At 36.7% G+C, this 72089-nt stretch overlaps 1 protein-coding gene and 2 long non-coding RNA genes across 8 annotated transcripts; 1 reads left to right on the top strand and 2 right to left on the bottom strand.

Moving 5' to 3' along the window:
* Positions 1 to 31497: 31497 nt before the first annotated feature.
* Positions 31498 to 36113, bottom strand: LOC107774314 (transcription factor bHLH35). Of its 2 annotated transcripts, none has more exons than XM_016593812.2 (5): positions 35912 to 36113; positions 35618 to 35780; positions 34975 to 35232; positions 34661 to 34831; positions 31498 to 31779 (listed from the first exon to the last, which is right to left on the bottom strand). In XM_016593812.2, exons 1-5 carry the CDS (start codon positions 35983 to 35985, stop codon positions 31690 to 31692), a joined length of 756 nt encoding a protein of 251 aa, XP_016449298.1. In that variant the 5' UTR covers positions 35986 to 36113; the 3' UTR covers positions 31498 to 31689. The 2 variants fall into 2 exon arrangements, with proteins under 2 accessions (XP_016449298.1, XP_016449299.1); XM_016593813.2 differs by having other exon boundaries at positions 35618 to 35777; positions 35912 to 36111.
* A 143-nt stretch (positions 36114 to 36256) lies between these two features.
* Positions 36257 to 42615, top strand: LOC107774315 (uncharacterized). Of its 4 annotated transcripts, none has more exons than XR_012702041.1 (4): positions 36257 to 36993; positions 37286 to 38735; positions 41582 to 41703; positions 42147 to 42615. It is a non-coding gene; the product is annotated as an uncharacterized LOC107774315 (long non-coding RNA). The 4 variants fall into 4 exon arrangements; XR_012702040.1 differs by having other exon boundaries at positions 38546 to 38735; XR_001645471.2 differs by lacking the exon at positions 36257 to 36993 and having other exon boundaries at positions 37000 to 37491; positions 38546 to 38735.
* A 9387-nt stretch (positions 42616 to 52002) lies between these two features.
* LOC142172899 (uncharacterized) lies at positions 52003 to 54021 on the bottom strand. Of its 2 annotated transcripts, none has more exons than XR_012702042.1 (3): positions 53882 to 54021; positions 53323 to 53703; positions 52003 to 53275 (listed from the first exon to the last, which is right to left on the bottom strand). It is a non-coding gene; the product is annotated as an uncharacterized LOC142172899 (long non-coding RNA). The 2 variants fall into 2 exon arrangements; XR_012702043.1 differs by lacking the exon at positions 53882 to 54021 and having other exon boundaries at positions 53323 to 53400; positions 53533 to 53672.
* Between the last annotated feature and the right edge of the window lie 18068 nt (positions 54022 to 72089).

Consider the following 72089-nt stretch of genomic DNA (forward strand, 5'->3'; position numbering starts at 1 on the left):
AGATTAGGGAAATGATAGTACTGATTGGTGTGGCTTGATGAGGGTATACATTTCAGAAAGGGTGATGTGTTTGAGTTATGGATACTTCATTAGCATTGCGGCACTCTCTTGTTGGATCAACTGCTGATATTTAAGTTTGATTGGTAGCACAGAATAATTATAAGAGTACCCCTCGTAGGATGATTGGGTATTAGAAGGGTGTTATATATTCGGACGGTGGAGTTGGGATCGGATATGGTGATTCATGTGCTATATGAATTTGGAGACTGGGAGTTCTCATAAATAGGTTATGTTGTGGTTGTGGGTCGTGTGTATCCGCCTTGTGTAGTGACTATCGAGGTTTGGAGACCCGAGTGGATCCTTTGTTGCTTAGTATGTTAGATTTTGATGTGATATTGGGTATGGACTGGTTGTCTCTGTGTCATGTTATTCTAGATTGTTGCGCTAAGACGGCGATGTTGGCTATGCCGGGGATGCCACTAATTGAGTGGCGAGGTTCGACGGATTATGTTCCCAGTAGAGTGATTTCATTTTTGAAGACCCAGCGGATGGTTGGGAAGGGTTGTCTTCTTATTTGGCCTTTGTGAGGGATTTTCCGGATGTGTTCCTGTGGTCGGGCATACTACCGGACAGGGTTATTGATTTCGGTATTGATTTGGTGTCGGGCATCATATCATATGGCACCAGAGGAGTCAAAGGAGTTGGAGGAGCAGCTTCAGGAACTCCTTGACAAGGGGTTCATCGGTAGGTCAATATGGATGTGTGTTTTGCATCGAGTCGGCTTTGTTGACTCTGAGTTGCTATTGTTGAGGGATGTGTTGGTTCGATTGTTATTGAGCTTATTAGTGTTCTGGGTTGATCTATAAGTTATTTTCCATATTGCGAGGCATTATGAGTTGTTGGTCATAGGCACATATGGTGCGGTTCTATTAGGGTCTCATAGTGGGATTCGAGCAGGAATAGTATTGGGTATTGCTCGGTGGATGGCGTATCGGTTGTGTCCTTTCGGGTTTGTGTGGTTTTATGTCATTTGCTTCGCCTTGGTTATGATGATCTGTTTTCGGTACTAGACATCAAATTGCGCGTGGTTGTTGATTTTGAGCATAATGACTTGAGGTGTTTCATGTGGACTAGTGTTTGGATAGGGTCGCGCATTGTAGTGAAGTTATGGGGAGGTATTATCCTTCAGGTTAGATTCGTGTGTTCTGGTTCTACGATGTGTGATGGGTTCTCAGCATTGTGTGGTGGTGGTACTGGTGAGCTTGCAGTACAGCTCTCTCATTTGAGTCATTTTTCCCCATGATTTGAGTACATTAGGACTGTTGCTTATTGGTGCGCGGGTCGTACGGGTTGTGGATTTAGAATGTATTGATGTGTTATGTCACTAGAGCAGTCGTGTTGGATGAGATGAGGACATTGGGATCTTGAATGAATACTATCGGATTCGATTTCAGCATGTTGGAAGGATAATATCGGGATTCGGCTTAGAAATTTACTTCAGTCCTTGCAGAAGGATAGGGAACTCCATGACTGGTTAATCCGAAGAATGGTTACAATTTCTGCATGTTTCATTCATCATTGGCAGTATATGAATGTGTTGGAGTGAAGCTTTAATTCATGAGAGGTTTATTACCGGTATTGGGTTATATGAGCAGTTGTTGTGACTAGAAGTTATCGCTATGAGCATTTGAGTTGTGTGGTACATCAGGTGATTTCATCTTGAGTTGTAGATATGGTTTGCTACAGCTTGTTCGGACATATCCGGCGTTTAAATGAGAGATTCTGATCTTATAGATAATTTCGGAAGTGGAAATTTGGGTTCTAAGGTTTATAGGTTAGGTTGGATTGTGAAATTTCAGTTACATGTGCTATCGAACCTATATGAGATAGGGTGGCGTGGGATCACCCTTGGGTATGTTCATGGTAAGGTTATACAGCGATTTGATGGTATTCGGAACAACTCTGGGCACGTTCGAGGACGAACGTATGTTTAAGTGGGGGAGGATGTAACGACCCGATCGGTCGTTTTGAGCATTTGCATTTCGCTCGCCAATTCTCGGGAATGACTAGCCCCATATGATGTATTATGACTTACGTAAATCATCGATTTTGGTTTTCAGGATAATCGGAATATATTTGGAAGAATAATTCTCAATTTGAAAGGTTTGACCAAGTTTTGACTTTTTAGTATTCGATCTCGGATTTGAATTTTTATGATTTGGTTAGCTCCGTTAGGTATTTTGGACTTAAGAGCATGTCCGAAATGTATTTTGGAGGTCCGTAGTAGATTTATGCTTGAATTGGCAAAATTGGAAATTTGGCATTTTTCCGGTCGGCAGTGGAATTTTGATATCGGGGTCGGAATGGAATTCCGGAAATTGGAGTAGGTTCGTTGTGTTATTTGTGACATGTGTAAAATTTCAGGTCATTCGGAGTTGATTTGATAGGTTTCGGCGCCGTTTGTGGAATTTGAAAGTTTATAAGCTCTTAGGCTTGAATCTGGGGTTGATTCGGTGTTTTGGTATTTCTTTTTTGAGTGATTCGAAGGCTCAACTAAGTTTGAATGATGTTATGGGATGTGTTGGCATGTTTGGTTGAGGTCTCGAGGGCCTCGGGTGTGTTTCGGATGCTCAACAGGTCATTTTTTGGACTTAAGAGGTTGCTCGTTTGTTGGTGTTCTATAGCTGGTGTGTTCTTCATCGCGATAGCGGGAGGAGGTTCGCGATCGCGTAGGGCAAATGGGAGGCCAGCTAGGTTTGTTGTTCGCGATCACAGAGAATGGGACACGATCGCGTAGGTCAAGCAGCCTGTTCAACGCGAATGCATGGGCCAGGCCGCGTTCGCGTAGAAGAAATAAGGCGGCAAAGGAAAGCTGGCGTTACCCTTCGCGTTCGCGTGGTGTCAATCGCGATCGAGTAAGTCAGCGGGACTATTGTATCGCATTTGCATGTGGTGTAACATGGTCGCGTAGAGTAAAATGTTGAGGCATCAAAGTTGTTCTTCACGATCGCGATGGTGTTTCTGCGATCGGGATTAAGGAAATGTCTGGGCAGAATGTTTAAGTTCAAAAACGAGGGTTTTGGTCCATAATCTCAAAATTCATTAGAGAGCTCGGGAGAAGGTGATTTTGGAAGGGAATTTCAGAGGAATGATTGGGGTAAGTGTCCTTCACTCAAATTTGGTTAAATCCCATGATTATGTCTTGATTTTTATCATTTAATTTGGGAATTTGGGGTGAAAATTGGGGGAAAATGGAAGAAAATTTGGAGAGTTGAATTGGGGATTTGAGGTCCGATTTTGATGTTCTTGGTATGTATGGACTCGTGGGAGGATAAGGATTCTAGTGATGTGATTTTTATCGAAATCCGAGACGTGGGCCCGGGGTTGGGTTTGGCCAATTTCGGGATTTTTGAGTTAGTTTGATTATTTTTGCTTGGGATTTGTTCCTTTAGTGCGTATTAATGGTATGATACTAATTTTGGTTCGATTTGGAGAAATTGGAGGCCGATTCGAGGGGTAAAAGCATCGCGGGCTAGAGTTTGGACCGGATTGAGGTAAGTAATGATTGTAAATATTGTCCTGAGGGTATGAAACCCGGATTTCACCTCGTTGTGCCACTTTGAGGTGACGCACATGCTAGATAACGAGCGTGGGGTCGTGCACCATTGGGGGTTGTGACTTGGTTCGTCCCGTACGACTATTATGTTGTGTATTTGATTGAAAACTATTTGATACTATTTTATTTTGGAAAGTATTTCTATGCTTTGGGCTGGATGCCATATTTGGGACTTGTGCCAACTATTTGGACCCTTAGAGGCCTTCTTTACTGAAATTCCTCACTGTTTTGATTTAATAACTGTACTCAGTCATGCTATGTTTTACAGATTTCACACCTCAGTCTTATTTACTCTGTTTGATACTTTAAATGATATTTACTGTAGCCCGAGTGGCTTGAGAGGTTTCTGACTGAGCAAGGCAGAGGGCCTACGTTGTGAGGATATCATAGGATCGGGCTGCGCACCGCAGCATGTCGTACTGATTTGTAATATATGAGAGGTCGAGGGCCTGATTTATTATGCCAAGAGGTGGCTTGTTATGTGAGGTCAAGGGCCTGATTGATTATGCCACGAGATGGCTTGTTATAGCGCTTGGGATGTAAGAGCCCCTCCGGAGTCTGAACACCCCCCATTGAGCGCGGGTATCCAATGTGAGTGATGTGATGAAGCCCGAGGGGATTTTGTTGATTCATATTGTTGCTCGAGGGGCTGTTCTTGATCCATGTTTTGCTCGAGGGCATTTCTTGATTCATGTTATGCCCGAGGGGCTGATTATGAGTGATTGTGAGATAGCCCGGGGAGCTGGTTCTATTGATATTATGTCTGAGGGGCAGTTTATGGTACATGTTTTGCCCGAGGGGCTGTTTACATTTTCTATCCTGTTATTACTATTTTTATCACTCGTTTGAAACTGTTGAAAGATGTTTTAAAAGGAAAGGTTTTACTGAAACTGAATTGTTTTACGAGAAAAATGGTTTTTGCTAAGTTTTGAGCAATGTGTTGTATTTATTGTAATGTTATGACATGAAATTATGTGTTTTATTACTGCTCAGTTTTCATTTACTTTTATTACTTACTAAGTTGGCGTACTCACATTACTCCCTGCACCTTGTGTGGAGATCCAGGAGTTGCGGGTCGCGATAGTGAGCATTGATTTGTCCATTCAGCAGGATTTCGGAGTTGACAAGGTAGCTGTATGGCATTCGCAGCCCTGTTCTTCACCCTCATATCTTCCATAGAGTTATTTAGTATGGTCTTCCAGTCTTGTTTAGGCTTTATTGTATTGAGATAGAGTTGTAGTTGCTCGTGGCTTGTGACACCCCAATGTCGGGCTTGTGTAATTATTCTGCACTGGTTATTTAGACTTATATTAAGAGATTTCTTGTTTATTAATGGCTTAAAATGACTTCTTATGATCTTCTGGTTGGTTTTGGATTTGTGTCGGTTGGCCTAGTTTCACGATAGGCGCAATCACGACCAGGTCAGTTTTAGGGTCGTGACAGAACATCAGTGGTCATTCTGCACATGTTTATTATGATCAAGTTACCTTTCATAAATATGTTATAGTCATGACTACTGCATTTGAGTGTTGACTTTTTATAAGTTGAATGCAACTCCACTATGACTAGCTATTGACCCTAGTTTGTACGAGTGAGTTAAGTTTGCTTAATATGGTGTTTCCCTGTTGTTAAACCCTACAAGATACTGACAAATCTGATTTTGTAATGATTGAGACTCATCCTATCTTTTGAGGTTATAAATTTGGTGAAATCTATATATGTGTGGATGAATGAAAGTTTGGCATGGATCTTTGTTAATCCTTCATGACTTCATACTTTTGAGCACTGTTTTGAAAACTGCACTCAGTTCTCTTTTTCCTGTTAATCTGAATTGAAATTGGTCTTGGAGAAACCTCTTGTTGTTACTGATTGAGTATAATAACTTGCCTAAGTCATTTTTTTGAATCTTTACTAAAGGTTTCAAAAGGTTCCAAGTAGTATTGCTAATCTATGTGTGTGTTAATGACAAGGTCTGATGTTAAATTAAAATGGGATCAATCTATTGAGGTAATAGCATATGTATCCCAATGTTGTTGCAGCTCTAAACTATGTGCTATTTATCTATCTATGAGATGTTTGATTCTAATTGTTTGGTTATTTAGAAAAAGCAGTATGATGTTTCTGCCTATGTGTGTATTTGAAATTTGACAGATATGTAGCTTCATATCTGTTTAGTATTTTAATCAATTACCTAGAGCTGGAAGTATTGTTATTAGAAATGGGAAACGTTCTTGTGTTATTCATGTCATTATGTTATAAAGAGGGTATGCTTATGTGGTAGGGAATGTTAGAGTAACTGATTTACATTGAAAGAGCCTCATTGACACATAAATTTAAAGGAAAGAATGAGTTGTTAATGGTTAGGGGTATTTGGGAGTTGTGATGACCCAAAAGCTCATCACTTGTTTTAAAAATAAATTCTGTATTCTGAGGCCTTAAAACGTCTTTCGGTCTCACCTCGATTTGTGTGCATAGTCCGGGTGCGTATCTGAAAAATCTTTATATGAAAATGATAAATTTTGCTCTTAAAATAAATTTAAGTTGACTTCGGTTAATACTTTGGGTAAACGGACCCGGACCGGTGATTTGACGGTCCCGGAGGGTCCGTAGGAAAATATGGGACTTGGGTGTATGCCCGGAATTGAATTCCGAAGTCCCAAGCCCGAGAAATGAATTTTTAAAGAAAATTCTTTTCTGGAATATATATGAGTTTTTGGAAATGAAAAATGTTTGAAATTTGATGGTATCGGGCCCGTATTTTGGTTCCGGATCCTGGTACAGGTCTTATATGTGATTTAAGTCGAGCTTGTAAAATTTGGTAGGAAACGGAAGTCATATGACGTGATTCGGAACCTTAGTTGTAAAATTTGAAACTTTGAAAGTTCTTAAGATTTTCTTTGATTTTGATGCTAAATTCATAGTTGTTGAGCTTATTTTGGTGATTTGATTGCAAGATCAAGTCCGTATGATATTTTTGGGTTAGTGTGCATGTTTGGTTGGGAGCCTCGAGGGCTCGAGTGAGTTTTGGATAGGCCACAGAGTGAAATTTGGAATTAGGAAGTTGCAGGTTTTTAGCTGGTATGTTACAGGTCTGCATTTGCGAAGCCTGGCTTGCAAATGCGAACGTTTATCGCAAATGCGAAGAAGACCTGGTCTGCTTTGGGCTCGCAAATGCGACGTAGTCATTGCAAAAACGAAGGGCCCATCGCATTTGTGAAGTGGCCTGGAATCCTTCAGTGTCGCAAATGCGACAATCCCATCGCAAAAACGAGTTCACAATTGCGAACATTAATTGCAAATGTGATGATAGCAGTCTTCGGAAGGGTTCGCAATTGCAACATCTGCAACCTGCAAATTCATAACTTAGCCGAAAATCTTTCATTTTTTCAAACCCTTTCAAAACCAAAACACTTTTGGGCGATTTTGCAAAGACAATTACTCTTCTAAATAGATTGTAAGTCATTTCTAACTCATTTTCATTAATCTTTAGCATCTTTTCATATGATTTAAACTCAAAATCAAGGGTTTTCATGGGAAAAGTTGGGTGTTTTGGGTAGAACCTATTTTTTTAAAAATTTTGGGGATTTGGACCTCGATTTGAGGTCCGATTTCAAAACAAATTATATATTTGGGTTCGTGGGGGAATGGGTAATCGGGTTTTGGTTCGAACCTCGGGTTTTGACTATGTGGGCCTGGGGGCGATTTTGGACTTTTTGGAAAAATTTTAGAAAACCTATTTTCATGCATTGGAATTGATTCATTTAGCATTTATTGATATAGTTAAGTAACTTGTGGCTAGATACGAGCGAATTGATGGTGGAATCAAGAGGTAAAGCGATAGTTGAGACTTGAATTGTGTTCGTGGCATCGAGGTAAGTGTTTGGTCTAACCTTAGCTTGAGGGATTAGGAGTTGTGTCCTATTTGCTATGTGTTATTTATTGAGTGCGATGTATAGGCATGGTGACGAGTATCTATACGTTGGTATCAAGAATGCCCGTGAGTCTTATACTATGATTAATGTGACTCTGTTTGTATTGTTCATACCTTATGTGATGATTTCTATTGTTGAGCAAAGCTTGTGGAAGTAATAGTGGTATTTGAATATTGAAGAGCGTTGGCTCAAGTTGTATAATGAATTGTGGAAGTATAATTGGAAATTGAACCTTATAAAGCATTGGCTCAAGTTGGGAAGTGAGTTGTGAAGTAAATATGAAAAAGAGAAGAGGATTATTATATTGTCTCCCTTGTCGGGATGTTGTTGCTTTTAATGCTATCTCCCTTGCCGGGATATTGATACTTTTGATATTGTTCCCTTGCTGGAATTTGATTATTGAACTATTATTCCCTTACCGGGATTTTATTGTGATTTTTTTATTTATTTCTTTGCCCTTATTGATTGTGATTGTTGTTTAGGTGAGAGAGTGTTACAGCACGAAGGATGATTCCGTGTATGATTTTGTGAGAAAGAGTGTAAAAGCACGAAGGGTGATGTCATGCCGAACGATGTACAATTTCGTGCCGATTATATTGATTTTATGGTGAGGACGAGAGTAAAAGCACGAAGGGTGATGCCGTGCAGATTATATTGATTCTTATGGCGTGGACGAGAGTAAAATCACAAAGGGTGATGTTGTGCACTTGTTTGATTTCTGATTCTTGTTGTTAATTGAGTGATGGTGTTCCTTATATTTACCTACTATCCTTCTGTTACCATTTGATGTTTTCCCACAACATGTATCCCCCTCTCATCCTTAACTGTACATTCCTGTTTTTATTTTCCATTGTATATGATTTAACTGCATAGGTTATTTGGTAGTCTGGTCCTAGCCTCGTCACTACTTCGCCGAGGTTAGGCTAGGCACCTACCAGCACACGAGGTCGGTTGTGCTGATACTACACTCTGCATTGTGTGCAGATCTCGGTACTAGAGCATACAGACCGTAGCTTTGGGTTGCTGCCTTCAGTCCATTCGGAGATCCAAGGTAGTCCTGCAGGCGTCAACAGGCCTTGGCGTCTCCTTCTATCCTTGCTTCCTATTTCACTTACATATTTCAAAAATGGTGTTGTATTTATTTTTTGGATCTTGTTTGTAGTATTCCTAGACCATCTGTGAAGTTGTGACACTAGTTCTGGGTAGTCTTTGTTTAAGAAATTGTATTGGAAATATTTAAATGGTTTTAATTGTTTTTTCCGCTTGTTTAAATTCCGCTGTTTATAAACTGTTGGTTCATAATTGTTAAAGGATTAAAAATGGGAAAAAATAAATTGTTCAAACGCTTGGCTTGCCTAGCTTTCACTAGTAGGCACTATTACAACTCACGAGGGTGGGAAATTCGGGTCGTGATAGGAGTAGATTTTAACTCTAGGTTGGGCTGCTCTCCCCGGCACAAGCATTGCCCTGGGCCTTGAGACCCTTGGGAACTTTAAAGTGTTAGGGAATTCAAAGGGGGCATGGATCTTGAGTGGAATTCACTCCTTAGCCCTTAAATTATTGACACATGTTATTCTCTTTGGGTTTGGTGTTTAATGACTACGAATGGTGTTCAATGTGGATCATTTACTAGAAATAACCTCCACATTAGTATGACTTTCTTAGTATTTAAATACCATCAATAATCTTTCCTTTATTCTTTGCTTGCAAATTTCATGTATGGGTATGTATATAGTACTATTTTTCTTATGACTTTTTCTCTTCTTTTGAACATGTACAAAAGAACTCAGGCCAAATTCAGTGTTGCTATATTCTGGAGTTCAGAGTTAGTTGTCATCCCTGTTACTGCTAGGCCTTCCTCTTTGAGGCCCAAATACTAGAATCCTTTCTTTCCCTTTACTCTTTCATTTATTGATTTCGTTGTTCTATAGTTTCACTATATCGTTATTCTTTATTGTGTTCCAGTTATTTTATCTCATATATATATGACAAGTATATATTGGATTGAACGCTTTATTTTATCTTGTAATTCATGAAACAACTTAAGCAAGTTTTAAAGAACCTACGAATAAAAGAAGCCTTAATTAGCAATTAATTCTACATCCACTAGCACGAGCTATTATTAATTCATTGTGCCTTGCTAACTCTTTCTTAATGATTTTGAAGCCCAACGGCTTAACAAAAGGAAGCAGTTCCCCTTTCAAAGAATGAAAAACTAGAACTGAGTCGCATGCTTAATTTTTTGAAAAGGAAATCAACTCTTTTCGAAAATAACAAGGTGATGCTGCCCAAACAAAGGTTTTCAAACAATCTTCTCAAGTTTGATATTTTAGAACCAAGTATATCCTAGCCTTTCTCTCGTAGTCTCTCACTAGAGTAATATGAACTTCTATGCTTTAGGAAATAAAGTGTTTTAACTTAGCTTCTCTTTTACACATTTTCATACCAACATCTTATCTTCCAAAGCTCTTTTAATAATATATGTACTAACATTATTTTATAAGATTCTTCTATAAACCCATACCTCTTTAAACTATACTTTTCCCTCATAGGTATTATAGCATAATGTATGGTAAGCTATACTCTTTAAACAATAGTTAAGCATAGTACAAACAATTAGTCATAAATGTAGTCTCAGTCTTATTGAGTTACCTCAGGTATATTTTAAGGGGTGCCTAACACCTTTTCCTTAGAATAATGATCACGCCCAACTATTCCTACTAAAAGACAAAGCGGTCGTTGAAAATATAATCCAATTTTAAGTCCGGAGTCGAATCCTCGGGGAACTAACCTATCTATTACAAGTCTTGGAAATGCTATTATCAACTCAAACAATTTCCAGATGCAAGATTGTTATCAATAAAGATCGGGTTTTTTTGATTAACTACTTCAAATGATAGTAAAAATAACAATATGCTAATCAAAGATAATTCAATGGTAAAAAGGTCTAGGGTATTGATTTCCCCAATTGCTAGTTTAAGTCTTAACTCTTTTGCTATAATCTAGCCGTAATACTTTATGAGGATTAAGAGCTATGGGTTATCGCAATTATCTCTCGATCAATTACGATAATTTACTAGAGCATTCTCTCGAACTACTCTAGCTGATAATTTGTGCAGCTCTGAATTATTCCACTAAAGTTTCGTTATCTCTAACCCCCCTTTTAAATTCAAGTAATGAATCTCTTTAATTACCCAAAAGTGGTGTTGTTCAACAACAGTCTAACCCAGTATTCTTTCTCAAGCAACACAAGGTAATTAGACACGATTAATCAAGGGCTCATTCAATTAATCACCATACAAAATGTAGTTGAACAATCATATAATAAATCCGGCTCGATTATAACAAAGTTGAGTCAAAACTTCATCCAACAATTGGTTTCATCAACCCTAGATCAAATGTTTAGCTACTCATAACAAAGCAAGAGAAAACTACTAAATTGTTCATAATGTGTAATTGCAATAATAAAGAGAAGATAGAAAAACTCTAATGTTTGGTTGATCTTCTCACACTCGTTCTTGCCTCCAAAGTAGTCTAAAAACAAGCTTGACACTTTCTTGGGCGAGCTTTTTGAGTTTATAAGGGTTTGAAATAAGTTTTCCCCGAGTTACACTTTGGTCCCCAAAATTTCTGGCAACTGCACAGTTCACTGCGGCCGCGGCAGACCGCAGTGCGACCGCGGTGAGAGACAAACATTCTGCCTCATGTTTGTGGCCTATCGCCGTCCAACCGCGGTCCACCGCGGTCATGGTGGATTCAAACTCAGTCCACTTTTTTATTCTTTCCGCTCGGGTGCTTCTTGATTAGATGTTTTCTTCACATTATTGACTCCAAAACACTCCATAGCTCTTCCTATCTTGGATTAGTCCCTGCGAAGCAAAAGAACACCAATTAGAGCATTTTGTTATCATTTAGCCCATAAAACTCAATAAAGCATGGTATAATTAGTGTGTAAATATCGTCTATGTAGCCTATTATCAACACCCCACACTTAACTCATTGCTAGTCCTCGAGCAATCCACCACACTCTATCAGAATTCCTTCCCTAAGCTTTTTCCCTTAACGTATCACACCAAGAAAAATTCACCAAAGTTTCCCCTAGTAGTGAATAACCTTTGCTTCAAAGTCAAATCTCACGTGTCGTGTAATATTTGTACTTACTCAAACCACTCTATACAGAAGTCAAGATTTGCCTCTCCTTCGTGAATCACATGCCCTTATATCACAGAAGAGAGTAGTTCCACAATTAATATTATTACGAACAATTAGGAACTCAGATGGACAAAATTCGCTCACTCTCCAAAAGAACATTCACATGCCACAAAGATGCACCATAGGCTTGCCCGTAGTGTACTACTCTACTAATCGAGTCTATTCAGTCTAAGATCAATTAGGACTTCACTTGGTTGTAATGTAGGCTAAGGGATGGGTATGATATATTTGGATATAGTGACTAACCTCTCTAAGCACTTTTAATACAAACACATTAACCTTCCAAATCACATTTATGTCAACCAGACGTTCCACCACTTTTTATTTATAACATCACATTACTTTAGGTGCATTTGTATCAAGCTACCATTTATCAACTACTACATTTATTTTTATTTTTTATGTGGCGCTTCTTCTTTTACTCTTCCAAAATCTGCACCTTTCCTCTATTTTATTGGTTCCACTCAAAAACCAAACCACCACCCCACACTTTAACTTTTGCATATGTCAAGGTCATTCAAGTTCTCATAGGAAGTAAAAGGGGTTCAAATAGATGGCTATTCAAACAATTGGGTAAGGTTCGCAATGTGGTTGCCAAAGGAACAGACTTATAGGCTCAATGGGGTTAACTACGATGTATTACATTTAGATGGGGATACTTTATATAACTGGCTTAACAAAGAAATGCCTATATCACTTCTAAGACTGAATGAAGCAACAATTTCGTTTTTCAAACACACATGGCAAGTTCTAGGCATCAAATGTAAAGCATAGAATACAGTACAGCTCACACACACATGGCACATGACTCACTCCAGATTGGTTTATCAAGACATTCTCTTTTGAGTGTTCAAGTCAGTTACAAACATACAAATTTAAGGCACTTTAGCAAGAGTCAACCACGAAGACTAGGCGTTACACTCTAGTGTCGATTGTGTTCAGGTGTATTAATGCCAAGGGTTTCTCTTTCTATTTCAGCTCGTAGCCCATCAATACTAACTAAAAACTAAAAACAAAAACAAAAACTACCTACACCTGGTTCAAGCTAAACCCTTGGGAAAGAACCGTGACCCAAAGAAAAATCAAGGGGGAGTTACTAAACTACCTAAAAATAAAAATAAAAATCTTTTTGGTATTTTCTCTAGACTAACTTTCCTCAAGAAACTGTCTCAAATATCTATCATCAGGAAGAGTCCTTATATTTTTTTATTTTTTTTCGACTAATGTCCCTCAAGAGACCTGTCGAAAGGTGTCCGTCTTCGGGCCAAGTCGAAGTTAACTAACATGACCCTACAATACCAACCAATCAAAAAGCAAGCAACACCATACAAAGTTACATAGTCTATTTACAACAACAGCTATTCCCCACCCCACACTTAAAAGTTTGGCATGTCCCCATGTAAACAAATATAAAGTAGAGTAAGGTAAAGGGACTTCCCTGAAAATCAATCCTGATCATAGACGGTGCCAGAATCGAGGTGACATGCTCATCCTAGCGCTTGAAGCCATCCCATAATCTTTTTCTCTGACTTTGCCTGTTGAGTGGTCAGAGTGTCAACTCTGGCGCCCAGGTCCATGACAGAAGTGCGGAGACCAGCCATTTCTTGTTCCAGGGATGTCAAGCGGGTACTTTGGTGGGGCTATGATGGGCCCGCCTCATCAACTCTTGTAGGTGGTGGGACAGCAGCTTCCTCAACATCATCATCAGATTCATCATCATCCTCAACCATCACCACCGGCTCTCTTCCAATTCCGATTTTGGTTGCCCGAAACGGGGCTTTCAATGGCAATTTCCCATCAACTCTAAGGTTTTCAGGGACTCTAGCAGCATGGAACAGCTTGGTGACCAGAGAAGGGAAGTAAAAACCTTTGAGTATCTCAGGTGAGCGAATGAACATCTCATCATGGAGGAGTCGGGCGACATCAAAATCCTGGTGGGTCATAAGACTATAGATAGTGGCTGCCCGTGGCCCATTGACATCAATCGTGTTGCTGGAGGGTAGCAAGCGGCTATTGATAATTGTAAGCCAGCACTTTACCTCCCAATTAAGAGACTGTGAGTTCAATGTTATCATACGCTTTATCCATATAAACTCCCTGTCAGGCACACATATGACATCAAGAATTGGAGCCCAATTGACCCTCGGGCAATGATAAGTAATATAAGCATCCATCTCCCCCGTGAATACTGGTAGCCGGTACATCCGGCGGATGGCCTCGAGGGACGCATTTACCCGAGTATTGCGTACTATGACAACCCCATTCTCATGTTCCAGGCAGTTAGCATAAAATTCCCTTACCATCTGTACATTTGCCTCCTCCGATTCCTCAAAGAAGATGTCCAGCTGACACCTCCTCAACTCAGCAAAGATATTCGGGCATTCCACTTGTAAAGCTGCTCGGTCAATATGCACCTCCGGTAACAATTTCTTAGATGCTTTTGCATTGTACCTGTCCTCCGCCAGTTTGGAGAAAAACCTAGTACGGTCAAACTGTGTTGCACTAGCTTGACCCCTAGCTCTCGAGGAACTGCCCGGTCCACTAGCGGAGGACCCTGTGTTGCGTCTCTTCCTAGATGGATGCATTTTACCTGTCAAACAGAGAATCGCCTATCAGTGAGGGTGTGAGTTGTGTGAACCATGGGTGGCTACTCAGACTTCACCACAACCATGGTCGCATTAGCCCTTAGAACTCCATTGGGGCAATTACACAAACACCTTGTGGGCAAGACACTTTCCTAACACATATAGCCCACATGGATACATCAATTTTTCCCCCAAATCACAATTTGCACTTCATCAATCCACCCACAACCCTAGTCTTACATACACAAGCACATACATCTCTACAATTTTGTGCACACACTTCTCTACAACATTGTGCATATAACCCATGAAAAAAAACTAAAAAGGAAAATCACAAGAAAAAAAATCTAGGGAAAATACTACACACTGAAAACATTAAACTACCAACGAACTAAAACTAAAATACAAGAGAAGAGAGAGAGAAGCATGCCATATTTGGGATGAGTAGAGAGTGAGAGCAATGGGGGTTGGGGGAGATGGGAGTAAATGGGAGAGAAGAGAAGAAGAAGAAGAAGAGAGAGAGAGAGGAGGAGAACGTTTGGTTAGGGTTAGGGAGAGAGAGGAATTGCGAAAGTGAGGGGGTGGGCGGGGGTTAAAAAAATTAGAAAATAAAAGAATACGAAAAAGAAAAAAAATACTTACTTGGGTGACAACGAACTGTCGCGGTCAACCGTGGACCACGGTGGGTTAAAGGCCTCAAGACAGAATGTTCTTGTTTCACCGCGGTCCCGCCGCGGTCGCGGTGGGTTGAGCAAATTCGAGGCAGAATACTCGTCTATCACCGCGGTCGCGGTGCGAGGAAATTCATTTTTTTTTAAAAGGTTACATAAGAAAACAAAAACAACAACATTCGTGAGTTGCCTCCCACGTAGCTCCTGATTTAACGTTCACGGCACGACGCAGGCTCGGATCATCACTCCTCATTCGCGTACTGGGCTCTTCCAACGTTATTATCTCTCTATCCCCTTTCTCTTCTGTCATTCCAAGGTAATGTTTCAACCTTTGCCCATTCACTGTAAACTTATTCATCCCATCTTCTTATTCAATCTCAACAGCTCCACTTGAGAACATTTTTACCACTCTGAAGGTTCCTGACCATCGGGACTTCAACTTACCCGGAAACGACCTCAATCTTGAGTTGTATAACAACACTAGCTCTCTGAATTTGAAGTTTCGGTCCACAATGTGCTTATCATGCATTAGTTTCATCCTTTCTTTGTATAATCTAGCACTATCGAATGCCTGGAACATGAATTCCTCTAGCTCATGTAACCCAGTGACTCTGTTGGTGCCTGTTGTCTCCATGTCCAAGTTCAACTGCCGCAATGCCCAAAGTGCTTTATGCTCGAGCTCTACCGGAAGGTGGCATGCCTTTCCAAACACCAACTTGTATGGTGACATACTAATTGGAGTTTTGAAGGTCGTGCGGTATGCCCACAATGCATCATCTAACTTCTCAGCCCAATCGGTCCTTGTTGCATTCACTGTTTTTGTAAAGACACTTTTAATTTCCCTGTTGGACACTTCAACTTGCCCGCTCAACTGTGGGTGGTACGGGGTGGTCACTTTATGACGAACTCCATACTTTTCCAACAGTCGTACGAATGCTCTATTGCAGAAATGGGTTCCGCCATCACTGATTATAGCTCTCGGGGTGCCAAAATGTGTGAAGATGTTCTTCTTTAGAAAGCCTGTTACCCCTTTTGCATCATTGGTTGGGAGAGCCACTGCTTCGACCCACTTGGAGACATAGTCAACTGCTACTAATATGTACTTATTACCATATGAGCTGACAAATGGCCCCATGAAGTCGATCCCCCACATGTCAAAAACCTCCACCTCTTGAATTGTGGTCATTGGCATCTCGTGTCGGCGAGATATATTGCTTGTCCTTTGGCATTCATCGCAACTTTTGACCCAAGTATGGGAATCCTTGAACAGAGTTGGCCAATACAAACCCGACTCCAACACCTTAGTTGTTGTCCGAATTCCTCCAAAGTGTCCACCATATGGTGAAGCATGGCAAGCCTGCAAAACAGAGTGTTGATCTTTCTCAGGGATACACCTCCGGATCATGGTATCTACACATATTTTAAACAGTAGAGGTTCATCCCAATAATAAGACCGACAATCACAAAAGAACTTTTTCTTTTGAATTGAGGAGAGTTCATAAGGTACAATACCACTTGCTAAATAATTAGCAATATTAGCATACCACGGTGCCTCCTCCATTGTCATTGCTAGTAATTGTTCATCCGGGAATGTCTCTGTTACATCCTCAACCTCTACCTTCTTTTTATCTCCTTCCAACCTTGAGAGGTGTTCAGCTACTTGGTTCTTTGTCCCTTTTCTGTCATGGATCTCCAGATCGAATTCTTGTAGCAATAGAACCCAGCGAATCAAGCATGGCTTTGACTCCTTCTTTTCTATCAGGTACCTAATTGTTGCATGGTCAGTGTAAACAATAACTTTTGAGCCAATCAAGTATGACCTGAAGTTGTCGAATGCAAAAATGACAGTCGACATTTCCTTTTCCGCCATGGTGTAATTGAGTTGTGCACCGCTTAGCTTTCTGCTTGCATAGTAAATCGGGTGCATCAGTTTATCCTTTCGCTGCCCCAAGACTGCTCCTATAGCATAGTCATTTGCGTCGCACATGAGCTCGAACGGTTGCTTCCAGTTGGGTGCAACAATGATGGGTGCAGTCACCAATCTCTTCTTCAGCTCCTCAAATGCCAACCTGCAATCATTAGAAAACACAAAGGGCTGATCCTTTTCGAGGAGTTTGCATAAAGGGTTAGCAATCTTAGAGAAATCTTTTGTGAATTGCCTGTAGAACCCGGCGTGCCCAAGGAAACTTCTCGCTACCTTGACTGAAGTAGGCGGTGACAACTTCTCAATCACGTCAACCTTAGCATGGTCAACCTCGATTCCCTTACTGGACACTCGATGCCCCAAGACTATCCCTTCTTGCACCATAAAATGACATTTTTCCCAGTTCAACACTAAATTTGTCTCCACACATCTTCTGAGCACTCTTCCTAAGTTGTGAAGACAGTCCTCGAATGAATCTCCCACCACGGAGAAATCATCCATAAATACCTCCATAATGTCCTCAACTATGTCCATAAAATGGCTAACATACACCGTTGAAATGTCGCTGGTGCATTACAAAGCCCAAAAGGCATTCTCCGAAAGGCGAAGATGCCATACGCACAGGTAAATGATGTTTTCTCTCTGTCTTCGGGGGCTATTGAGATCTAATTGAACCCCGAATATCCATCCAAGAAATAGAAGTAAGATTACCCAGCCAACCTGTCCAACATTTGGTCAATGAATGGCAAGGGAAAATGGTCTTTTCGGGTGGCTGTGTTCAATTTCCGGTGATCCATGCAAATCCTCCATCCCGTGACTGTACGAGTCGAGATCAACTCGTTATTCTCATTTTGTACGACCGTCATTCCTCCCTTTTTCGGCACACACTGAACAAGGCTGACCCAATTGCTATCAGAGATGGGGAAGATGATACCCACATCTAACCATTTGATCACTTCCTTCTTCACCTCCTCTTTTATATTTGGGTTCAGCCTTCGTTGATGTTCTCTAGAAAGTTTGTGCCCTTCTTCCAAGAGAATCTTGTGCATACAAAAAGCTAGGATGATACCTTTTATGTCCACCATGGTCCAACCAATGGTATTCTTACATTCCTGTAGCACCTGTAGGCGTTTATCTACCTGCACATCTAGCAAATCGGATGATATAATAACAGGTAAAGTAGAATCAGGCCCTAAGAAAACGTACCTCAGGTGAGCTGGGAGCGGTTTCAGCTCCAGTTTGGGTGGTTCCTCTACTGATAGTTTTGTTGGTGGTGTAGCCCTCTTTTCTAACTCAAGGGACTCAAACTGAGGTTCCCTCTTCCAGAATCCTTGGCCTTCGAGTGCTATGACCCTTTCGGCCAACCCTTCACCATCCATCTCCTCTAAATTTGTCAAGCAAACCCCCAATGGATCTTTAGCAGTCAGGATCTCATCATCTTCATGCAGTATCACATCCACTGCCTCCATTAAGGATAAATTAGCATATTCACTGGGTCTCCTCATGGATTGTTGAACGTTGAATATAACTTCTTCATCGTTCAACCTCATTTTAATTCCCTAGTTTCACAATCGATCAATGCTCTCCCAGTGGCTAGGAATGGCCTCCCTAAAATGATGGGTATCTCCTAATCTACCTGGCAATCCAGAATAACAAAGTCTGCAGGGAATACAAACTTTCCCACTTGTACCAACACATCATCAAGAATCCCTGTCGGCCTTTTCACCGTGCGGTCAGCCAATTGCAAAAGCATCAAAGTCGGTCTAGATCTGCCAATGCCCATTTTGGAATATATGGCCAGAGGCATCAAGTTTATGCTAACTCCTAAGTCACATAATGCCTTTGCAAAGGTATAACTCCCAATAGTGCACGGAATAGTGAAGCTACCTGGGTCAGACATCTTTTGGGCCATAGGTCTTGTCACTACTGCACTGCAGGTCTGTGTGAGAGTTACTATGGATAGGTCCTGAAAGTCAAATTTTCATGACATTAGGTCCTTCAACATCTTTGCATAGCCTGGCATCTTTCTCAAAGCATCCATCAGAGGAATATTCAATTGAATTTGATGAAGTATCTCCATGAATTTCCTGTATTGATCTTCCTTCTTTTGTTTTGCCAGTCTCTGAGGGAATGATGCAGGTATCACCCTTTGTGCACTGCCTTTTGGCTTCTCTCTGTTGGGGTTCTGCGGCACAAGAGGTACCACTTGTTCTGCAGCTTGTCCACTCTCATTAGCTTTACCCTTATCATCCTAAACCTGTTTAACCGCCACTTCAGTAACTTCTGCTGATTCATCTACCTCCAATGTAACTGGAGTGGCTGGCGTAGTCTCTTTGCTCGATTGTGCAACTTCTTGCTCCATGTCTAAATCCCTCCCATTCCGGAGACTTACTGCCATCAGCTGATTCGGGTTTTGCTCCTTGGGGTTAATGTTCGTGTCTGCTAGCAATGTTTCCTAGGGGCGGTTGTTTAAGGCCATGGACAGCTGCCCCAATTGAGTTTCAATGTTCTTTATCGCTGAGTCATGCACTGCCAATTTTTCCTGCATCTTACCATTTGTTCCAATGAGTTGTTGAAGCATACCCCTGACCTCTACCATGTTGTTATCTTGTTGCTGAGGAGGTGGATGATATGCCAACTATTGCTGGTTCTACTGTGGATAGCCATGTTGTCTCTGATATGGCACCATTTGGCCTTGAGGCTGCATCCCTCCAGGTTGTGGCATGTTTGGTCTGTTTGTGTGCTGGTCTCCACTGCTGTCCTCCTTGTCTCTGACCCCCAAAGTTGTTGACATAATTCATATCCTCTCTTAACCCTTGGTTGTCATCTTCTCCACTCCATGAACACACATAAGACTAATTAATGCAGGGTGTACATAGTCCTCCATTTGTTGTGTCAATAATATGCACTTGCTTTGTACCTATCTCATCAATCTTCTTTGTCAACATACTCATCTGAGTCATGAGTGTGGCTATGTTCTCTGCCTGCAAATTATTTAGGTCAAGAGGAACTGAATGCACTATTGATGCCAGTGTTGTACCTCTCGTCATCCACCCTGAATTCTAGGACATCTTGTCAAGAAGGATTTTGCACTCGGTGAATGTCTTACTCAAAAATGCACCCCCAGCTGAAGCATCTACGTTGGCTTTAGATTGTCTGCTAACCCCATGTAGAATCTCTGGCCGAGCATCTGGTCTAGAATACTATGGTGGGGACACTTCACTAGCATCCCTTTGAATCTTTCCCAGGTTTCCTGTAAGGTCTCAGTAGGCTGCTGCTTGTACTGCAATATCTCATCAATCTATCTTCCAGTCTTGTTGGGTGGGTAAAACTTATTCAGGAACTGCTTGACTAATTCCTCCTAGGTGATAATGGAATTTAATGGGAGCGAATTCAGCCAAGTCTGAGCTTCCCCAGTCACAGAGAACGGGAAGAGTAACAACTTGATTGCTTCTGGGGTCACATTTGGCTGCCTTTGGGTTACACAAATCGACCAAAAAAATTTCAAGTGTTGCTGAGGGTCTTCAATGTGTGACCTGGAGAACAATCCCTTATTCTGCAGAAGATGCAGCATGTTGTTGGTGATCTGGAATGTCTCCGCTTGTATTGGGGGCACAGCAATGGCAGTGGCCAGGTTGTCAGCTGTTGGTTGTGCCCAATCATAGAGTGCAGCTTCTGGAACAAGAGGTGCCACTACTCTGATGTTTGGGTCAGTTGGCTCATCCCTAATGTTTCCGTTGATGTTATTTACGTTACCTATGTCAATTTCAAGTTGGTGTATTTGTTGTGATTATTTGTTCTTCTTGTTGGCATGGTTCAATGCCCTGAATGTTTTCTCGGGGTATGAGAGTCCTTCAAATAGTTCGCCAGTCCTCGAAGAATTTCTAGGCATACACCTGAATCCCACAAAAGTTCAAACTTGAGAATTTCAATGAAAAAAATTGTTTAACACCTTCGAAAATTGATCTAAACTAATAATTCTAGCACTAATTCTAAGTTGTAATAAATAACACCGTTAATTCATCGGCAACGGCACCAAAATTTGATCACCCCCAACTATTCCTACTAAAAGACAAAGCGGTCGTTGCAAATATAATCCAGTTTTAAGTCCGGAGTCGAATCCTCAGGGAACTAACTTATCTATTACAACTCTTAGAAATGCTATTATGAACTCAAACAATTTCCAGATGCAAGATTTTTATCAATAAAGATCGGGTTTTTTTGTTTAACTACTTCAAATGATAGTAAAAATAACAATATGCTAAATCAAAGATAATTTAATGGTAAAAAGGTCTAAGGTATTGATTTCCCCAATTGCTAGTTTAAGTCTTAAATCTTTTGCTATAATCTCGCTGTAATACTTTATGAGGATTAAGAGCTATGGGTTATCGCAATTATCTCTCGATCAATTACGATAATTTACTAGAGCATTCTCTCGAACTACTCTAGCTGATAATTTGTGCAGCTCTGAATTATCCCACCAAAGTTTCATTATCTCTAACCCCACTATTAAGTTCAAGTAATGAATCTCTTCAATTACCCAAAAGTGGTGTTGTTCAACAGCAGTCTAACCTAGTATTCTTTCTCAAGCAGCACAAGGTAATTAGACACGATTAATCAAGAGCTCATTGAATTAATCACCATACAAAATGTAGTGGAACAATCATATAATAAATCCGGCTCGATTATAACAAAGTTGAGTCAAAACTTCATCTAACAATTAGTTTCATCAACCCTAGATCAAATGTTTAGCTACTCATAACAAAGCAAGAGAAAACTACTAAATTGTTCATAATGTGTAATTGCAATAATAAAGAGAAGATAGAAAAACTCTAATGTTTGGTTGATCTTCTCATACTCGTTCTTGCCTCCAAAGTAGTCTAAAAACAAGCTTGTCACTTTATTGGGCAAGCTTTTTGAGTTTATAAGGGTTTGGAATAAGTTTTTCCCGAGTTACACTTTGGTCCCCAAAATTTCTGGCAACTGCACAGTTCACTGCATCCGCGACGCGACCGCGGTGAGAGACAAACATTCTGCCTCGCGTCTGTGGCCTGCCGCAGTCCACCGCGGTCGCGGTGGATTCAAACCCAGCCCACTTTTTGCTTATTTCCGCTCGGGTGCTTCTTAATTGGACGTTGTCTACATATTATTGATTCCAAAACACTCCATAGCTCTTCCTAACTTGGATTAGTCCCTGCGAAGCAAAAGAACACCAATTAGAGCATTTTGTTATCATTTAGCCTATAAAACACAATAAAGCATGGTATAATTAGGGTTAAATATCGTCTATGTAGCATATTATCAAAGAACAAGTAGTCTTACCGGTTAGTAGACTAATAAAGAATATGACCTTTAGTAATTATATAGCTACCCTAGTATACCTTTAAATATTAGGTGGAAACTCTTTTTCGTCAACAACAGAAAAACCACAAGTTGAATCTTATTTGACTAGTGCAAAATAGGGCGCAACAACATGGCGACTTTGCTGGGGACTTCACACTTAGATTTTGAACTTAGCAGACTTACACTGAATTTGGCACTTGGATTTGTTTATACATTATTTTAACTATATTTAAATCTGTCATTACATGCTTACCCACTTTATTTGCTTTTTATACTTGCTTATTATCATGCTTATTATTGTTACACCCTTATCTATTATCGTTTTACATATATTGTCATCATATTTCCTATCGAGTCTTAGCCACACTATCACACACAATGGAATGCAAGGGTTTTCTTTTACACTCCTATGAACCTTCTTTTCAAAACTCTTTAGTTTCAAAGAATGGCTTTGTCAGGTTAACTGACATAACTTCTCGCAGTCTTCGGTCCAAATCAAAAATAGGAAACTCTCTACTCTAGAGAAAATAGGTCATATTGCATAAACATTAGGTGAGTCGATCCTTGGCATCGACACATAATTAGGAAAACCACCCTAAGGTCAACAGGTCATGCACCCAATGACATAATTTCTATGGAAAGACAAATAAACCTTACGAGATACCTAAAGATCCGAAGAAAACACTTACCAAAACCTTTCTCTACTTACTTCGGGAATGGAAATCAACCAAAATATCCCCGAGATCAATATGGTGATGGGAGAGCCACAAGTTGAAGCAGTGGTGGAAGAACATCCTCCGAGAACACAGAGATGAGGTTCGGACACACCTGAGGGCACTGACTGCTTTTCTAAACATCCGAGCAGACATGGTGCTCCCTTGCCTACTGATAGAGTTCTAGGACCCGGTTAAGGTGGTGTTCAAGTTTGCGGATTGTGAGTTAGTACCGACAATGGAAGAAGTTACTAGCTTCACAAAGCTTCCATTCATAGGGAGGAAACCAATACTACTAGTCACTATGCCCGGCTACAGGTTCCCGAATGCTTTGGATTTGGCTAAAAAATGAGGTCTGAGAAATATCGAGGACGAATGGGTGAGCCTAGATCAGTTGTTCGATAGGTTCGGACATCATGAAAGTTATGAGTGGTATTCGGGGGAATTTCAGTGGATCAAGCAATGTGGGAGAGTCTCAGGTCCATCACATTCTCATTAACACTGTTAAGATTATTGATCTTCCCGTAGAGAAGAGGTCAGATCAACATCAACTTGCTACCCATGGTTCTAGCGACCTTCCGTGGTAACCTCCAAGCTACTTCGATACTGATGGTGTTGGCTGAGATTCTAATGGCATTGTCTGCATTTGCATGGGGGCATGATTTCTTTAAAGGTTGTTACTTGCTATTTCAGATCTATGCAACAAAATATTCTTCTAGCGAGAAGCCACCATTGACTACTTTGTGGGCGTCAGCAACATGATCCGCAGCCACAACAAGAGGTTGAGACATTGTCTCCCCACATGGACAAAGGGAGTGGAGAGAGATGCTGACTAATCTAAGTGGAGAATGGGTCAATTTAAAGATGTCATGGTTAGGTGGGAGGGCAATCTTAAGGACTTCTCAAAAAATACTTCATTGAGTTGATATGACTTGAAAGAATTCAATCATACTCACCCTTGCGGGTTCTCAGACATTTCGGGATGATTCAGGATGTGCCTCTATGGATGAGGACAACTCTATACGAGGACGAGTACAACAGACAGATTGCAATCCCAAGGATAAGAAGGCTACATGAAGAGTGGGACGATCTAGTCACAATACCAATGGGTCAAAACTCGTGGTGTGCTCCGGAATATTATGTATGGATCAACGGGGAAGAAAAGCTGGCCTAACCAAGCAGAGAGGGTATAGCCTGGCTAGAGGATGCAATAGATGCTTTGCAAATCTACCATGAGATTCTGCCACATTACCTTGTGACTACATCGATGCGCCATAGGATTCATCGATCACATGTTGCCACTTGCTGAAGATGATGACCGGATAGTGGAGTGCATCCATATAGAATATAAGACAGAGCCGAAGGGATATCTAGGAGAGGAGTAAGAGTTCAACGATGATGAAGAGGAGTTTGAAAAAGATCTGGAGGAAGAGCCAGAAGAAGAAGAAGAAGAGATGGGGAATGATTCCGGGGATTGTTACTAGAAGTTGGTTGATTTCCCCTTATTTCCCAGCTTGTATCCTTATCCCCAGTTTTCTTATTTTCCTAAAAGGCGAGTTGTTTAAGTCAATGAATTTCTACGAATATCAAAAATAGTGATGTAACTTTTATTCCCACTTATCTCAATCCAAACATTATAAATGAAATCAAAACTTGCTTTCGATCTAAACGTGTCAAGTCTAATTATTTGTTAGGGTTTCACCAAATATTTTTAACAAGAGGGATTCGATTTCATACGGGGCCAAGTCATTTTCCTTTACAGTTGTAGTGTAAATTGCGATATGCACTTGTGGATAAAAATTTCCATCATATTTTGAGATATCGAGAATCTTGAATTTCTTGGAATTAATTCCGGGTCCACACTCTGTTTGAACGGCAATTGTGTATACTTCTTTGAAATCGATCCTTTCAACATTGGTGGTGCTCCCGGAATCTGATCAATCCAAACATGGAATTTAGCATTTTGATCCATTCATTCATTTCTCTCATGAATCCCATAAGTTCGATTTGAAGGATCATTGGTGTTGTTGTTGTTTCCGGATCCACTACCTGCACCACTTGCCTCATTTTCATTAAAACCAAACTCCTCCCTTGAAGTGACGCTTCCAGTTTTCTGTGTTATTTGATTTGCGGGCACAAGGAGAGGGACTCGAATTCCTCCATTGGAGTTATTGGAAGCAGACGAAAGCACATGCTTCAACTGCGGCATTACCCGGTCTTATCATCTCATAATTTTTCTTTGTTGCACTCTCAAAACTTTGACCGTCTCAACAACACGTTCATCGTCCATATTCTCGAAGATTTTGTTCTTTGAGAACTAGAGTTATTTCATCTCCTTCGTTATGAGTTTTACTATTTGAATCATCACGTTGTAACACATCTTCATGTTCGTTCTTTCTTCAAACATTAAAAGTGTTGTTCACATTGTTTGCTATCATAGCTGATTTTATTTTTACTAAAAAACATCAAAATGTGTTAGTGATAGATGAATGGATAAAAGTAATAATACAATTGTCTATTCCCCATGGTGGGCGCCAAATTATTTACCCGTAAAACAGCACAATTGAATTTGTAATGTGATTTATAGACACATGAATTTGTTATATTTGATCCAAGAATATAAAATAATTAAGAACAGAGATAAATTGATTAAAATAACTTGAAGAAAATACAAGGTTGACTATGGGCTCAGCTTCGCAGTAACAATAATAAGAGAAATATCAAGAACAAAAAGAGAGAAAGTTGTTTAATAGAATAAGAGTAGATTTTGGCTTTTGTGTGCAGATAATTTTTTATATTCTACAATGAATACAAATTCTCCTATTTATACCTCAATTCAAGGAGATAAGATCCCTAAATCAAGATCTTCTTTTATATGAATGAAATCCCTTTTGATGGCTGCATAACGGTTGAACATTAATACAGAGATTCTTTGTAATGGCTACTCATTGAATTTTGTCTTTTCCAATCGATGTTTCGCTCCCGATTCCAGTGCCTTTGGAACTTATCTAGCACCAGTCACATATTTGTAACCGGTGCCAACTATTTTTTGACTCATATCTTACTTGTCTTTACTTCCACGTATCAACTCGTCGAACATCCATATATTATTTATCAATTTTACCCATCTCTGATTCTCTCCCTTCTCTTTTAATTAAATACTAGCTGCAGGAGGCCGTCCTAAGCCCGAGCCCAAACTCAAGATATTTTTCTTCGAATTAATAATTTTATTTTAATTAAATAAGTTAATTTGTATCATATTTTTTACTGCATAAATAATTTAATATAGTGGCACGTCAATCAAGTCTTGTTGATAGGTCTTCATAATTATTAAAGTTTCTTAGTCACATAATTGAATAATTTTGTTAAAGAAAAAAATTATTCATGAGGAAGTAAGTTTGGCTGGAGAATTAACAAATACCAAAGGGACAAAAGTGATTCAATATTCTATAAACTAATATGATTTAATATGTTCAAAATAATTATAAAATGGAAAAAATCAAAAATTGAAAAATATTTGTCATTTTTATAAATTTGTGAGCATATAATTTCTTTAGTTATAGATTTCTTTTTGTATTTTATTACTTGTTCACTCAAAATTTCATGTGGCACGGGTCATGTAGTTAAATGTGGGGATTTAAAATTAGTTTTAGATGAAATTCAAAAACAAAAACCTAAATTTATCTAAGTGAACCTTAAGGATCAATTTAGTTCCATACTTTACGCTTAAAAAATTAATTCTAAGTTACCAACCAAGAAATTTTAAGGAGATTCAATTTTGGCTGATAACGCCACCTTTATTTTTAATGTTATAATATGGCACTGTAAATAATTTATACTTTTAGTATTTGTAATGCATCATAGATATTTCAAAGGCAATGGATATAATTGTTCATAAAAAAATTCAATTCAATTCAATGAGCTGAGAAAAAAAACTAATTAAATGAGAATCATGCTTGGTTCAACAGGAATAATATATCACCTCTTAAAATTAGCAAAAATTAGGATAGTTTTACATTTTAACTCCTCCTTTTCTTATTCTTCATCCCCCAATGTAATTGACAAATTTTAAAAAATATAAAGGTTATTACTTTTTTTCTTTCATAAATACTAGTTTATTAATTCTTGAAAGTGTATTTTATGCACCCTAGGTTAAAAACAGTAAGAAAGGTTATAAAAAATGACTTGCGCATGCAAAGGAAGAAAGTTCAACCAAAACCATAATCAACATAAGCTTTTGAAGACAACTCTTATTCATTAAAAGATCTTAAGTGATTTTCAAATATTTTATACTAATTATATTTCAATTAAACCCATAAAATAGTAGGTTTTAATTTTCTTTGAAGTAAAAAAAAAGGTGTATCGAGAAATTAGTAGTAGTTGAGATAATTACTTAAAAACACGTAAAATGACAATCTCAAATAGTAAATAAAATTTTAAATAAGTATATTTCCAATATAGAAAAGCAAAATCTGTTTTTGTCCTTTAAAATCTTAACTTTCAATGTTAATGAAATTATTTACTTCAAACTCACGTTATGCTTATTATGAACTCATTTAGGATTTTAATAATATATTTTAATTCATCCGTATTAATAAAAGACCAATATTTTTATCTTTTAGAATCCTCTAAATAATACCAGTAAACATTCTTTAGTTTAGAGTCTTTATGTAAATTGACCTAATATTAGTCTTATAAGTATATTAATAAAAAATAATTCAAGTACATTAATAAACAAAATATTTAAAACTACCCGAAAATAATTCTGACATGTCTTTATTAGTACATATATGAGTTGTAGAGAGAGAAGAATATGGTTAGGAACATATAACATGGGACATGTCTAAATGTATAGCAAGACCTAACAAATTGTGACTTGGAGAAATTAAAAATTTGGCACACTTTGCCTAAATTTACTGAAATGTATAAGGTCAAATAATTAAAAAGTAACCTAATGGCAAAAAAAGATCCATAGGAAGTTTCATTTACCAATTTCAAAGGCCCGGGAGCGGTCTTAAGAAAAGAGCAATTTATGCAAAATATCCATTGAGCTTAAACTAATACCCTCCTTTATCCATTTGAAAATTATTTACAATATATACCTATCCAAATGAAATTAATTATCTCTACCTACCCACAATCATCCTAACTTTTTTTACCCATTTGACTTAGCTTAGCTTGATTTCGCTTGGTTTTGTTTGACTTGGTTTGAATTGACTTGATTAGGTTTGCTTGGCTTGGCTTGGTTTGAATTGGATTGGCTTGAATTAGCTTGATCTATAGCAGCTTGAATTGACTTCATTTGGCTAGGTATTAAAAAATGGGGAAGGGGCAAAGTAATGGATAGGAATGGATAAATGTTTTCCACCCCATGGGTATTTGCTAAACTTTTCAGAGTGATTGACAAAAATGAGATATGCAGGGAAAAGACAACTACATCAGCCACATGTAGCAGTTTCACAACATTGAAAACTGAAAAAATAAGGTAGGACAGTTTTTAAGAAGTAAACCATAAAACAAAAAGTAAATTTGACTTTAAAAAATAAGGTTAGGACCTAAAAGTAATTAATTGAAAAGTTTACATTTTATTGAAAACTTTTGTGAGGACTACAAAGTTCTCCCTTATTATATATAGTAAATGTTTATGGATGTTTTCGGGTTTCACAACCTGAGTTGTCAATAGGTTAGGTATGCAATCCCAACGATTAATGAGTTCATTATGAGGAGTCAGTTATTTGGTGAGTTATCAGTAGAGAGGTGTACATGGATCGGGTTGATTCGGTTTTGTCGGATTTTTCGGGTTTTCGGGATTTTTTTATTACATTTGTATTATTTCAATCTTACTTTATTAAAATTATAGATAAAGCTTTGATAAGTGAATATATGTTTAGTAAATATGAAAAAAATTGACAAACATATGACGTATTAAAATATTCTAATGGGAGAAATTTTTTAGTAACACATGATAGTTATTTTCTTAGTCGTCTAACAATAATTTTTCGTTAACTTACACTTTCAAGGTTAATACATGAGAGGATCCCAAATATTTCTATATTTTCTAAAGAAAAATCACTATAAAGTCTTAAAAATATAAATAAAATTTATATATTTATATGTCGGTTTGGTTCGAATTTCTTTTACTCAATACCAAACCAAGTCAAACCAAACCTAGTCGGGGTTTTTAATCAATTTGGTTTGATTTTTCGGTTTGGTGCGATTTTCCGGTTCGGTTTGAACACCCCGAGTTATCAGTATCATTTTCTTTGGTTTCTTCACTTCTATTAAATGTTTTGACCCTTCCATTTTATTATAAGGAGTATTTAATTAATAACATGCGCACGAAGAGGCAATAAAAGCTATGAATGAATAAGACAAAGAAGTGAAGGATTCTACGTCATCTATAGTCATCAACTGATTATTAGCATCTTTAGCAAAAATTATGGGGATGTTCTCATTTAATTGGAACATGTGAAAAATGAGTCGTATTTCATGTTTGAATACAAATGTTGCCCTAACTTATAACATAAATATAATTGGAACAAAGGTCTACTAATAGTAATACATCGGACAAATACGCCAACTATTGATAGGATTGATAAACAATTTGGACACACTTTTGGAAGCATGCCGTTGATATATCAATAGGGACTTTACGTTTCATGTTTCATGATTACCATCTTTCCTTCTCACCTCTGCAATTTGTAGTGTGAATTTCGGATATTGATCTTCTATGAGATCTTCAATTTCTTATATTCACATTTTCAAGGTGCATGTATCCTTTATATCATTAGCTAACCACAGGGGCGGATCTATCATGTAAAATATGGTTCACGTGAAATCGTGGTCCTCGGGTTAAAGTATGGATATGATGTACATAATTTGGAAAATATATATATATATATATATATATACTTGATGCAACTCATGGTCAAAAGAGACTAAGAGGTGCATTGGTTTTGGTCTCTTATTTTCAATAGCCTAAAGTCAGGGGATCAAACCCCCTACCAACCTTTTGGTTTAATTTTTTTTAAAAAAGTAATAGTGAACCCATCCTTCGCAAATCCTGGATCCGCCTCTGGCTAACCATTGGATCAAAGGAGAGAGAACTAACGAATAGCCCTTGATAGCTACCTCAAAATTGAATCTAAACCTTTAAATAGTTTGAATGAATCATTCTTTCTCAGATTAGATAAATGTACTACGGTTTTTAATCGTCATTGATATATGGATGGGTAATAATTTATCTAATCCTAAAAAATAAATTTTATTTATCCCCTTTTCCTTCTTCCAACAACAAAAATGCTTTCATCTCAAATGATCATATAGCTTTTCTTTTCTACAGGAACAATAAGAATTATTCCCTCCATTACAATTTGTTTGAATATTTTCAGAGTACGAGATGCTAATTGATTAATTTTCACCGTGACAAAGATTCTTTAAGTTTTTTAAAAAAATTACATATTTATAGGCTACATAAAAAGTACTTTAAGTCACCATAGCTAACAATTCAAATATTTAAAAACTATCTGCTAAAAATTAACATGGTCAAATAGAACCTTATATGACTCCCAAAATAGTAAACAATTCATTCTTTTTGAAACCGGGGATTATATATTTCAGATTCTTAAAGTTTATTTGGTAACGTGGAAGCTAAAACTTCAGTAATTACGGAGAAAGGGTACAAGCAGTAAAAATGCAAGATAGATATATAGTAAATGAGAGGGAATAGAAGGGAATGAATGTTGAACCGATTTTATTAACAATAATCGTTTATAATTAAGCTTCATAAAACAAGCTGAACTTTGTGATGTTGTTAGAAGTTGTAATAGTGTATCCCCTTTAAGTTTTGAAGATGATCCGATGTCCTATGCTGGAGAAGCGGGGCCTCTTTTATACCAGATTGGGTCCCGACACGGTTCATTAATAGGGTTGAAAATGATCACTGATTTGTGAGAAGTTGTCACAACCTCGGCGTCCGATCCGTTAAGGGACACGGATCTGTAATGTTTGTACTTGAATTAAGTTCGAAGCAGATTATATAAAAAGCCAAGGTAGACAAGGGCGCGGCGGAGCTAGAGTTTAGGTTAGGCCTTCGACTGAACTCAATAGTCTTGGTCCAAACTCTGCATTTGTCTTAAGAAATTAATTAAATAATATATAAGTATCAATTATTAATTTAAAACCTCAATAGCTTAAAAGAAATAAAATCCTGAATACATAATTTTTAAATTTTGGCTCCAGGATAGTTACGTTGTAGGCAACATGTGCCTGATTAAAGGTACGAATGCGGGTTTGCTGGGTTGCCGGCCTTGGGACCTTTATGGTGCCCACAAGATATACATGCTGTCTATCTCAGGGGACCAAATTAAAATTTTCCCCTACAATGTATGGTCTTGTTTCTTCAGTTCTACCCACTAATATAGTCTTGTTTCCTAACTTGATTGCACCATGAGGCATGCATCAAATTTAGGAAACTTATATAAATTTAGACAGGATCAGACTAAGGACGAGAAAGGTAAAACTTTCATTGACTGGGATTTCTTGTGAAAAACACCAACTACAAACTATATAAACAGTCAAACAAAGCTGCAGGCCAAGATGTAAGGAGAAGGAGGAGGAGGTAGAACCGTAGAAATAACGAGAGAAAAAAAAAACAACTCCTTTGGAAATAAATCCTCATTATCATTGTTGTTCTAAGTGCTCACAGGGCTATCTGGATCATTTAGAGTAGCTATAGCAGTTTCAATCCTCATCTTCAAAAGTTCCTTCTCTTCCTCATCAGCCTGGAAAAGACAAATCAATGTTAACTAATAGTATACATTATTGAACTTTTAAGAAATGATCATTAATTAGTTACAACATTCAAAACATCAGCAATCCATCTAACTATAAAAGGATGGTTAATTATATTGTCAAACAGCTTAATCTTGTCAGAAGTTTATTGGAAGGTCTATGGAATGTAACTCAAGGTAAAAGACTACCTTGAGTTAAAATACCATACCTTGTAACGTTAAAGTTTCAAGAATGTATATGCGACGGTTAGCACGAGGGGGCTTGTTGACAAGTTTTCATTCTTAAACTTGCAAAACTATAGTAATTTCACCCTTATCATAAAAATTTTGGTATTTAACGCTAGACGCATTAAAATAATAAATGAATGATTATGGTTAATAATTGCTGCAGTGAATCAACACGTGAATGATTTTTTACAACTTTTTGGCGAGTGACATATACGGACAAGCAGCATTTCAAAGAAAACATAATTTTTTTGGTTTAGTTGACGCCTTTTTCGTTAACAACCCTTTTCTTGGTTCTATTTTCCTGTTTCTTCTGTTCCAAATTATTACTTATTATTTTTTTCTTGTCTCAATGGGAAAAGACGAAACCATTTTCCAATGAAGAGTAAATAAACTTTCCCTTCAAAATTAAACATAGTGGAATTCGAAGAGAAGCTTGTATTATGTCCTCTCAAATACCGGGGAGGGGGGTGGTTGAAAATTATATGATTAGACTTCAAATTAAAGATCGAGTGCTAAGTAAATGATTAGGATGTAAGAATTGAAAAGGAAATGGAAATTTATATACGTTAACATCACTGATCGAAGACCTTTTCCAATTTCTTTCTCCAATAATTTGAACGATTGACGTTAAATAAATATGATTATTTCATTTTCATTCTGCAATTTAGAAAGACTTTTGATATATCGCACGTTCTTTACTGTGCGCATAATACCCTTTTAGTGGTAAAATATATTTCTTTCCGTATTCAAACGTGCCTTAACTTCTTTATATGCATGCAAAAGACTAAATTGAGTCGATACCTAGAAAATTGCGTAAGATAGTAATTCCAAGGTCAATTCTTTTTTTAATTCCACCAAATTCATTGCTAATGGAAATTCAGTTACTTTATTTCTATTTCCATTATATATATGACCTAGAAAAGAGAGTAAACCTAACTCGAAGTCAGGTGTTTTTTTTTTTTTCGGGTGTGTGTGTTTTGGAGAATAAAGAAAAGAAAATCTCGACTAACACCGAAAAACTGCAAAAAGAATTCAAAATTCCGGAGAAAATTTATTAAGGAAAATGTATGGGATTAACTAAAAACCCCTCAAATCTGGTTAATCTCCTTGAAGATCCGGTATATAGTAAAGATACTTCTAGAGGATAGTCTGTATTTTACTGCTAATCATTGACAATAAAATAATACCCCCTAATAATATGCTGCACTCCGCATAATCAAACTTTATTTATTCAAGTGGGCCATAGAAAGATTATTTCCTTAGTAGGGCCCTTATTTATCATTTGGTCCCACATCCTTGACAAAAATATTGGACCATGTATTAGTTTGTCAAAATATTGGACCATGTATTAGTTTTGGGCCTAACAATAAATAGAAAACACTTTTATAAGTTTACTTGGAAAACTGATCCACAAGTTGTCTCAACCATACAATTAAATAATTCATAAAATTAATTAAAAGAAAGTAACACAATTTAAATATTTAAGTGCTTCCATTTTTTAATTCCTTATATAAAGGGATAATTCATTATTTTATATTGTGTATGACCTGTTGATGCCTGTCCTGACTTCAGGAAATAAAGATTTGTGCTAGACATGGTGCACTTGCACCATAAGAGCTTGATATCCACGCTCTACAGATTATTTTGCCTTTTGTAATTGCACAAAACCCCCTTTTATTTAAAGAATTTCATGAGATGTGTATTTGTTTTTCTTTTCTTTTCCAGTTTTCCCGATTAAAAAAGAATTGCAATTACATAACCACCCTGTGAACTAGTTCTCTTTTTGAAGAGACTATACTAGTACTAATAATAGAAAAGATTTATATATTATTAGATTATTTTAAAAAAAAATTATATCGAGTGTGAGTAGATAACTTGCAAAAAATGCAAGTTAGGTACAATTAATTATCAATAATGCATATAAGTTAAATTTTTTTTAAATCAACAAAACATTATTTACTACTTCCTCTGTTCCAAAAAGTATGATACATTTTGGGTTTTAAGACTCGAACGAGTTGTTTTTTACTGTGATTTTTTCATGTCTTTTGAATATTTTGGATTGTTAAAAAAATTTAACAAATTTACAAATTTATTTTAAAAAATTTAAAAATTTATGTCCGAATGTGCAGTCAACATTTAAAACTTTAAATATTAAAATTTAAATTGTGTCATTCTTTTTTGGACGGCGAATATCACTCTAAGTATCAATTCTAAACTTGCGTAACATTAGTTTTTTCGGGCAGATAAGAGGATCTATACTTGATGATTGCCCTCTACCTACTGTATTATAGTTTTAAAGAAAATGAAAATTCATATAAACTTGTATTTATTTTCTTTATTCAACCCTTTATTACGTTGTTTAAACAAAACTTGGACATAGTCCAATTGAGGCTTAATTTACTTGACATGGATGCACGTGTAAGCCTTAAATGCTTGAAGAAATTAAATTTTGTAACCATAAAAATTTTGGGGGTTATTAGTGGAATTATCTCAATTCTAAAAAGCAAAAGTTCAGACAAGGGAATAAATAAAAAAAGAAAGTTAGACAAAGAATACACAGAAGAGAAGGGAAAAACAATGGAAAAGAAAAGAAACAAAAAAGAGAATAAAAACAGAGAAAACAAGGCCATAAAAAGATTCTTACCTCAATGAAAGCTGTCTTGAGAAGCCTCCCAGAGAAAGCAGTGATATTTGCACTAATGATTTTGATATTCAAAGATTCAAAGATCTCACAAACTTTTACCATTGTGTCTGTTCTTTTGCTGCAAGTGAGGCTCACCACCACTGTTTTTTCTCCCATTGAAGATACCCTCAACTAATAAAAATTAAATTAATAAGTAACTTCTTGTTTTTTTCCTCCTTTCTTTTAGGAGGATGGGGATCACTATAATGTGAATGAATGAAAAGTCTGTTTTGTCATCTGTTTGACTTTATTTTCTTGGAGTATTAATTAATTACCTCAAGAACTTCAACAGGAGAAGAGGATGGTGATGATCTTGTAGTTGATCCAGAAGAATCATAACCATACTGCTGCTCAAGTGTTCTTGATCTTTTAGGCTTTGCATCAAAGCTCCCATCTTGATCAAATTCAACACTCGTATTCTTCTTTGACCTTCCAGATTCAAGCTCTGATATCTCTGCTTGAATTCTCCTTTCTTGATCATGCAATTCTTGAATGTAATCAATTGCATCTTTGATTATTGAGGCTTTATCCATCTGAAAACTCACAATAATATACTAAATCGAGAGAAAGACAGTATTTTTTTTCTTGTTTTACCCTTATCATTAATTGATCATTTTCAAAATTATTTCTCAAGACCTTTTGAAATGCTATCATTAATGGCGATTATTTGTTAAGGGACGTGAAAAGTTCAAAGTTTGACAAGTAAAATTGAACGTAGTGAGTAATACATTGTCAGCAATAAAGGTTGAGGGTGTGGAAGTGGGGTGGGGTATTCAATGGTAATAAAAGTAGTATTAATGTATTATGTAATTTCTATTGGGGAAAATAAGAGGGAAAGAGCAATAATGAAACTAGGCAAAACAATTTTTTCCCCTTTTCTTTTATTCACCATAAGTGATTCAAAATATAATTGGTCACCTTGCTAATGTTTGGGACCACAGCTCTAAGTGCAAATAACCTCTCATTTAGCTTCTTCCTCCTATTCCTTTCTGACACAATGTTTTTGGATGCCAACGATGATTGTGCCCCGTCCGGCGAGCTTGAATCATAGTATGCCGAGATTGCCTCATCGAAGTAGCTGCTGCATTAATTCAATCAATCACTTATGCAAATTTCAAATCATTTCTTGGTGCTCCAAAAGAAAAATATAAGTGAAAAAGAATCTGAACACTCAATCCAGAAGAAATATAATAAAAATGAAAGTTTATGTACCTATCGAGTTCTTCGTTTTGTAAGAACATGTTTGTTTCCCAATAATTCTTATACTCATCACCGATGTTCTCCATCTTCTTGGGGAGAGAGAGGGGGTGGAGTGAGAAGGAAGCAGAAGGAGGAGACACGTTATGCTTTAAATCTTTTGTGGGTAAAGGGGATGTAAGCTTTAAAAAAAAGGGACAGAGTTGAGAAGAGGGGGCGTAGGTATATATAGATGAGAAAAATAGCACGTGCGCTTATTTTTTTCTTCTCTAAATATATTTCTGGTTTTATTTTGATGCTTCGTGGAAAGCTCTAATTTATCCCTGCCGTCCACAATCCTATTCTTTTCTTTTCTACTTATTTAGAAGCGCGAGTTGAGGAGCTCTTCGTCGTCCTGCTTCGGGGTTATTTTCGGAAATGTTCCCTCTAAGTGGCTTAAAGCTGTTCTCGTGTACATCCTATTTCTTCAACACCTAAGCGCCAGGACGGTCTTCAATTTCTCATCTCACCCTGTGCTCTCTCTCTTTCTCTCCTCTCTGCCTCTCTTTAGATTCTTTTCGTATGGATCTCTCTGTTTCCCTTTGTTTTCTCACTAAGATTGGAATTAAAGCTGCGTATTGTGGGCTGTTGATTTTGTTCCTGTGTTTTTTTTTATATTCCAAGAGTTCTGGTCGAATTGTACCCCCAAGTTGCTTCCACTATAACTCTTCACACCACTGGAGAAGATGACCATTTGTAATAGGATATTTGCCGCGTCTATGATCAGGTGTTGAGGTGTACTTTCTTTTGTCAAACACGTGGTGTGCAATTCTTCAATCTTCCCTTGTGTCTGTGTTGGTAGATCTCTGTCGTTCCCTTTTAGGTTTGGAATTAAAGCTATGTAATTTGGGTTGAGCTCATTCTCATAGGGTTGGAGTCAGTGCTGGATATGTATCTTCAAAGAGCGACGAGTGTAAAACGTGGCTGCCAACGCTGTTGGACTCACTGTTTGCACAGTTCAATTTTCTTTTTACGGCTGCTGGGTGATTCATTTTCTTCCTCCTGTTGTTCTCCGTGTTGGCGCTGCTGAAACGTAAAATTACGAATTCTGCTGAGAGGTGAGACTTGCTTTTGCTAAAATTTCATGTTCCTTGTTGTGGGCTACTCTGCTGACAAGTTCGACTTAGTTCTTTTAGTTAGCTTTCTCTTTCATCTTGATAAATCTTATGGCTCTACTTGGATTATGAACTGACATATAACGAACTACATATATGAGTTAAGTTTTTAGTTAAAGCGGACATAGGATTAATGGCAATTCGATACTATAAATGATTCCAGGATGAGGTGCCTCTTTTTGGTTTTAATATTTAAAAAGTGATAACCAACTGCTTGGCATATTTTACTTCGTAGTTTGATTTGGATTAAGGTTTGGGAAGTTGGATAAGGAAAGAGAACTGGCTTATGCTGAATCTGCGATCCTGCAAGCAATTGCAAACAGAACACTTTGGCCTTTTTTTAAGAAAGGAGAAGCATTGACCTTTTTGTCCACAATATTGATCTTTTGTACTTCTAAGTCCTATGCGGAGAGATTTTTAGTTCCATCTGAAGGAGTGAAGGTAAAAATTTTGCAATAATTATTTGTTTGAACTATCTTTCTCCCTATTGGAAATGATTGTATCCTCTATATCTCCAAACCATAAACTGCAAAATAAGAATCGCAGGCTTGACTTGCTTCTTTAGCATATTGTTCAATTTGTCTTTTCAGCGAACATAAGGTCTGCGGCAAATGTGATATCTCAAGAATCTTACGTAGAATTTTTTTTATAGCACATACACAATTGCCAGGTTCTTATCTGACAGATCCAGAATTGCATATGACATTGCACAGAGAAGGCAGTTTAAAAATACAGAAATGGATGAAAATCTTCTAACTCATATTACAGTCAATGAGACTGCAATTCATTTGTGCTAAAAACTATGACATGGATTTTTGAAAATGATTGTAAACAATGTAAGCACACATCAAGTCTACTCGATAATGGTGCAGTTGTCGAGACTTTTTGACTAAAGAATACATGTGCTTCAATAAAGTAATAAAGTCCGAGAATTCCCAGGATATTTTGTTTTTATTTTGCTGAGCATTAGCTTTTAACAACTAATGGGATGTAGGAAAATTGTTGTAACCCAACAAGTTAATGAACCCACTTGGTGTCAGCCATTCATCTTCACGTGCTAATATGGCCATCCGGATTTAAAACCTTCTATGACAGACTTTTTCAAAAAAAGAAATAGGTAAAGTGAACATATACGAAAAGGTCCTAAGAGGGTTGCCGCAATGGGCTGTAGAGTCAAATACTTGGCAACTATAGCTGCAGGACAATGCCAAAATTGCTATGTGTAATGTGTTTAACGACCTTGATTTGGCCAACAGATTCCTAAGACCTTGTAGATCCATTAGCTAATATATTGATTTACATCACCTATCACCATATATGTGACCTCTTCTTTCCGTAGTATATGCACATTTTAAGCTCTCTATGATGGTTATTTAATTGTAAGAATGCATATGGGCTTGTGAATGTGTGACTGATTTCATGTTTCCAAAGATCTCATCTTTATTTCAAGATTAACTTGGGGCAAATCTTCTTCTAACCCATGCCCAAAATATAGTTATATGGTTTGGAATGCATGATTATGCTCTCTGCAACTGTGACAACCCCATGAAGTTGGAATAGCATGCCATGAAAGCAATCAAGACCTTAATCAGTGTCAGTTGATTAACGGAAGCGTCTCTTAGGAAATGTTTGACAGCATAGTTGGAGAAGTTGTTGAAGAAATTGAAGTACCTACAGATACCCTTGTAAGTGATGATTTGTGTTCCTTATACAGTTTCTTCCCAGTGTAATCCCCACTAGTGGGATTACACTGGGCCGTTGTTGTTGTTGTTGTTGTTGTTGTTATACAGATACACCACAAAATTCGGAGGAGAAAATTCTCATGTTTGATATGTTTGCCTTATGTGAGTGTTTACATTGTGAGTCCAGTTAATATCACTTCCATCCCTTTTTGATAGAAATGGAAAGATATGGTGATGAATCTGGTTTACATAAAGTACTTATTTTCATCATTTGTCGGCGCTATTGTGCCAAATAAGTTTTCTGACATTATATAGAGATTTCTCTTTTCCTGAAGTTACATCATATGTAATGAAAATTATGTAGGAAGTAATTATATTTGACAGTAAGTAAGCTACATCAAGAGTAAGAAAATTGTTTTGAGCACAAATGTAGTACCTAAAAGTTCCTTTGGCAACTTGCTTCAGAAATAAATAGAAGACTGCAATCACAAATATCAACTCAAATTGCCCTCGGGACGTTGGTTCAGTGCTAAGGATACAACGTCGGGCTCTATTCCGAACAATAGGTTAGCTACAAAACCACAATCTGGATGAATTTGCACAAAAGACCAAACGTCCAGCAATAAAAGGAAAAAAAATAATAAGGTTTCCATTTTTTTTGTTCTTTCTAGATAATAGCAAAATTCAAGAAAGTATATAATTTTGAACTGCCCCAAATTTTTAGCTAACACTTCCATGGCTAAACAAGCAAATCACAATGTCGCATAAATGGAAGATCTCAACCACTGGACATAACATTAATTTCAGAAATTTGGTAACTAACTGTAATATTCTATGATTTATCTGTATGAAAAGTGAGAACATTGAAGTACACACTTTTTTCACTATAAACTCACTAATTTGAAGTAATTCCACCTATTTCTTATCTGCTCTAAACTCATAACTCCTTATCCCGTTGTGATTTAGAATATCTTAATCTGCTAAACCAATCCCCTCCCCCCCCCCCTCCAAATCCCCCATGGAGTCTTAACATATGTGGTCACCTTTAGTGGGTCGTATCCATTAAATGTGCAGTTATTTTCGAGAAATACAGTCCAATTTAAATTTTGTACCACGTGTCAGAACTTCTGCTAATAAGAAGCAAAACTCAGATAGCCTAACTTGGGTGTTACTCAATTTCACAACTGCCTTGGTGACCTTGGTACTTCCCTACAATATGAATTGGACATGATTAAAGAGGACAACATTAAAGGCATATATGACACTCTTGAGGAGTGTGCTTTATTGGCAAACCAACTGGAGGAAATAGAATATTTGTGATTTACAAATATGAAGTATCTTATTTTTCCAATTTATCACATTTGCAGTGTATATAGTAAGTTCATTCTTCGATCTTGGTGTGACTTCTTTGAACTCCCTTTAGACAAGCTACTCGAAATCAAACTTACACCATATCTCTCTCAATTGGAAAATATTCTGTATTCTAAGACTACTGCAGGGGTCGATAGCTCAATTTCTTGGTCGGACTAACTTTGGTAGGAAAATCACTTATTCTTGTTCATGTTTTAACTCTGCCTTTCTTACTTCAATATATTCTTAGCTTCTGCAAGAATGTGACTCATCATGCGTATCATTTGATTCAGTTAGTTTGCAATATCTAATGTAAATATGTTGGATTCTGCATTCAAGTTTGGTAATTTCAACCCCTCCTTGATAAAAAATAAATTTCATCTCATTTCTTCCGGCTTTTTATGTGATTTGTCTTTTCAAAGAAATAACTCTGACGGGATGAGGAGCTGTGTTAATTGATTACCCATGAATCATAGGAACTTAACCAAAGTTGTCCCGAGACAAGGTCAATATTTTACTAAGAATAGGTTATTAGAAATGAATGAAGAGTGACTAACCAGTACTTCTTTGGATCCAATAGATGATACAAGAAAAGAAGAGCAGAATAAGAAAGCAAAAGGATGTTGCTACTTTCTACGGCAAGTCCGGTCTTTAAAACACAAGTTGGCCATTTAGCATGCCAATGGTTTGAATATTTTAGACATGAGTTAGAGTAAGCAAAAAACAGTATAAACTGAAGCTTGTTTGATATTTAAAAGGTTTTTTCTTCTACTCCATATATTCCCATTCTTAATAGCATGCTTCGTGTTTATTGATTTTAAAATAGTTCAAAGACAACATAGCACCTTTGTTGATCGGTTTCTGGGATTTAATTTCGCTACATCTAAATTGCTTTCTAGCCGCCAATGAAAGCATCTGTATTCTGAAAGGAAAAAGAAAAGAAAAGAAAGTATCGATATTTTGTACAATTTATTCATTTACTTCAATTGAAAACAGCGTTGGCGTACTGTGTATTGCAATTTAAAGACTTTATCTAGGTTTTCAGTAAGTTTTTCCTGTGACACAGTAATTTAAAAGTGCACATATTTATTATGGTGTTGCTAACTTCATTATACTAAAACATTTTGGAGTTGGTTCACTTGAAGATGTGGTTTGTTACCTCTTTAAAGTCTTCACGATAAACTCTTTTTTAGGTTGTTTCAGTATATAAACCTAGGAGTTAAAGAGGCAATGCTAAATGCAAATTGATTTGGTCTTTTAAGAAGATTGCCTGAATGGTAAAGTAAACAACATTTGGGGCGTCATTTCTTGAAAGCTCATTTCGTACATAATGACTTTTTTTAATTGTGTCATGACTTTATAAATCTTTGCTTCCATGACTTTATAAAATCTCTGCTTCCAGTGTGATGTGTAAAACCTTGATTTACTAAGTATGTAACATAACATAATGATTCTATGTCATGACATCTCAAAATTCCTACTGGAACGGATCTTTGCAGGTAACACCTAGAATTAGTTGAGGTGCGCATAAGCTGGTCCGGACATCATGATTATTAAGAAATGGAATAATTCATCAGAGATACTTAATTGGGGCTGCTGGATAACGGAGAAGTATGAAGCAGTGAGTGATACAGATACTCCTATGGGCTTTTCTTCTCTTCAGATAGTTTTATGTCCATAATTTAGGAATTTTGAGAAGACTACTAAATTGATGAGGTCAATCGGCAGCTTCATCTCTCAAATGAGCTCTTCACTCATCTGCAGACTGTTTATTAGTAAAACATCATCTGCAATTTATTTAGTATTAAAATAGGTCAATAAGTCTGGAATAGTTCAATCCGGTAAAGAAATTCTAACAAATTAATACCACAGATTTTAAGTGCAACCAGGTGACGCAGTTGCCTTGGCCATCTCTGATTTACTAAAGTCCATGAGCCATATTTAAAGTATCCGGTTCATGCTATTATAAATAGGTGTGTTCCTAGCTTATTTATGTGTGGAGATTTCTAACAAAATATTTTCCTTCAGTATCTAAGATATTTTTATTTTCTTTGGTGGTTGCAGCATAATGAACGAGCTTGCTGACAAATTCAACACTGCATATGACAGGCATAGCAGGAGGGGTGGACAAGCTACTTTTGTTTGAAAATTTATATATTGACAATTTGCTCTTATGGAATCTCCTATGTAGCAGTAGCTACATGTTTTGCTGAGTTTAGGGATCACATAGGAACCAAAGTAGTGTGTTTGCTTCTTTTCTCTCTTTAGTCTTAGTTGCCCATACATTATAACCTTAATTCTTGTTGCACCATTATATACGTGTGTGAAAGTGGTAGAGGATTTTGGCTTCAGAAGCTTTTACTCAGCATGCTTGGGCCTGTTGTTGCCCGGTAGCTGTAGTGTTATGCATGTACTAATTTAATTTGAGATTCTGGGCATATGTTCTTCCTTTCCCGCAACCCAACCCTTTTAATACCAAGATAATCTTCATCGTACTTTCTTGGTGAATGTTAGTCTTTCCTCCCTTCAAAATTACTTTCAAGTTTGCAATTTTCTTTCCCCGTTGAAATGAATTTCAGTTTAATTTATACAAAATATTATCATAAAGTTGCCCTATCTTATGGAGTTATGGAGTATGAGTTCTTAAAATCGTTCACTTTAAGTGCAAAAGTACACTATTCTAATCTTGTTAATCAATCCAATTCTTTTGTGGCCGGTGATGACAGAAAGAACCCATTTGCTTTTCTGTTGAAGATGAAACTCATGTTTTCATATGACAGACTGCAAATAAGCTAACGCATTTCTCTTGAGAGTGGAGAAAAGAATTGCAATTTAAAAGGTTTATACAACAGAGAAAGATAAAGCAAGACAATCAGAACATTATAACTCAGGCTGCAAATAAGGCTAAAATAAGCATAACCAAGTCTATCTCGCCTTGTAGGCTATCCAACGTGCATCGCAGTGAAGCTATATTTTAGACAAACTAAAGTACAAAGCAGAGAATAAAATTCGGCCAACATGTGCTGCCCAACTATAGGCGGCGTCTAATTAAGATGTTAAAATAATATAAAGAAAAGTTAGGTGGTGTTGGTGCTTGAGAAAGCAAAGATGAAGTCTATCTTGATTTGTACAGTTCCTTAAGAAAGCAAAGATGAAGTCAACCTCATTGATGGCTCAGTGAGAGGTCTACCAAAAGCATTAAAAGGTTATCTGAGATAACGTCCAAGACAAGAGATAAACGTTGCAATTTGAACCTGTTGGCTGTAACTTTAAATTCTTGACACACTTGGGCAGAAAAAGTTAAAGAGATTGTAAATTAAAAACATCAAGTATGTTTCCTCGGATTTTTATGGACAAGGAAAACTAAGAGCTCATAAGGTCAAAAACTCTTAGTTCTAAGAGTAGTAAGTTTGAAGAGGCATCATGGGACAATTTGAACAAGGGAGGAAAAATTGTTATAAAACATGAGAATGCTTTACCTCCAACAAGGAAATCTTTTGGAGCATTTCTATAAGCTTCGTTTTGAAAAGTTCTGGTAATTCATGCCCAGCAAATTCTATAAGGAATAACTTGTTTTAGAAAGAAAAAAGGACGTACATTGGAAAACAAAGTCAGCGAGAAGTCACACAGTACATAAACAACATTTTGTTGGTGTAAGCTCAAAGTTCCATCTTCTGAAGGTAATGATACTCAATGGAGTTAATAAATGGCTAGTGCAAAAGCTCAAAGTTCAGTTTTCTATACCCAGACAGCCTAAGAAAGATCATCGAAGGCCGATGAAAAAAATTTAATAAAAATTTAGCGGATAAATGAATCGGTTTACAAATAAACTTATACGCCATTATTTAAGTGAACAATTCTGCTTCTGGAAGTTGAAATGTAATGGATCAAGTGAACTATTCCAACAAAATAAAATTCATTTATGTCAGGATAATAGCGTTTGAATCCATATTAATAACAAATCAAAATGTATCCACTCTTTTTATAAAATTATATAAATTTGGGTCCAGGCTCAGCACGGGTGATGTTTAGCTTAAAGTATATATATTTCTATATATATCGCCTCATATTTTACTTTTGTTTCGTGAAGTCGGGATGTTAAATGCTATGATTTATGTTAATTTGAATTGTTTTTATGTGTAGAAATGATTCGGGAGCAAGTAGGGGCGAAACGTGCAAGATTTGAGCTAAAACGAACAAAATCGGAAAAGGAGGCCATTTGGGCGCCACAGGCAGAGCCTGGCACCACCTGTGGCGCTGAAAACAGTGTTGAAAATATGGGGGCGCTATGGAGGGCGCCTGGAGCCGGGCTGGGCGCCGTTGACACGGATTTCGTCCTATTTTGCCGAGGACAAGGTTATTTCGGCCCTAGACCTACCCGACACGTATAAAAGCAAGACTAAACCTATTTTAGGAGGGGAGGACGCCACTTTGGAGATATCTAACATACTTTGAAGAAGAATTCACGTGGGGGCAACACACACCACGCGTGGAGGAGGCTTCTAACTAGCTTCTCTTCTCTTCCTTTAATTTCATAGTTTATTAGTTCTAAAGTTTTGGGGTGCTACATAAACGTTGTAGTTTGAAGCTTGAATTGTTCTTATTATTTTGGGTTATTTATTCAATCTTGTATTTAATTGTTTGATTGCTTGATCACCAATTGAATACTATCTACGAATCTAAGATTGAACTCGGGAGAGGGGATTCTAGATTGCATATAAGATTGAGTAGAGCAAGATCTTAACTCTGAGGGGGAGCGGATTTGCAGCTAGGATAGGAATATACCTAATCGCCTTGCTTGGTTATTATACGGGAATTATAAATGTGTTCTTGTTAATTCTAATTCCATAGGAATATAGGCGTTAGATTAGTTTGAACAGGCGAGTTGTACTTCGGAAGAAGGCTACGAGCAATATTAACCCTGTCAACCAATAAACCAAATAAATTATTTAGATGATTTAAGTGGAAAACTCAACGGGATTGTTAGCTAACCCATAGCTCTAGAATATTCACTCACATTGAATTCGTCTTTAAGTTTGTCATTGTTTTCTTTAATCTCTTAATTTGTTACTCTAGATTAATTTTAGTTAAATATTCATACGTTAGGATTCACTTGAATAGATTAATTGTTTGGTCTAATTTAGTTAATAGTTAATCACAAGTCCATGTGGGTACGATATCTGGACTTACAATCATATATTACTTGTCGACCACGTATACTTGCGCGTGCGTTTGGGAGCAACAAGTTTTGTGCGCCATTGCGGGGGACTTAGAAATTAACTAAGACTGCTAGATTAGATTTTTACTCTTTGTCTATTCAAGTTTCTTTTTTATTTTTATCTTAGTTTAATATTTTATTATCTTTGTTGACATGGCTTCTTGGAATGATAATTGGTCGAATATTGGTTATTCGTTTTATGATGATCCTTGTCCATATTGTGGAGGACCTCACTGGTGGAAAAATTGTCAGAATTTTCCCGGGAGCGAGTTGTGCGCACAATCTCAATTATTTGAGTGGAATATTTGTAATATATGTGGTGGTCAAGATGGTCATTGGGATGGTTGTCCTAATTCTTGTTATCCTTCTCAGAGTTCTTATTATAATGTTTCTAATATTGTTTATGAGTTTGATAGGAGTATGGAAGTGGAGGATATGGAAAGCATGGCTCGTATTATGGACATGATAAGGCAAATAGCCGAGCAACAGAACATGATGAGGCAAATAGTCGAGCAACAAAGTTTTGATGCCTTAACGATCAAAAGACTCCAGGCTAGAATGGACGAATTAATGGCCAATTTCCAAGAAGAATCTCAATTCGATGAAGAGAGCGAGTTCCCACAAGAAGACTATTTTGAAGAAGCAGATATAGTGAGCCAATCTTGGCTAGAGGAACAAGCTAAACTGATAAAATCTCAGGAGTTTCTCCGTGATGGTATTTCAAATATGACAGAACAACTGATAGAAGGAAGAACTGAGCTCAGGCAAGAGATAAACCAATTTGGCTTAGATATCCATGACATTCATGATCAATATGAATAAAAAGGTTGAGGCGTCTGATGCCCTACAACCAATTTTTGTGGATACTGGCCACCTTGAGGAGCGAAAAGAGGAACTCTAATTATTCGACCAAAATATTATTAATGAAGTCAAGGTTGACAAAGAGTGCAAAATTGAGGATGTCAAAAATAATGCAATTTTGGAGTTGGAGCGTATTGGACCTCATTCTAAACACTTTTCAACATTGTGTTTAGTTGGTGACATGGGAATTGATCTAGTCGAGCATATTCAGGAGTCAATGGATGAGGAACAAAGTGCTTATATTCTGAAATTTGTGATGTCAAGGAGACAAAACGACATCCCCCACTTAAAGGCCAATAAGTGCAAGATGCGATATCTATTGCTTGGTTCATTTATTTTTATACCACCGCCCCAGGAAGGTGATAGAAAAATTGATGCAAAATTGGGGGCGCAATTTATATCCTCAAAGTGGAAGGAAAAGTGGTGAAAGTGATAGCATCGTGCCGCGACGTTAAATCAAGCGCTTGTTGGGAGGCAACCCAGCCTGTATTTTAATTTTTTATTTTTTTATTTTTTTATATAATGTCAAGTTTCGTGTTGTTTTTGTTTTGCAGAGTAGGGGAAGTCTGAGTACCCAAAGTTGAAGCTGAGGAGCATGTTTGAGCTTAAGTGTGGGGTCGTCCCGACCCTTAATAATGAGGATCATGTCCGAGCTAGGCCCGAGAAGGCCTCAGGGAGTATTTCTTACCCTTGTTTAATATTTTTCTCTATGATCATGCATCGAGGACTATGCATAGAATAAGTATGGGGTGGGAAAACTACTTTCTAAAGTGTAATTGTATAAAACTATTTTTTTATTTAGTTTTTCTTTTAGAACTCGTAATAGACATAGTCTAGGTAAAAAAACAAAAATTGAAAAAAAATAAATAGAAAAAGTTCAGACTTTTCCCGACGATGGATCTTTTGGACAATTTTCTTGAGGGATAAAGTCCGATTAAAAATACCAAAAAGATTTTTTTTAGGATAGTTAGGTAGTATCCCTTGGTTTTTCTTTGGGCGCCGGTTCTTTCCTAAGGGTGTAGCTCAAACCGGGTACTTTATTTTTAATTTTTTTAGGAGTAGTTTAGGAAGAAGCTGAGTCGCTCTAAGATACTCATTGACATGGTTGATGCTGGCACATTAGGCTATGACGTACATTCTATTATCCCATATATTTGGTTTGAATTTTGATGCCTAAGTAAAGTAAATAGCCTATTTTGTGGCGCTTTTTCTCAGTTGTTCGACTTGTATGCCACATAGTGCAATATTGCTTAAATTTCTCAATTATGTGTGCTTGCTTGACTTGAGAGTTGAACAGAACCGTTTTGATTGAGTCATGTGCAACGTGTGTGTGAGGATTTGTGATTTTCTGTGCTATCCTGTATAGTCTAGAACTTGCCCCATGTGTTAATTGAAACGAAATTGTAAGTTGTGCTAATCTAGAAGATGACGTAGACATTTTCTTGCTTGATCGTAGATGTGCTTGTCACATAAGAAAATAAAAAAAAAAACCGTTGCTAGCCCTTTTGAGCCTATAGACCATTTCTTTGGCAACCACATTACAAGTCATACCCCTATTTTGTTCTTAATTTGATATTGATTGAACCTTTACCTCCTAAGGCACTTAGTCGCTAAAATAAGTAAGGTTAGAGATTGGGGAGTAGCTTTTGAGTGGAACCATGGAAGGGCTTGTTGGTGTACTAAAGTTGAAATCAAAAGTCACTAGCCAATGAACCTTAATGTATGGAGTGTGTGAAGAAAAGAAAAAAAAAGAGAAAGGAAAAGAAAAATTGCAAGAAAAGAGAAAAAAATATGATAGTTCAAATAATGGAGAAAATACACACCTCCAATTCTTATTGATTTGTGCTAGTGGAAATATAGACGTGCTTAATTGAAAAGAGGGCTATGATATATATGGCAAGTGAATTGGTTGAGAAGAATATGTGCTTGAATTGTGAATGTAGTGTATTAAAGTGGTTAGGAGGGTTAGTCACTATTTCTAAATATATCCTACCCGTCCCTTAGCCTACATTACAACCTTAAAGTCCTAATTGATCCTAGATTTGGCTAGCTTAAATTAGTGGATATCTACACTACGGGCAAGCTTATGGTACGACCACAAGATGCATATGAATTCTTTGTGAGAGTGAGCGAATTTTGTTCAATTGTGCGATGTCCTTAATCTCTATATTCAAAAGTATATTTGAATGTGTGGACTATATATATTCACTCTTTTGTTTGTTGGTAAGGGCACATGATCTCATGAATGATTGGTAATGTTGTAAACTTTCGTGTTGGGTAAGTGCATGAATTGGGGGTGCTTAGTGGTTGCAAGTCGGCTTCTGAGGTTGGGTGGTGACAAATAGGTTGTTGGAATTTATTGAATTGAAATATTATACTTGGGTATGCTTAAACGGGAATAATGTGAAATTTTGTGTGTTCATACTTGTGTACCGGTATTGATAATAGTCAAGGGTATAGTGTGTGGTTAAAGTTTAAGGTGCTCCTCCATAATTGAGACTTGTACGTAGTTGGGGGTTTATTGGATAGTCCCATTGCTCGAGGACGAGCAAGAGTCTAAGTGTGAGGTGTTGATGTTTTGCTTAAAGTATATATATTTCTATGTATATCGCCTCATATTTTACTTTTGTTTCGTGAATTCGGGATGTTAAATGCTATGATTTATGTTAATTTGAAGTGTTTTAAAGTGTAGGAATGATTCGGGAGCAAGTAGGGGCGAAACGTGCAAGATTTGAGCTAAAACGAACAAAATCGGAAAAGGAGGCCATTTGGGCGCCACAGGCAGCGCCTGGCGCCACCTGTGGCGCTGAAAACAGTGTTAAAAATATGGGGGCGCTATGGAGGGCGCCTGGTGCCGGGCTGGGCACCGTTGACGTGGATTTCGTCCTATTTTACCCGGGACAAGGTTATTTCGGCCCTAGACCTACCCAACACGTATAAAAGGAAGACTAAACCTATTTTTGGAAGGGAGGATGCCACTTTGGAGATATCTAACATACTTTGAAGGAGAATTCACGTGGGGGAAACACACACCACGCGTGGAGGAGGCTTCTAACTAGTTTTTCTTCTCTTCTCTTCTCTTCTCTTCCTTTAATTTCATAGTTTATTAGTTGTAGAGTTTTGGGGTGCTACATGAACGTTGTAGTTTGAAGCTTGAATTGTTCTTATTATTTTGGGTTATTTATTCAATCTTGTGTTTAATTATTTGATTGCTTGATCACCAATTGAATACTATCTACGAATCTAAGATTGAACTCGGGAGAGGGAATTCTAGATTGCATATAAGATTGAGTAGAGCAAGATCATAACTCTGAGAGGGAGCAGATTTGCGGTTAGGATAGGAATATACCTAATCGACTTGCCTTATTATTATACGGGAATTATAAATGCGTTCTTGTTAATTCTAATTCCATAGGAATATAGGCGTTAGATTAGATTGAATAGGCGAGTTGTACTTCGGAAGAAGGCTACGAGCAATATTAACCCTGTCAACCAATAAACCAAATAATTTAATTAGATGATTTAAGTGGAAAACTCAACGGGATTGTTAGCTAACCCATAACTCTAGAATATTCACTCACATTGAATTCGTCTTTAAGTTTGTCGTTGTTTTCTTTAATCTCTTAATTTGTTACTCTAGATTAATTTTAGTTAAATATTCATACGTTAGGATTCGCTTGAATAGATTAATTGTTTGGTCTAATTTAGTTAATAGTTAATCACAAGTCCCTGTGGGTACGATATCTGTACTTACAATCCTATATTACTTGTCGACCACGTATACTTGCGTGTGCGTTTGGAAGCAACAACGGGCCATTCCTCACTAGTACTATTTAGAAGCGGGAGTTGGGCTCTTCGTCGTCCTGCTTCCTGATTTACAATTAGGTCCCTGCTTTTGATCCAAAAGTAGGGGTATTTTTGTCACTCTGCTCACTTTGTACTTTCTGCAGTGCCTTTTCCCTTCGCACTCTCTTCAATACGCGCTTTCTCATCCTCTATCGACGTGGACGACGAATCGGTTCTTTCTTCTGCTATTGTGAGTTGTTCTTCCAAATGGGTAACACCTGCTTTTGGATGGATATCCGATTAGGGGTGACTGCCAATAAAATCTGCAATACCTTCTGTTCTGTTTGGGTTTTCTTTTCCTTTTTTTGGTTGATGGCTTACTACTCTGTTCCTTTTGGTGTCTATGCTTGCTAGGTGAAACAAGTGAGCACTTCTTGCTTCCTCCTCTGTCTCCTCCTTTAGATTTCTGTGTACTGCAGTATGTTACTCAAGAGTTATTAGCTGTGACCTTCATCTCTTATAGCCTTTTTTCCCTATGACCATGTTCAGAGAAAGTAGCTGTAATTTCCTCTTTAATTAATAAACTTGTGGAGATTTGTATTCACTTAAAGCTAGGCACACAGCTGGTCATTCTGGTGCTTCTCGCGTTATCTGCCTCTCTCTCTGTATCCTTGTATGACGCTTTAGTACTTTGTACTTGAAAAAGATAACAATATTCATACTAAGATACCTATTCAAGTTGTTGTCACTGTAATGTATACCCTTTAAGATTAAAACAAAAGGCCCACCAATTAGACCATAAATAATTGTTGGGAAATCTGGGAAAAATGTTTAAAAGAATATTTTAGTAAATTCTTATTTACCATGTGACTGGTAGCTTGTCTCCCCACCCTCCTTGTTTTCACTTGGGTTAAATTGCATTCTGCGATGAGTGACCAGCTTTTTTGGTTGCCTGTGGAAGGGACATAAAGATGGATGTTGGGTATGCTTTGTAAGTCTATTAATGCCTATGCAAATTTCCAAGGCGTTGTTGTTGTGTTAGCGTAATTAGGCTATAATATATGAAGTGATATGGAAATATGTAACAAGACTTTGTAACTTGCATCTTTCTTTTCATGTTAAATTTACTTGAATAAGTTTTAGAAACGTAGAGATAAGTGGTTGGCATCAAACATGGCATAAAATTTACGGATGGATGCAGATAAATGGGTTGTTAAAATTTTGTAATTTTTCCTTCAGAACATTTGGTGATTGATTTTTGCTTGAAACAATGATTTAATTCAGTTATTTTTCCTTATCAGTAACCAAGGTACAGTACCAAAATCTTGCTGGAAAAATCATATTATTTTACCCTGATACTTTTATTTGGGTGTTGTATTATATGATGTGTTATAAAAAAATGAAAAATAACTTATCTCCAACTGAATGGCTCCAAAATTCCAAACATGTTCCTGGAGAAAGTCTGATATCGACCTGTTAAATTTGGATCTACTGAATAAACAACGGAAATTTAGCCTTTGTGATCTATATTACGAGGATACTGGGTGGGGGTATTTAATTACATTTGGGTTTTTGCATCATTGTATCTTGGAAGAGTCATACGAAGTACTGATAGGCTTTCTAACGTAGAGTGGGAAAGAATTTAAAGTAAATTAGTGCATCATGAGTTCTCCAAGTGTAAGAAGAAAGCAATGTATTTGAGAGAATGAATATAACATCAAATGAGATAATGAATTTAGGAAAAATTCTTTATTTTGTCAGACAAGTCAGCCTATTTTATGTGTCCGTTAATGTGCCAGAATGATATTTTTAGTGATTATTATCTATTAGAACACAAACAAATAAGGGGGGAGAAAGGGGAAACAAATTGCTTCCACCCTACGGAGATGAATTGAACCATAATTATTTTTTAATGTTTGCTTCGATAATACATTGTTGCCAAAGTCTGTAAGAAATTCTCTTTTTTTAAATCCTGAAAGGTTCTTCGATGAAAATTGGTGAATTACATGTTACTTTGATCGGTCAATCAGTCCACATCATAAACTAATGGAATAACCCAGTAGCACACACCAACAACCTTTTTCCTTTGTTGTACCATTACATTTGAGACAATGACGTTACAATTTCCGTACAGAATTATTTCTAAGAGTATTTTCGATGCCCAACATGTTCTGTATGATGACCATGACTGATATTGTTTTTTTTATTTTTGTAGAATTGTTGACGTTTCTCTTACGTTCAGTACAACCAACATACTTGCAGAAGAAGTTCAACACTGTAAGGTAACCAACTATCTTATATCATGCCAAATTGTTATCATCCGTGGATGGTATGATTTTTAGAAGTAGCAAAGGACCAACCAATATACATGATTCAACCTACAGAATGTTCAGAGATATGGGCCTGACATGGATATTTTTACAGAATGCACTAAATTTAGACTGGAGAAGTAGTCCTATCATTTTGATGTTGCCTAACAAGAAATTCTCCCAAAAAAATATTGAAACAGTATATCAGTTTTTTATGTTGGAGTTAAGAGTTCATCCAAGATATTCTTCATAGTGCAGGGCCAAATGAAATAATTAACAAATTTAGACAGAAATCATCAGTTTCCTGTGATGCAATATGTTAAATCGTCAATTCATTTTTTTCGAATGGAAGAGGACACAGAAATGCCATATTTCAAGAATACCCATTCAGTCATTTGAGAGGTTCTTACTACCACACTTGGTACAATTGGCTGCCTCTTTTATGCCTACAACGTCATGCCATTGACAAGTAACCAAGATGAAAACCTCTGCCACAAAGTTAAAGAGCTCAAAAACTGATTACCAAATTCATTGGGCTGATTATAGCAAACACATTCACGTGAATATGATAAATATCCCAAAAGTACTACATGATATAGAATGAAACAAGAAGGTTAAATAATTCATTATTCTCTAATCAAAAAGAAGAGGTAGACGAAAGAGAGAACAAATACATGACATTCACCTGCAATGCTTGGGCACCATCATGCAGCTATAAAATTGCAGCAGGAAAGGCAAGAGCTTAACGTTGTTTCTAGGAAATGCAGCTTTTTGTCAGTCTTTACACTAAATAATGTCAGCTCAAAAATTTTCACAAAGAATTTACCGTAGGTTCCGAAGTGCTCCTACTGATGCATAATATTTAGCCTTAATGATTCATTATATTAAGTAGAAATAGCACTGGGTCAGGAATAAATGCACCATTTAATACCTTAGCAGATTGGGCTAAAGAAGCCAATGCCCCTAATGCTTCTTGTTGGATCGTTTGTTTTCCATCCTGCATTTCAAGCAACAAAAAGCTGAGGAAAATATTATCAGTCTCCTGCACTTGTCAATAGTGAAATACCTTTGTGATTTGGTGCTCCAAGAATTTCCACACAGGTGCACAAGCAGTTAACAATTTCATCTAGGTAGATTTGACATTCTGTTGAACCAGACGATTATGTGAATGACGAGATAGTGACATAACAAAGCAGCCCCAACAAAGCTGATGATCAATCTGTGCATCCAAATAAGTAATTGTTAATCATTTCAATCAAAAAGAATAACAACGAACCTCGCCTCTTAACTCTGCATAGTAAACAGACTGAAGTTGTTGGTTTCGTTAGCAAGTTCTTCATATGAAAATTCCACTGATTTATCCACTGCGATTCTTGGGGGCTCTGGAGAAGTACCCTAATTCAGAGGATCCCCTTCAAAGCTATTTTAATATCTCAGACTTGATAAGCTGAAAAAGATAAAGATGTCACATGAGCAGTAAAATAGGGCTAACCAGTTGAGAGCTGTTTTGCCACACTTAAAAAGATATTAGCAGAAACTCAAACGGTTTGATTTTGCAGTTTCATGTGTCAACAAAAAATTTGTCTATTTACTAAAATTGTAGAACAACTTAATGGCAAACCAACCATTAACCGATGAAGTTGAAGACGATTCTTCTACTGGAGCAAAGGGAAGATGACACAGAGAACAAGGATAGACAGAGAGAAGATGAAGATGGTGACAGGTGTTGGGGAGGGTAAACATTGATTTACCAAGAAGGCCCTAAAAGAGGTTGATATTACAAATTCTGAAAGGTAAACTAAAGTGATAAAAGGCTAAACCAAGGGCAAAATGTCACCCCAAAAAGTAAATTCTGACACGCGTACATTACTAATATATAGAAGAGCGAGAGAAGCAGCTGAACATTACTAATATATGGAAGAGCGAGAGAAGCAGCTGAAGGTCGTCATGTCTACTTGCGGCTAAAGGGTATTCTGGTCATTTCATATTGCTCCTAAATTTGACTGAAAGCTAATGCGTGTGATCAATATGACAGCCGACGCATTACTGATTTATCTGCGGTACTTCAATATGACAGATAAGTCACTCTCTATCTCTATCTGTTCATCTTCTTTGTTTTTCTCTATCTAACCATCTTCTTTGTTTTTCTCTATCTAATTTGTATCTAATTTCAAAGTACAGAATTAAATTTGCTATGCTTTTTCCTCTCTTCGGTGAGAATTCCACAACCTTTTTCTTCGCTGTAAGAAAGAATTGGTGTTTGGCTTGGATTTTTGTGGTTCATTAGTTGCTAAATTGACATAATCACATGGTTCACAGTCACCGCTGATCTTCGCTCAGAATTCCTTTGGCTTCTGCTTCTTCGTTGTAACAGAAATTAGGGTTTTGTTTGGGGTTTTGTAGTTCAGTAGTTGCTCAATTGACATAATCATATGGCTGAAAGGTTGGTTTATTGTTCTATTTGTTTCCATTACATGTGACTGTGATTGTTTTATTTTTGGGTTCTTGCTGATTTGTTGCTCGAAATTAAATTGTAATTTTATGTTAGTTTTGAGAAATTCAAAAATACCTAGAAAAGAAATTGGGATTTCCTTCGACTATCTAACGTTTAGGCTCTTTATTGCTTTGGTTGCCACTTTGCTGCTATTCTGGAGATCATCCATTAATTGAAGTTCTCTGCACCTTCCTATTCAATATGGATTTTCCCAATAAGGAAAACTAACAAATACAGAGGGTGACAATTGGTTGTCCGTTGAGTTGAGATTATGGGTTCAAAATTTAATATTAGTTGAAATTTTGGTGGTATTTGGGACCGCGCATAGGGGTTTAAACCAGCAATGTTCAATGATATTTTTTATGTACTAATATGTAAACTTTTTTTATGGATAATCTAAAAAATAAGTCTTTCTTATGTATAAGAGGAAAGGGTATGGATATGCTTCCTCTGAGATTTCTCTAACAAGCAAAGTTTTGTTTAGTTTATAAAAAGATTAGTGAGAAAGCTGAGATTTTAATAATTTGGAGGTCATTATGAGCTCATTGTATTTTTTTATTGTTATCAAGAAATGTGAATATGAGCTCATTGTCTTTTTTGATAAAAAAAAAATGTGAATTCTGAGCTAAGCTATATTCACTATTAGATTTGACAATCTATCCGGCGATAGAAACTGTGATGTTTAATTGTTAGCATGTAGGAAAGAGCTCATATGGAGAAATTAGGTAAATACACACATACAGAGAGAGAGACTTGGTCATCTTTAATCTTTTGGGCACTCCCACAATTTTAGCATATAATTAACTGGAAGGCTACAATGTTACCATCTTTCAATAAACTTTGACAAGAACTAACTTGAAACATGAAGTCATGGAAAATCTTCATAGTTTTTCTTTTTCCTGAGAAGGTAACATGAATGTTCATGGCTTATTTGTGGAACTGATTATAAAATTGTAACACTAAGTGTATTAGCATATAACTAATAAACACTTCTATAGCAAATCTACTATAACTTGTTGTTATGCATCTCATTTGACTTCGAATTTTCTTGCATAAATTGCAGATATTGAACTAATTGATAGACTTCAATCAGTTCCTACAGTTACTTACATGATTTTTTTAACCAAAAGTACAAGGTATACAAAAATAATGTACCTCTTCATCATCTCTGTTCTCACTTCTCTCATACCTTAAAGAAAAGGAAGATAAAGGCTGAAGAGTTATTAAAAAGGTGGAAACAAAAGTAGAAAGCACTAATGAAACTATGTGAAAATAAGATCCGCCCTAAGCTTAGTCGCCCATAGTCTTCAAGATTGAGCATTACCAAAGAATGTAAATACCAAAGCAGTTCATAGAAACCATGCAATTACCAAAGCAGTTCATAGAAACCATACATGATAGTTCAAGTGACAAACTGCATTCCAGTTACCATGAAATTTTTTATTGGAAATTCATATTCCACTTGCATCATAAGAACAATGGATACATCGGGAATTGTTGTCACCTTTTTATTGCATATTTGAACTTGGAAGCATAAATATATTTAAACAACTTGACTTTGGGTTACCCAAAAAATATTTTGAATATGGTATCTCGAAAGTGGTTATCAAAGTATTCAATCTCCATGTGAAATTAAATATAACTACATGTGCATCTCGGTGAGTGATTATAAACATAATTTGAATGGGCAACATGTAGCTTATCTTATAACACTATATATATGACATGTCAGAAGAAAAGAGGATACTTTACAGTTATTCAGCAAAACAAGTTTAACTAATTATCTCATTGTTGATTTTCCAAGCCATCACTGAAACGGTGAATCTATCTATGAAGCTCTATTTAGAATTTATTTATTTGCGTACTTTGTTGATGCAGTTGTTGAAGTGCATTATCTACTACACTCTATGACGAACTATTGTTGTTCATGTGGTAGATTTTGTATCTCTTTTCAGTTGGTAATAAGTTTTGTTAAGGCCAATCAATTCTTGGTAAAAAATTAAAAAAAAAATGCAATAGTTTGTATTTTCTGCATTTTGATCTTTTAACAGCTCTGTTTCACTGTTTGGTTTATTTGATTTATTAGTTCACAGTAATTCTTTGCAGCATTTGGCAGTAGCTGCTTAAAATGATTTTAAAGTTCTTATGAACCATCATATTGCCTTATCTTGAGCAAGTGCAAGTTGATGTCCCTCTTAATTTGTTCAAGCACTTTTGCCTACAAATTTTACTTATTGTTGGCACTAAATCACACTAGATTAAAATCTTTTTCGGGAAACCATAGAGTTTTTTGTTTCATTAGAGGGGCACTTAATTCTCACTATCTGGGAAGAAGATAACATCATCTAGATTAAATGACATCTCTTTTGCTTAAATTTTTCTTTGATCGCATTTGAAATTGCATAATACAAAATATTGCATTTTTGGTATAATACACACACTACTTTTCGTATACTTCTCTTAAAAAACCCTATTTCCTTTTGGCATGAATGCTAGCTGATCTAATTAACTTCGAATTTGTACTGATCTCTCCCCCTATTACAAGATATTTCCATTGATAAACTTGTGATGCATAACAATGAAGTTTTTTAAAATAGGTTTTTTTTTGGCTTCTCTAATGTGTTCCCTTTTCTTGCACATCTAAAGGTATAACTTTTCCTATGGCAAGAAATACTGAAGCTACTGCCAACGAGTCCAAAAATGAATCTAAGGTAAAAAAAATCTACTTTTCCCTAATGATAAAATTTGTTTTGTTGATTCATGATTTATTTTCGAGATTGTGGTTTCTAATTTTTTATTTGGATTTAGTTTGGAATGATAAACTAATGATCTTGTGTATGTTTGTAATGAAGATTTGGAGGGATAGACCTATATCTATTTTGGAACTTGTATTTTCAAAGGCTGTATTTGACAAAATATTGGTTATATTAGTTTACCATTGCTCTGTGCTCTGTGCCCCAGATATATGTATCTTGAGAATCCAAATTTTTCAAGGCAGTGAAATAATTGTTAAAAGTTAATTCCTGAGTTAGCAGTTGAAAGGTCTACAAAAGAAAATGAGAAAGAATGAAGTTTCTTCTTTTCATTCTCTTGAGGCAACTAATAGTGCAGCTACAGCAAAGATTCTTTTTCATGTTTTCAATAATTTCCTCTAATCAACTTAAAACTATTTGAAATTTGACAATAGTTTGTATTTCTTCCAGTGGTGTAACAGCTTTAACACGTTTAGTAATTTGACTATTTTTTTTATAAGTTACCAATAAATATTTAGAAGCTTCTTCTATCGTTGTGCTCTTCTTTCTATTGTACACTAAAACCATAGTCAATGTTCAAAGTTTCTGCCATATACAAAAACTAATTCTATAATAAGAAACAATTATAGTATTAATTCGTTTGCTTTCCAGCATTATCACTATTGAATTCTTTGTATTGGTCACCATCTTATTTGCCTAGAATAACAAATACACACTTTGAACTGTAACTCTCTGTATCTGTTTATAGAACATTTTATATATAGAAATCGTTGTTACTGCAGATTTGATGTTAAAGTTTTATAGATTACTTGAAATGCAGATATCAACTGTTAAAAAGCATTTACCGTCAGCTTGTTGTGCGCAGAAAAGGAAGCAACAGTGCTCAACAAAAATCATCTCTAAAATTAATCGTAGGAGACGTGATCTATACAAGCAATTATCAGTTGATAAAAAAGAATTACTTTTAACACGCCGGCGATCAAAAAAACTTGAATTAAAAAAGGGTTCGACTGCGCTGCTTGAATATACCAAAGAAGCTGCTGGGTTTGAGCTGCATACAGAAAAAACTCTGACGATAGTCGAGGCACCATGCATTGCTGGGAAAGGTTAGAAACCGAAAAAGATTTATTCGAACAAAAGACACATCTACATATACACTATTTGTAGACAGAAATATATGCATGTATGAAAATGTTGGTTTGTGTTTAGTCAACAATGGCATGCTGAAAATGTTGGTTTATGTTTAGTCAACAATGGCATGCCAATTGGAAGAGTTGGTGGAAAGAGTTGGTGTGGATGCTAGGAGGAAGCTTCCTCCTTTGATGTCACCCATGACATCAAGAGGAGGTAGTTTGATGTCACCAATGACATCAAGAGGAGGTCTTTACCTCTATAAATAGATGCACTCCTTCACTTGTAGAAATCATCCCAAAATAATACAATACATTGTAGTGAGTAGAGAGTTAAGAGAGAAATTCTCTTAAGTGTAATTGGGAAATCTCCCCTTCCTTTGTTAATATTAAAAGGGCAATTGTTCTCTGGTGGACGTAGGATTATTTTGATCCGAACCACGTTAAATCTTGTGTTCTTTCTTTTACGTTTCCGCTAACAATTGGTATCAGAGCGACAGGATTCTTTAACGATCCAAGGAGGAAGAACAAGCAAATATGAGTTCCATGAAGTTTGAAATTGATAGATTCAATGGACGCAACAACTTCAATATCTGGAAGATCCAGATGATGGCGTTACTGCGGAGGGAAGGTTCAATCCATGCTATTGACGGAAAGTATCCTACGGATATATCAGCTCCCGACAAGGAGAAGATTAAAGGGGATGCATTGAGTGCAATCCAACTATCCCTTGCACCTAACGTGCTTTGTGAAGTGAGTACGGGTACCGAAGAGACGGCCAAACAGTTGTGGGAAAATCTAGAAGGGCTATACCAAGACCGATCAGTGACAACAAGAATGTTGTTACAACGGCGTCTTCACACATTTAAGATGGGGTCAGGTACTTCATTACAAGATCATTTAGATGCGTTTAATAAACTTGTCATGGACTTACAGATTGCAGGAATTAAAAGGGAGGAGGAGACGCTTGCATGTGCTTTGCTATTTTCATTGACTTCAGGATATCATGATATTGAGAATTCAATGATGTATAGCAAGGAGCCTATCAAGCTTGAGCAAGTGCGGCAGGCACTTAACTCTAGTGATGTGTGGAGGCACATTAAAGGAGATAGAGATGACCAGGCAAGTGGCCTCTTTGTAAGAGGCCGGACTAGCCAACAGGGAAAGAGCAAATCAAAGCACAGATCAAAGTCTCATGTGAACAAGAAGAATACAGAGTGTTGGGGTTGTGGCAAGAAGGGGCACTTTGAACGAGACTGCCCAATGTCAAAGTCCAAGGAAAAGGCGAGTGCATCTACAGTTGAACAGGTACATAATTTTGATAATGATTATGTACTAACAACATCGTGTAATAATAATAGTAGTTATGAAAACAAATGGGTGTTAGACTCTGCTTGTACTCTGCATATGACGTTCCGAAAAGACTGGTTTAGCAGCTACGAGAAAAGTGGAGGAACCGTAGTAATGGGCAATAATGCAACTTGTGCAATAGTTGGCATTGGCTCAGTTCGGGTTCGCTGCCATGATGGAATCGTGAGGACTATTACACAAGTCCGTCATGTTCCTGATCTGAAGAAGAATTTGATCTCCTTGGGTACTCTGGATGAACAAGGCTACAGGTACATGAGCGAAGCAGGAACTATGAAGGTGACTAAAGGTTCTTTAGTCATGCTGAAAGGCAAGCTGGAAAACGGCCTTTACACATTGGCCGGAAGCACCATTGTTGGCTCTGCAAATGCATCTACAGTGCAGTTATCTAATGATGACAAGGCAAGACTATGGCACATGAGACTGGGTCATATGAGCGCACGTGGACTGGAGATGTTGAGCAATCGTAAACTTTTGGAAGGTGAGAAGATCAGCACGCTTGACTTCTGTGAGCACTGCGTTTTAGGGAAGCAGAAAAAGGTCAGCTTCAGCACTGGCAAACACAAGACAAGAGGAGTGCTAGACTACATCCATTCAGATTTATGGGGTCCTTCTAAACTTCCATCGAAGGGCGGAAAGAGGTATCTTCTCATTTTTATTGATGATTTCTCACGAAAGGTTTGGGTGTATTTTTTGAAGGCAAAAAGTGATGCTTTTGAAGCATTTAAAGAGTGGAAGATTTTGGTTGAAAATCAAATGGAGCGGAAAATCAAGTATCTTCGCACAGACAATGGTTTGGAGTTTTGCAATGAAGAGTTTAATGAATTCTGCAAGGTTCATGGGATCTCAAGACATAGGACTGTCAGGCATACCCCATAGCAGAATGGAGTTGCCGAGAGAATGAACAGAACTCTTCTTGAAAAGGCTCGTTGTATGCTCCTACAAGCCAAAATGTCCAAAGTATTTTGGGCTGAAGCAGTTCACACTGCTGCTCATATTGTCAATCGATCTCCAGCATCGGCAATTGACTTTAAGACTCCGAATGAAGTATGGTCAGGTGAACCCTCTAGCTATTCATACTTACGAGTATTTGGGTGTCCAGCTTATTATCACGTTAATGAAGGAAAGCTTGAACCAAGGGCTAAGAAGGCCATATTCGTAGGGTATGTGGATGGAGTAAAAGGGTACAAACTTTGGTATTTGTCTTTACTCAAATTTATAGTTAGTAGAGATGTCACCTTTGATGAATCCTCTATACTTGATCCCCGTAAAGTTTCCGTGGAGTTTTCAGGAAACAAGAACAACGAGCAGGTGGAGCTTCCGGTGGAGCTTGCCAAGGAAAAGGATCAAGAGACTCAGGTTAAAGATGAGTCAGAAGATGTAGGCCTTGAAGAACTTGCTGTCAATGAACCATACACAATTGCAAAAGGGAGGGAGAAGAGGCAGACACGAGAACCGGAACGCCTTATAAATCAAGCAAACTTGATTGCATATGCGTTCGTAGCTGCACAAGAAGAGATTAAAGATCTGGAGCCCTCCTCGTATATTGAAGCAACTTCTTGCAAGGATGCTGCACAATGGCGGTTAGCCATGACTGAAGAGATGGAGTCTCTTCACAAGAATCAGACATGGGTCTTAGTGAAAAGACAAAAGGGGAAGAGGACAGTTGGATGCAAGTGGGTCTACCGAAAGAAAGAGGGAATTCCTGAAGTGGAAGATGCTAGGTTCAAGGCGAGATTGGTTGCAAAAGGTTTCAGCCAAAAGGAGGGAATTGACTACAATGAGATTTTCTCTCCGGTCGTGAAGCATAGCTCAATTCGCGTCCTACTAGCATTGGTTGCACAATTTGTCTTGGAGCTTCAATAGCTTGATGTCAAAACTGCTTTCTTACACGGAGATCTAGAAGAGACAATCTATATGGATCAACCTGAAGGTTTCCTAACTGAGGGAAAAGAAGATCACGTATGCCAACTAAAGAAGTCTTTGTATGGTTTGAAGCAATCCCCTAGACAGTGGTACAAGAGGTTTGATGTATTCATGACTACACATGAATTCTCAAGGAGTGCATTTGATAGTTGTGTGTATCACAAGAAGATGTCTGGTAACTCAATGATTTATTTACTGTTGTATGTTGATGATATGCTTATTGCTGCTAACAACATTACAGAGATAAATGCTTTGAAGAAACTATTGAGTAAGGAATTTGACATGAAGGATTTAGGAGCTGCAAAGAAAATCCTTGGTATGGAGATTTCAAGAGAAGACGATGTTGTACATCTTTCTCAGAAGAGGTATATTGAAAGGGTTCTCGAGAGATTCAATATGCAAACGTGCAAGCCTGTAAGTACACCATTAGCTCCTCATTTTAAACTTTCAGAGTCACAAATGCCTCAGTCCGAGGATGAGGTGGAGCATATGTCAAAGATTCCTTATGCCAGTGTAGTTGGTAGTATTATGTATGCTATGGTATGCACACGTCCAGATATTGCTCAATCTGTAAGTGTGGTAAGTAGATACATGTCCAACCCAGGAAAGAGGCATTAGGAAGCTGTCAAGTGGATATTGAGATATCTCAAAGGAGCTTCTGGTGTTGGTCTTACTTTTCGAAAAAGTGGTACAGGTATTTCAATTCTCGGTTATGTGGATTCTGACTATGCAGGAGATCTTAACAGAAGAAGGTCCACAACTGGATACATATTTACCCTCGTTGGCAGTACCGTCAGTTGGAAGTCGACTCTGCAGTTGATTGTCGCTTTGTCTACGACAGAAGCAGAATACATGGCAGCAGCGGAGGCGGTAAAGGAAGCTATCTGGTTGAAAAGTTTAGTAGCGGAATTGAGTTTGGTTCAGCTGGAATCAACTCTTAGATGTGATAGTCAGAGTGCTATTCATCTAATGAAAAATCAGAGATTTCATGAGCGCACTAAACACATTGATGTTAGATTTCATTTTATTCGAGATGTTATTGATGAGGGAATTATCAAGGTCGTGAAGGTTATCACAGACGATAATGCTACAGACATGTTGACCAAGATAGTCCCGCTCGCTAAGTTTGCACACTGCAAGGACTTGGCGGGGGTGTGCATCAACTGATGCAACTCCGAAAGAGAACAGTTGCTAGGTGGAGGTGGTATGTTCAACAATGGTTTGATTCTTCTTGTTTCTTACAACGGGGTTGCCCAGTAAGCTTAGAAGTTTTGGCCAGAGTTGTTCACACGCTCGAAACGCAAACCAAGGTGGAGATTGAAAATGTTGGTTTATGTTTAGTCAACAATGGCATGCTGAAAATGTTGGTTTATGTTTAGTCAACAATGGCATGCCAATTGGAAGAGTTGGTGGAAAGAGTTGGTGTGGATGCTAGGAGGAAGCTTCCTCCTTTGATGTCACCCATGACATCAAGAGGAGGTAGTTTGATGTCACCAATGACATCAAGAGAAGGTCTTTACCTCTATAAATAGATGCACTCCTTCACTTGTAGAAATCATCCCAAAATAATACAATACATTGTAGTGAGTAGAGAGTTAAGAGAGAAATTCTCTTAAGTGTAATTGGGAAATCTCCCCTTCCTTTGTTAATATTAAAAGGGCAATTGTTCTCTGGTGGACGTAGGATTATTTTGATTCGAACCACGTTAAATCTTGTGTTCTTTCTTTTACGTTTTCGCTAACAATGTATATATGTGTTCTTCGTCGTGATTGTACTTAAATACAATTTGCTCTTACTAAACATATTTAGATTTCCATATTAGCAGGTATATCTTCAGCTGTGGGGGCAGTAGTTGATTGTCACAAAGGAAAAAATATTGGTAAGTGAGTGAAAATATGTTTTTTTTGTAGCTTGACTGTACTCCCTTTTAATATATTAATTAGAATTATTTGTATGTTAGGTTCGACCTCTGGTGCACCCTGTGACCGACATCATGTAGAGACATTTATTGTCATAAACAAAGGTTTGTCTCAATTTAATCTAGGTTTATCTCAATTTAATCTTATAACACCACCTGCTGCCTCTCTCTTCTCAACACTAATAGGATATATTGTTGCAACTAATATACACAGGTTCTAAATCAAAAATAACAAGTTGGAACTGGAACATTAGAGAACTACCCACTGATGCAACCATTTTAAAAACTGTACCAGATTGTAAATATTGTGGAGCAAAAAGATTTGAATATGAGCCGCCGACATTTTGTTGTAGCAATGGTTTAGTTAAGTTGACGTCACATGAAATGCCTAATGAACTCTTGAATTTATATTTAGGCAATACCGAAGAATCTGAACACTTCCGTACCTACCTTAGATTATACAACAATATATTTGCATTTACTTCCCTTGGGGTGCACTATGACAAAGTACTAGCAAAAAGAAACCAAGGAATTTATACATTTAGAGTACAAGGTCAAATGTATCACTTTATAAATGATTTAATTCCAACAAAATCGGCGACCAAGAAATTTACAGTTGTATTTTTATGATGAGAATGCAGAAATATTAAACCGAATGGCTTCGTCGGATATACTTCGACAATCAATTGTTCAGAAGCTAATGAACATACTAAAGATAAATCCTTATTGTATCTTCTTGAAATCTCTAATACATATTCCAGAATTATCAAACTTTTATATTGCATTGAGATGTGGCTCTGGCTTAGATCAACGAGTATATAACCTGCCAACTGTGTCATAAGTAGCAGCATTATGGCTAGAACAAGAAATGAGCAATAATAGTTTTACACCCCATATTCGAATTTATACTCACAGTAACAAAAGCCAATTAGTAAATTACTATTATGGTTGCTATGATCCTTTGCAATATCCACTTTTATTTCCTTATGGTCAAAACGGCTGACATTGCGGTATTCCAAAAATCGTACAACCTAGAAATAAATTGAGAAAGTGAGCTTACTATGAGATTGAGCAGCTTCCGAGTGTCTCTAACATGTGTTCAATTGATGGACTACTTGATATGGAAGCGGATGTTCTGCAAAAGGGGAAACGAAAAAGAAATAATGTTTCTTGTCGTGAATACTACTGTTACAAACTCCAGATGAGAGACAATGAGGAAAACGGAGTTTTACATTCTGGTAGATTATTTCAACAATATTCAGTTGATGAATTCATCAAAGTAGAAACTCAAAGATTAGATTTTGCCTCATTTAACCAAGATTTATTTCGGATTGATGTACTACAAGGACTTTTAGATATCTTGAGACTTGGCGAAAGAGAAGCTTCTAAGATAGGAAAACAAAACTTTCTTCCAACAAGTTTTACAGGTGGTCCGAGAGATATGCGTCAACGTTATATGGATGTTATTGCGTTAGTACAACATTTTGGAAAGCCTGATATATTTCTGATCATAACATGTAATCCCTCTTGGCTTGAAATAAAGGAACATTTGCTCCCAACAGACGGAACTCAAAATAGGCCTGATTTAATTAGTTGAGTATTCAGAGCAAAGGTAGAAGAGATGAAAACAGATATATTAAAAAGAATCATATTTGGAAAAGTTGCCGCCTTTATGTACAATATAGAATTTCAAAAACGCGGTCTTCCACATGCCCATTTTCTTGTTATACTTACTGATGACTACAAATTATTAATGCCCGAGGCTTATGACAAATTTGTTTGTGCTAAGTTGCCTGACCCTGATACATACTCATACTTACATAAGCTTGTCGTTAAACACATGATGCATGGGCCTTGTGGTCATTTAAATCCCACAAATTTATGTATGAAAAGAAATGAGTGCAAATTTAAGTACCCCAAGAGTTTCGCTGATGAGACGACGAAAGGAAAGAACTCATACCCAATTTATAGAAGACGAAATATTGGTAAATTTGTGAAAGTTAGAAAACAATTTCTTGATAACTCATGGGTTGTTCCTTACAACCCCTATCTTCTATGTAAATACAATTGCCATATAAATGTAGAAGTTTGCTCCGATATTAAAGTTGTGAAATATATATACAAATATATCTGTAAAGGACATGATAAGATATCATTTGGCTTAAACGAAGATAATACAAATATACAAATAGATGAGATAAAAGAGTATCAATCTGATAGATGGGTGTCACCTCCAGAAGCTATGTGGCGCTTATTTGCATTTTCTATTAGTGAAATGACTCCGAGTGTTTACCACCTCCTATTACATCTTGACGGACTACAATTTGTTTCTTTTAAAAAACCCGACACAATAGATAGTATCGTGAAAAATCCTATGATCAAGAAGACGATGCTGACAGAATTCTTTTTGATGAATGAAACAAACAAACATGCTAAAGAGCTTAAATTATTGTATAAAGATTTTTCACAACACTTCGTATAGTCATCTAGCTATAAAATGTGGACTCGACGACAACAAGGTCACGTTATTGGCCGGGTTGTAACATGTCATCCAACAGAGGGAGAAAGATATTACCTTAGATTATTACTAATGAATGTGAGAGCACCAAAATCATACAAAGATCTTCTAACGGTAAATGAAATATGCTGCGACACATATAGAGAATCTGCAGAAAAAAAAAGGGTTGTTACATTGTGATAACAACTTGATTGAATGTATGTTAGAGGCTGCATGTTATCAAATGCCTTATAGTTTAAGACGTTTATTTGCTACAATATTAGTATACTGTAGCCCTGACAATCCAAGAGAACTACGGGAACAGTTTGAAGATTCAATGTCCGAAGATTTTAAAATCCTAGCCAATATAACAGCAAAAGATATCCACCTCGCTGTTCTGAATCACATCAATGATATACTACATTCTATGGGTCGTGATATTAATGAATTCAATCTTGTTTCAGAAAATATTACATCTTCGAAAATGGCAAACAAAGCGAAGGAAGCATATTTCGAAAGAAACATCATTGTGGGTAACGAAGATTTGTTGTTACATAGAAAATTAAATACATAACAAAAAATAGCATACGACATAATCTTGCAAAGAGTATTTGTCAATGAATCAGGAGCATTTTTCATTGATGGTCCTGGAGGAAGTGGTAAGACATTTTTATACTGTGCCTTATTAGCAACTGTGAGATCTAAAGGATTTGTAGCATTAGCAACAGCAACTTCTGGAGTTGCAGCTTCGATTCTTCCAGGAGGACGAACAGTTCATTCACATTTTAAATTTCCGATTAATATCGATGAAAACTTTTCTTGCAATATTAGCAAGCAAAGCTCATTGGCATCTTTGATTTGTGATGCAAAATTGATTGTGTGGGATAAAGTATCAATGGCAAAAAAGAACATGATTGAAGCTTTAGATTCTCTATTGAAAGATATAATGAACACAAATGTGCTTTTCGGCAGAAAAGTTGTTGTGTTTGGAGGAGATTTTAGACAAACTCTTCCTGTGGTTCGAAGTGGAAAAAGGAAGATTTCATTCGATAAAGCATATTGAACTCTGAAATATGGAACGAACTTGAAAAATTGCAGTTATCAGAGAATATGCGTGCCAAAACTGATCCCTCTTTTTGTGAATATTTTATGCGAATTGGAAATGGAAAAGAAAAAACAAACATGGATAATAAAATAGAAATTCCAAAGTCTTTCATTGTTCCTTATATTACTGAAAAAGAATCTTTGGATCTTTTATTCAACATAATATATCCTAATTTGCACATGTCTCTTCACAATTCTTCTTTTTTAACTTCGCGCGTTATTTTGACAACAAAAAATGACTTTGTTGATGAAATAAATGATAGACTTATAGCTCAATTCCCTAAAGAAGCTAAAACATTTATTGCAATGGATGAAACTGTTGAACCAAATGATCAGAGCCAGTTTGAGGGTTTTTTACATTCATTGAACCCTGTTGGTTTGCCTCCTTACAAATTAATCTTGAAGGAAAATTGTCCTGTTATGTTGCTGCGAAATTTAAATCCTTGTGAGGGTTTATGCAATGGTACACGACTGATATGCTGTAATTTTAAGAGTCGTGTTATAAGTGCTAAAATTGCGAGTGGTGATTTTAAAGATACGCATGTATTTATTCCCAGAATACCATTGTTATCTTCAGATGATGAGAAGCTACCAATCCCATTTAAAAGAACTCAATTTCCAATACGCTTGTGTTTTGCAATGACGATAAATAAAGCGCAAGGGCAAATATTAAATTATGTTGGTATTTATTTGCGTGAGCCAGTATTTTCTCATGGCCAGCTATATGTTGCTTTATCCAGAGCAAAGAGTTCAAGTTGTATTAAAATATTAATCCGACCACCAACCGTAGATAACGATGATGACCATTCTACATATAACATAGTGTATGACGAAATCATTCAAAAAGCACTTCTATAAGTCTGTTTTATATTCCTGGTTTAACCTTATATTCTTTATTTCAATAATTTTCTTGAGACTTGAGATAGTTTCTCTGCAATTTACTATGTGTTAAATAAGAGTTGGCTTGTGTATCTGCAAATCCTTCCTAAACTTTTACTCATCTGATATAGTTTTTGGATGCACAATATACAAATCAGAATATTTACATTGAGAAACTTTCCAAGACCAATAAGTCAAAGCATTCATCTTTACAAATCTATAAATACAAAAGCTACTTGCATATTTATGTGATTTTTTTCCAACTCTGTGAAGCTGACCTGACTGACATTTACATAAAAAATATATATATATTTTAACTCCGCCTGTGTTCAAATTATATTGTAACACAGCCGGTCCCAAGCCCGGATAAAGGAGGACGGTCTATTGTATATTGGTAATAACAATTGTATCTTATTTCTTCATTTGAATGTACTTACTGATTTCCTCTTATAAACTTTTATACATCACTATTCAATATGTTGGCGAAAAAAATCTGTTGTTCGTTTAAGAAACAAAATGAGAAATAAATTAAAAATTTATTCATCTTCTATTTTGATGTCTTTATATTCCTTTACTGCTTACTAACACGTATAATCTGTGTTGCAGGTATTTTAAAAGATCTTCTAAAGTAAAATATTTTCACAAGTTGGTACTAAAAGGTACTGTCACACTAACCAAATTTTGATATAGTAATTTCATTTTCTACCTTAGAGATTGTTTCATTATTTGATTTTATATGGATATCTTTGCATATTTCAATGATGTGATTAGTTTTACTACTGGAAGTTGTCCAATTAATCTTCTTTAATGTCTTTATTATATTCATTCAACTATTATGAATACATACAAATAATTGACATCATATATATTTGACAGAAACTAAATGACCCAGTATTATTTGTTGCGTCATAATACACGAGTTAATGCACAACTGTCGAATTGGTCTGGCAGCAAAGGATAAGCTTTTGAAAATATTTACATAGCTGCTGCAGGGGGCTGTTATGGAATTAAACAACCCTCAGGTTTCCTCTTTCTCCTGAAACGTCTGTGCTAATTTTGATTACTCAAGAAATTGAAATCATAGCCCTCTTCAACCTTGGTGTGAATAATAACAAGTATGTTCTCTTGTGGGTGATTATATTATGGTAGTAGAATCGCAAATCAGTTTTCCGTAAGCACCTCTAACTAACGAAGATAGACAACACTGATTTTGTCCAGCCGTCAAATAATCTATGCCTTTCTGATGAACTTCTTGCATTGGCACCTCATAAGTTAAATAGCTTTGAATTTCTTGCCATATTTCATTGGTCTTCAAATGACTGCATCTTTCTAGAGAAAATTTCTATGTTTTTCACAAGTCATTCATCTCCAAATTTCACCTTATAAAACAAAATAGGTATCATTTGTTTTATGGTACTTACTCGCTTTGTTCTTGAACTGTCTGGTCATGCTACATGGTTTGGTAATATTCTTCTCTATTGAGTTGTAGCTTGTAGGTGGGATATTCATATAGACTGGCTTCAGTAATTAAGGTGAATTTTTAATTTTACTTCACTTATGTGTAGCACAGGTTGATTTCAGACAGCTACAATCTTGATTTTGTCGAGAGAAAATCATTTAAAGTGCACAAAATTAGCTTTAACAAAGTCATGTGCTTATTCACTCGACAAAATCATATAGAGTGCACGATTCTGTCACAAAATGAGCATTTCTCTTCTGTTTTTCTACCGATTCCTTTGACTCTGTCTCTTCTATATCCGATGGTCATATTTCTTCTTTTTAAAAATTTCCATCTTTCTCAATTTGTGTCTCTCTATTTGGTTTTTTCTTACTCTACTTCTTAAGATTTGATCCCTGCATTTTGGAAGTAATTACTTCTCTTTCTTCCTGTGTTGCTTCTGGGTTTAAATAAGTCTAAGGAATCACCAATTGCTTGCTAGGTTTTAATTGTTTTTCTTTGGCAGCTTCACTTTCAGTTTGCCTGTTATGTGTTTGTGAAATTGCATGTCACAAAGGGAAAAGAAAAGAGTAATTCAAATTTGAGAGAATTGCATGAAAACGAAATTACAGAGCTGAATTAAATTGAATTGAAAAAATGTTGTTTGCTTGACAATTTAGTTATTCGTAACTCAGCTAATGAATCATCTTCTAGGGCTAGAAGTATTTTTACGAAGCAGGATTCTCCTGTTATAAGAGGGCTCATTGCTTTGTTGTGAAACAGGTTAGGTAATTTTGTTGTCACATATAAATAGTATAGAATTATATTACTTGGAAAGAAATAATGAAAAATAAAAAAGTGGTGAAAGCTTTTTAAGCATTATTGTATCAAACAGGAATTGAAAAGGAACTTTAGTTAATTGTGTCCTGAAGAAGCCCCTGATTTGAATGTCGCCTTTAACCCCCCTTTCTTAAATATTGAGTTTTTTTTTCCTAAAAACAGTTCATGTGATTTTTCTTACATTTTACTACTGATGAGAAATTTGAGAAATAGAAGTAGCTATAAGTTTATGTTAGTTGACCTTTTTCTTGCACTTGTACTGTTATAGCTATATGTTCATGTATCCTCATTCTAAATGTATTAAATGTTGAGTGGCTTCATATACTTCATCCTTATTATAGGATTCGTCTGAAGTTGTGAGATTAACTCTTTGATAGGAAACATCTATTATCTAGCAATGGCTATATGTTTATACCATATATAATAGTGATACGACAGAAAATTAGGAAAAGAGATTGGTTCAGATTAATTATTTTGCTTATATGCTTTGTGGACATAACCTTGAAGCCTATCGTTTTTACTTGCATATTCTACATTTTTATGTACGCACAGACAAGCTTTGAGTCTTATGGGACATCTACTGGAGACAGAAGGAAAATTGAGAGATGGTACTAAGGACGACCTCTTTCCCAGAACAAGAAAGAGAGGAAGAAAGTGACAGAAGTGGGTATATTGAAGAAGGATCCTGACCAACTAAAATATCAGATTCAGAAACTAGAAGTGATGGGTAAGTTGTTCCACATATAATTCTTTTCTTTGGATAAGTTGCTACATTTGAACTCTGTGATACTTCTTATATAATTGAATAAAGTGCTCTATTTTTAGATCATTTGTAATTGAATAAAATGCTCTTGTGCTTAACATTTCTCTTGACGTTGATCTCTAGAAATTGTTTTGAGTAACATTTAAGAAAGACTGAGAATTATAAAGCAATGCCTATTCATCACGTTCAGTAAAGTAAAAGCAATAAGGAGAGGAAGGGCAGAAGTAGGAAATAATCTGAAGTGGATTAATTAAAGCTCGAAGAATTACTTTACAAAAATTCATGAGTAAACTAAAGAGTGGCTACTACCAGTAAATCAGTAATATAACAATATAACAATAGACCTGTTGTCATCTTGAGTTAATTGGTTTAAATTTTCACATAGCTTTTAGTTGTCTCATAGTTTTTTAGTTGTGGTTTGTTAATTAAACTGTAAACTTTAAAACTTTATACCTGATGGGAGTGGTGTAGTGCAGGCTATTTCTGGAGAACTTTATTTCTGATATTTTGCTCTATTCCTTTCTTTAACATATTTACTTTGTTGGTCCACTTCTCCTTTATATGTCGCTTGTTGCTTAAAGAAAGAAACAATACATACTTCTATGAACCTCGATGCCAATTCATAGGCACAACTGTGTTATTGTTTCCTCTTAAGACTACAAAAGGAACTTCATTGGTTAGATTTCTCCAAGAGCATTGTAGAAGCTGTATCACAAGATGAAT

The sequence above is a fragment of the Nicotiana tabacum genome, chromosome 18 (assembly GCF_000715075.1).
Source record: "Nicotiana tabacum cultivar K326 chromosome 18, ASM71507v2, whole genome shotgun sequence".
NCBI lineage: Eukaryota > Viridiplantae > Streptophyta > Magnoliopsida > Solanales > Solanaceae > Nicotiana > Nicotiana tabacum.

Excerpts from the sequence above, each read along its gene's own strand:
- LOC107774314 (XM_016593812.2), bottom strand. The coding sequence starts at position 35,985 with ATGGAGAACATCGGTGATGAGTATAAGAATTATTGGGAAACAAACATG. Across the intron at positions 34,832-34,974 it reads CTCCTGTTGAAGTTCTTGAG|TTGAGGGTATCTTCAATGGG; the intron begins GTAATTAATTAA and ends AATTTTTATTAG. Across the intron at positions 31,780-34,660 it reads TCAAGACAGCTTTCATTGAG|GCTGATGAGGAAGAGAAGGA; the intron begins GTAAGAATCTTT and ends TGTCTTTTCCAG.